The 72089-nt window shown below is 39.4% G+C and overlaps 4 protein-coding genes and 2 long non-coding RNA genes across 6 annotated transcripts; 2 read left to right on the top strand and 4 right to left on the bottom strand.

Annotated features, from left to right (window-relative positions):
- Positions 1-22109: 22109 nt before the first annotated feature.
- On the top strand, positions 22110-23155 carry LOC120295481. The gene is made up of 3 exons (XR_005552880.1): positions 22110-22224; positions 22589-22755; positions 22937-23155. It is a non-coding gene; the product is annotated as an uncharacterized LOC120295481 (long non-coding RNA).
- A 7035-nt stretch (positions 23156-30190) lies between these two features.
- LOC104452906 (protein PELPK1) lies at positions 30191-30544 on the top strand. The gene has a single exon (XM_010067406.3). It carries the CDS (start codon positions 30191-30193, stop codon positions 30542-30544), a length of 354 nt encoding a protein of 117 aa, XP_010065708.2.
- A 6763-nt stretch (positions 30545-37307) lies between these two features.
- Positions 37308-37936, bottom strand: LOC104455154 (PE-PGRS family protein PE_PGRS26-like). Its single transcript, XM_010069992.2, has 2 exons — positions 37776-37936; positions 37308-37548 (listed from the first exon to the last, which is right to left on the bottom strand). The coding sequence occupies exons 1-2, from the start codon at positions 37934-37936 to the stop codon at positions 37308-37310; spliced, it is 402 nt and encodes a 133-aa protein (XP_010068294.2).
- Positions 37937-50250: 12314 nt separating this feature from the next.
- LOC120295346 lies at positions 50251-52226 on the bottom strand. The gene is made up of 2 exons (XR_005552702.1): positions 51594-52226; positions 50251-51392 (listed from the first exon to the last, which is right to left on the bottom strand). It is a non-coding gene; the product is annotated as an uncharacterized LOC120295346 (long non-coding RNA).
- A 5261-nt stretch (positions 52227-57487) lies between these two features.
- Positions 57488-62536, bottom strand: LOC104452905 (probable choline kinase 2). The gene is made up of 8 exons (XM_010067405.3): positions 62401-62536; positions 61260-61617; positions 60558-60679; positions 60200-60392; positions 59095-59212; positions 58936-58983; positions 58145-58245; positions 57488-57856 (listed from the first exon to the last, which is right to left on the bottom strand). Exons 2-8 carry the CDS (start codon positions 61608-61610, stop codon positions 57698-57700), a joined length of 1092 nt encoding a protein of 363 aa, XP_010065707.2. The 5' UTR covers positions 61611-61617; positions 62401-62536; the 3' UTR covers positions 57488-57697.
- Positions 62537-64678: 2142 nt separating this feature from the next.
- On the bottom strand, positions 64679-68598 carry LOC104452903 (root phototropism protein 3). The gene is made up of 4 exons (XM_010067404.3): positions 67949-68598; positions 67579-67648; positions 66164-67456; positions 64679-65548 (listed from the first exon to the last, which is right to left on the bottom strand). The coding sequence occupies exons 1-4, from the start codon at positions 68059-68061 to the stop codon at positions 65024-65026; spliced, it is 2001 nt and encodes a 666-aa protein (XP_010065706.2). The 5' UTR covers positions 68062-68598; the 3' UTR covers positions 64679-65023.
- Between the last annotated feature and the right edge of the window lie 3491 nt (positions 68599-72089).

Genomic DNA, 72089 nt, shown 5'->3' with positions numbered 1-72089 from the left:
AGTCAAAGAACATAGTCTAAATTTATCAAATAATTGAAAAACCTTGCAAGTTTGGCTATCATTCATCACATGAGATGGATTGCGGAAAAGATATTTCAAGACGTTAGATAGTTTTACCTAGTCTCGGTTTTAATTTCATATGTAAATCAGCTATATATATGTGCGTGTATCGGAATGGTCATTTTAGGATATCATTTACAATGATCGTAGTTCATGATTGTAGTACGGTTACCAATTAACGATTTATAGGAAAACCAAAACAAAAGCTATATAATACCAGCACGACTGATGGTTACAAGCGTTGAAAGCCAATAATTGGCAAGGTCCTTTCTGGAATTATCTGCTCCATGTTGTTGTTAAACATACGAAAATGAGATTGGGTCTAGAAGTTGAACTAACACTTCGACAAAATCCCACCAAACCATACTTGTAATCTCCCTAATCCCCACGTCCCTCCTCTTTATAAACCCTCCATCAAGCCATTGCTCAAGCACACCCTGCACCTCCTCATTTGAGATCCATCGCTTCTCACTTGAAGTTTTAAATTTGCTTGTCGATCGGTCCTGCGATGGCGAACTATCGCGGACTTGTGCATCTTTTTGGCATTGTTTGTCTTTGCTTTGTCCTTGATGACCGGCGAGAACTCGGTTGGAGCTAGCCGAATTTTGGAGGAGACGTTGCCCGAGTGCCTGAGGTGCCCGAACTGCCGAAGCCCCGGATTGCCATACACCTTCCCGACATCCCAAGCCTGCCAAAGCCAGAATTGCCATCACTGCCAAAGTTGAATTGCCGCCACTTCCGGAACTGCCAAAGCCTGAATTACCAACAATACCGAAGCCGGAATTGCCGGAAGTGCCCGAATTGCCTCATCTCCCTGATTTCCTAAGCCAATTTGCCTTTTCGTTGCGAAGGACATGCCTGCGGCTGCTACTAATCTTGAACCGTTGTGATGTGAATTTGGAGTCGTGATGCAACATGCTGTGATTTAATATTTTATTACGTCTACTTTGATGGTCTGAGCATGCCTCGGAACAGTATTTTGTATGATAGTGTTATATGAATTATGGAAATATTTGTGGGACAATTATGAAACTTATTTGTGGGACAATTTGTGATATCTTGAGTAACTAAACTATTACATCCGATGGAGTTGCTATAATTACTCTTTCTTAAATACTAGTGCACTCAGCATGCTTCACATGAGTTCTATATTTCCAAATTTGTTGAAACTCATGTTTGCTGAAACTCCTTATCTTGTTTCACATATAACTAATGAAAATTTAATTTATATGAGTTCTAGTAATGACAATACTTATGAAATTCAAATAATCAAAGAAAAATCAAGAAAAATAAAATCGTCATTCATTATTGGGTTAATATCTGAAAAACCCCAACCTTTGGGTACACTCGTGACAAATTTACCCAAAACTAATTTTTTGACTAGGCAAAAATCCTAAATTGGTATACCTTAACAAATTTATCAAAAATTGATATATTTGTAATAAATTTATTCTCTATTTGTTTCCGTTAAATTTTACTATCAAATTACTAAATTGAATGACATGCGGCAATTTCTTGTACAAATTTGATATTTTATTCTCCATTTGTTACCGTAATACAATTTTTGTGATTTTTGTGATATTAACTAATTTAATGGAGGGTATATTTGTCAAAAATGTACCGATTTGGGTTTTTTTGGCGGTCAAATAAATTAGTTTGGGGGATAAATTTGACACAAATGTACTAGTTTGGATTTTTTTATGATTAGTTAGAGGTAAATTTATCACGGGTGTACCAATTTGAAGGTTTTTCATGGTCAAAAAATTAGTTTTTGATAAATTTATCACATGGTACTAGTTTGGGATTTTTCAAAGTATCAACTCCTTCATAACAATAGAGGTTTGTTTGTCTTATATGTATACTTAAATGAATTCGTCATGGGTTTTATATTTTTTTTTTCTAAAATTGACACAACTATTTTGTCATTTTCCAACCAATCATCATTCTTTAATTAAGTAAAATAAATAAAAAAAATTATTCACTGCAATTCATATTGGATTGAACAAAGTAATTATATGCTATATATTAAAGATTGACAGGTGTTAATTAATATGTACATGTTCCTATCACATAATATATTGTATATGATATAGTCAATTTTATTGATAGATCTTTTTTTTTTTTGCTATTTTCCTATTCTCAAAATAGAAACTCCAAACGGTACATTAAAACACTAAATTGATATACACTTATGATAAATTTATCCTTAATTAAATTTTGATCACCAAAAACCCCAAACTAGTACACGTGTAATAAATTTATCCCAAACTAAAACCATAACTAATATACTTATAACAAATTTACCCTTAATTATTTTATTTTAAATTTTATTGTTAAATTACTAAGTTAGATGATACGTGACATTTGAAAAGAAATATTAATTTGGGATTTTACCCCCTGTTTGTTTTAGTTTGTGGTTTTTCATGGTGTTAATCTAGTTTAACAGAAGTTAACATAGAAGAAATTTGTCTAGATATACCACTTTGGGTGTTTTAGTGGTCAAAATTAGTTTGGATAAATTTGTTAGGGGTATATCACTTCGAGGTTTTTTGTGGTCAAAAAAATTAGTTTTTGGTAAATTTATTTTAGGTGTACCAATTTAAATGTTTTCATGGTCAAAAAATTAATTTTAGGTTTCTTACTCTTTACAAAAAAAAAAAATTAGGTAAATTTATCACAAGTGTAATGGGTTTGGAGTTTTTGTGGTCAAATAATTAGATAAAATAAATTTGTCACAAAATGTATCAATTTAGAGTTTTCAAGATATTGACATTTTTGTATATCGTCAATCTATTTTGTTACACTTTCTATTTCAAGCAAAAAGCGATTTCTCTCCTTATTGTACAAATATAGTTACATATATATATTTTTTCCATAAGATTATTATAAAAATCTTCTGGCCTACGGTGACACAAATACCCGAACTGTGAAAAACCTTGCGAGCTTGACCATTATGTTATAAGATGAGACAGATCACAAAAGATATTTACAGGACATGCTCTAAATCAGTTTTGCTAGTTCTTTATAAATAAAGAATCCCTCACCAATTTTTTATTTGTCTCGATGTATTTCTGCCAAATTTTAAAGTATAGTTAACTTGTCACTTAACAAATTTGAATTTGAATTAATAAAAAAAGTATCTGTCAAAAAAAAAAAATCAATTGCTTTCTAGATACTGATAAGAAGGATGATCCATAAATAAGGAATAGATTCTCACCAATTCTTATTTTTCTCTCTCATTGTGAATCAGCGTGTATATTTATTGAGATGTAGTAATATTCAGCATATTATTTAGAAGGATAATAACCAAATATTCATCCAACTGCAAGTCAAGATCAAATAAAGAAAAGAAAAACTAATTTCTCCCGAATTGATTGCGCCCCTTGGACCGCTCTTTTTGAGGGGAAGAGGAAAAGAGAGAATTAAATACACATAAAGACCAGAGTAATGAATACCTATTCTTCCTAGGATGAAAAAAGTGGAGATATACAAAAAATTTATATATCTCTTCATTTACCACATACCTCCATTAATGACAGGGCATCTCTAAATCTAAGGCACGCCCGGTCACATAGCCACCTCCTCAGCCTATCGCACCTGAGAACCTCCGGTCCGTGATATTCTCCCCCATCCAATTGATTGATGTCCTTGGTGCTCTCTACTGAGAGTCCTTCAATTACCCAATTGAATTGTTTCATTCAATCTTTAGTTTCATCGGAGGTTGGCAGTTCTTCAATTTCCCGTACCGCTTAGTCTTCTCCTTCTTAACTTCACAATTTCATAGATCTTAAACCCTCACTTTCTCAAGAAGCAATTAGCATCTCCCTCCGGGTCGGGCTTGCACGCCACTAACTCCCTCCAAAGTTGGCGGCCTTACCCTCAACTTGACCATAAGCTTCTCTATTGAGGCCCAAAATGGTAGCCTTAACAGTGGTTGCTGCCTTGTCCCACGCATATCAAGAAATTACCAGATACACAGGTTTATGAAATTATCAGAGAAAGAGAAGTAATATGCCTATCACTCGAGCAATCCTTGCGTCAAGAATACTTTTCATGTATAATTATCACTGGCTAAACTTAGATTTTACTGTTAACATTGTTGACTTCTCTGAGCAAAGCTATGGACTTCGTCCTCTTGTACATAGAGTGAGATCATTCATTTCCCTTTCTTTGTCTTTCCCGCCTAGCCAGGAAGTCCAAAACAACTCGCACTTACAAGTTTAAAAAAAGCCAAGAATATAAAGATCCTTTTTGGAGATTGAGATTGGTTTGGAAGTTCAACGAACACTTCGATAATTTTCCCTCCAAAACATACTTGCAATCTCCCCAATCCCCACGTCCCTCCTCTTTAAAAACCCTCCATCAAGCCATTGCTCGAACACACCTGCACCTTTACACTTGATCAACCACTTCTTCACTCAAAGTTTTTCAATTTGCTAGTATATTGGTTCTATGATGGCGAACTACTGTGGGCTCTCGCATCTTTTGGCATTATTTGTCCTTGCTTTGTCATTGACGATTGGCGAGAACTCCATTGAAGCTCGCCGAATTTTGGAGGCAGTGTTGCCTAAGGTGCCTGAACTTCTGAAGCTCGAATTGCCTCACCTTCCCGACATCCCAAACCTGCCAAAGCCGAAATTGCCATCACCGCCAATAGTCGAATCACTGCTATTTCCAAAACTGCCAAAGCCTCAAATACCAACAAAACCCAAGCTGGAATTGCCAGCAGTGCCCAAATTGCCTCATCTCCCCGATTTCCCCAAGCCAACGTTGCCTTTCTTTCTGAAGGACATGTATATGGTTGCTACTAGTCCTTGAACCTCAATGATGTGGATTTGGAGTCGTGATAGAATATGCTGCGATTTAGTATCTTATTACTTCTATTTTAACGGTCTAATCATGCCTTGGAATGGTATATGCCATGTGTGCTTATTTGTATTACGGTTTGTGACATGACTTAACGGAAATCGTTATTACGGCAGTTTGTGATGCTTTGTGTAACTTCTTCATTTACACGGAGAGAGTATACTGTAATTTGTTTATATACCTAGTGCACTTGTCCATGCGTTGCTTGAGTTTTATACTTTCGAAAATATTGAAATTTATGTTTGCTAAAACTCCTTGTCTACTTCTTTTCACATCCAACTTATATGAAAACTTTTCATAATTTTAGAGTTATAAGAATGACAATAGTCATGGAATTTAAATTGTGAAAAAGAATATCAACAAAAATGTAAAATGTGCTGTTTATTATACAATCGAATAGTGTACGATCATTTGTCATATATTAAATTTTAAATTCACTATATATATTTATACTTCATATTTTCGATAGTTGAATATATCATAAACTATTTTTATTTCTTTTAACTTGAAAAAGTATATTGACTTCTCTCTATACATGTTCTACTTTACTACACAAAGTCATAAACAATATCATCTAAATATTGGTAATTAGATTGAGATTCTCAAAGACTTTCCTTTAAATTCTCTACTTTTCTTGAAATTACCTAATCATTCTATTTGCAAAAGACAAGAATCTTTCTCATTAGATTGGATGCATGTAACATTCAAAAGGCTGATGATATATCAGACAAGTTTTTTTTTTTTTTCTCATTTTGGTCGGAATATATCAGACTAGTTTTCAAACCTGTGTTAATATAGATACATCTGTACTTAAAATTCCACTACATATAAGGGATGAGGATCACATCATATTTGAGATATGGTGTCAGAAACTTCTGTGGTAGCGTTTCATTGGTTATTGATGAAGTTCCAAGCACTTGTGAAAGAGCTAATGCAGACGAACAAAAGAAGAAAAACCCAGATTGGCATTGGCATTGAAGTGGAGTTCAGCATCAGTACCTCACCGCCACCATGCCTTCAAGCCGAGAACATGTCAGTTAACGTTCTAATTTATGATGGGCAGCCAAAGTAGGTATGTTGTGTGGGGTCGTCTCTGCTTTTACTCTCTCTCTCTCTCTCTCTCTCTTTCAGTGAGATTATGTGGGACTAATATCAACTGCTGTTCTAAAAAATTAAGTTATTTAATTATTCTAACATTTCATGTCATGCTTACTATGGTATTTTCACCTAATACTAAGCGTGAAAATGTATGATTAGAGAAGCAAATAGGAGTCTGGAAAACCCTCCTCCTCTGCATAAATCCAGTGAAACATTATGGCAAACACAAGGTGGTGCAAGCACTCACAAGACACGGCACAGCTTCATAAACCACGCCGGGTTAGCTCGTTGGCAAGAGCAACCCAGATGAGCTATGCCCCCAAAAAGTGACAAGATAAGGGGAACGAAGGACCACCCGGTAACTCCCACAACCCACGATCGAAACATCCGCCCCAGTCGACCGCTTCGCGAATCGTTTCCCACATTGGCCAGAGAATGCGCGAGAAAGAGAGAGAGAGAGGGGAAAAGTGACCTGCGGAGACCGTGAAGAAGAAAGCCGACGGGGAATCCTGGTCCGAAGACGCTCTCGTCCGCGAGGTCGACGAGCTGCAGCTGGAGTGCGAAGGAGACACCGATAGAAACTCGAGCTGAGCTTTTTGCAGGATGGAGAGGGAGAGGGAGAGGCCGGGAGAAAATCAAGTGGGAGGTGGGCTTCTTTTTTGCGACGGGCTTCGCTTCTCTTATTTCAGGTTGATTTCACTTGGAAGTTTTCATGTTAGATTTATCCTAGCCCATTCACTGGGTGTCAAAACCGGAACCAAACCGAAATGTCGTTTTTTTTTTTCTGTTTGATTTTCAATCTATTCAATTTTCATTGAAAATCGAATATTTTTAACTAGTTTGGTTTTTATCAGTTTAGTTAATTGAACCAAACCAATAAAATCAAATATTTCATTTTATTTTTAAAATTGTTTTTTTTTTCTTCTTCTTCTTCATTGGCTAATTGCCAGCCACGGTGGCAGTTAGTAACTAGCAAATGAAGAAGAGAAAGAAAAGGAAAAAAAAAAAGAAGAAAATAAAAAAATAATTAGAAATTTGATTTTTCTAAAATATAAAAAAAAATTATTAAAAGGGGTAGGGAAAACAAAACAAAAAAAAAAAAAAGTAAAATTGAACTAAATCGAATCAAGACTTTGATTCGATTCGGTTCGATTTAGATGTAATTTTTCGATTCAATAAATTTCTTTATCGGTTCGGTTTGGTTGGGTTTTTTCAAAAACCGAACAAACTAAATCATTTACACTATTACCATTAACGATGGCTCATTCAATATTTCCGTAGGGACGAAACAAGAAGTTGAGGGTGAGCAAATTTCCCAAGTATAATCAAGAAAGACCAAACGGGTCATGGGAATCGGCTTTGTCTCTAGGTTCTAACGGGCATGGTCTAGCTTTTGGTTTCATATTTTTTGGAACTTGTACTATGCGATTCTTAAGAATTGAAATAGAATTGAACTAAGAATCAGCGAATCGTACTGAAAATCAGAGAACTAGAACAAGAAACAAAGTACTCTAAAATAGAGCATGACATGAATAAAAGATACACGAGGCTCAAATGAAAAGAAAGTTCCTTCATTCGACTCCTTGGTTTTTATCATGGTTTTTGACTCCTTTGAGAGCATGAAATTTGGATTCTACATTATGCGTTTTCAACTTTTTATTGTTTATTTTATTTTAAGTGCTACTATTTTTAGATTATTCTTATTGACAAATGATGATTTTTGTTGTCATGTTCTCTCTCATTTGCTTGACTAAAATGATACAAGAAAAATGAAGAAAAAATGAAAAGAAGAAGAAGAAGAGAAATCGGCCGGTTCCCTAATAGACTTTGGATTCGATTGATAGAGCAGGTCATAAATTTTAAGATATACATGATAGGTTTTAAGTTTCAAAAACTGGGAAACCAATCTCAATAGGGTAAATCCCAAGTTCTCGTTAAGTGGAAACCTAAACCAACCTTAGAACTACTCACCCCTAACTAGAAGCTCTATTTAGGGATCTCTTTTTATGTCTGTACCTAAAAAATGGTCACCTAAAGTTTTGTTTTTCCTAGCAAGAGTAGTTTTATCCCACACAAATGAGAAATAATCGGATTCATACATACCTATGTTCTCAAAGATCGTCCAAAAGAATGCACAATTGTGAGGATTCGAACCTAGGCCTCAGACGAAAACATGCATGCTTAACACTTGAGTAATCCTTACATCAAGTAAAGATTCCACGAATAATGATCACAGACAATATTTATTATTTTGCTCTTACATTATTGGCTTTTCCAATATTTTAAGACTCCAAGACTCGGTCCCGTTGTACAAAGTGAGATCATAAACCATTTCTTTTCTTTTCTCTCCTCTTTCTCGCCTCGACAGTAGTCGAAGCCTGAAAAAGCCAAGAATTGGCAAGCTCCTTTGGAATAATATGCTCCATCTTGCTGTTGAACGTACAAAATGAGATTGGTTTAGAAGTTGACCCTAACCCTTTGATAATATTCCACCAAAGCATACTTGCATTCTCCCCAATCCTCCACGTCTCTCTCTCCTTATAAGCCCTCCATCAAGCCATTGCTCAAGCACACTCCGCATTCTCTCACTCGAGATTCGCCGCTTCACTCAAAGCTTTTGAATTTGCTAGTCGATTGATTCTCCAATGACGAACCATCATGGACTTCCGCGACCTTTTGGCATTGTTTGTCCTCGCTCCGTCTTTGACGATTGGTGAGAATCCCAGTGGAGCCCGCCAACTTTTGGAGGCGACCTTGCCCGAAGCCCGAACTACCGGGCCCGAATTGCCTCACCTTCCCGACATCCCTAGCTTGCCAAAGCCGAATTCTATCCGTTGGGAATTACTGATCCCAAAACACGGATTCGATCGAATCGAACCCCAAATCAATGCGAAGCGAAGCCCCAGAAAACGACACGCATCACCGATCGTAAAGCACACCACGGATTCGAGCGTACCTTTAGCCACGAGATTAAACACCGTTGATGGAGGAAGAGAAACTGAGTACCCGATCCGATGAAGCCTTGAAGGAGGTAGAACAAGCCGTATGCAATTCGTTCTGAGAATACGGGGAGAGAAGACGTAAATTATGATTTTAACCAACCTCTTCTCTCTCTCTCTCCCTTTATACCCCCTTCTTTCCACGGGCCCTATTCAGGTGGGCCGGGCTTTCAATAACTTGGCTTTGGCGAATGGGCCTTAAGCCCAAATCAAATAAAGCCTTCATCTCCCACTCGCATGGTGGTCCAAAACTAACATGGGCGGACAGCCCTACTCAGCCCATCGCAGAATAATCCATCATAGACTCTCTCTTAACATGGTGGGCCAAACAGATTCTCTTTACCTCTCTTCAACATTCATATCGGTGAATAATCCGTATGACCAGCATACTTTGAGAGCTCGTTACTATACATCTCGTTAGGAATATATAGCAGCTCATAATGGGCGTCACACTCCGAGTAGATTTAGTATGCGGTACCCTAGATCGATCGTTCACATTTATATCTCTTTAATCTCTTTAAACAATGATATATTGTATATACAATTATAATTATCACAAAGACAGATTATAATTGGTCGACCCGGGAATACAAAAACTATAATGTGATTCTCAAAATCGATCTTCCTCTTTCAAACTCTCAATTTTAGTCCAGCTTGCTTTTCTAGAAATGCCCCATTAGATCGAATCATCACATGACCATTGGCAACACCCTAAGATAGCAAACACTAAATAGAAATCTTGAGAATAAGTAAGAGTCCGAGAGGACTAAAAATTGAGGAACTCTTTTCCTCAAGAGTCTCACACGTCATAAAAGTTGAGATCAAACTTTTTTGCCACTCTTATTGGTCGCCTTATGCATACGTAGTATGAAATACGTGACACGGCATTAACTCCTTTCCCATGGAGCATATGTCTACACTTTTCAATACTGCATGCATTTATGATAGTCTGGACATACCTAATGTCTAACTTGAGTTCACGTATCTACTCATTTACAAAATTCATCGTAACTCACATCTCGGCATCTTAGACGAGATAAAGTAAAACATGTGGGTATTTTTACTTTCGGACATAGTAAGTATTATGTCCTCATCTTAACACTCGCTTAAAGACATACGTGTTTTAAGCTTGAGCTCGATTATCACCTAGATAATAAGCTTAAAACAGTCTCATCTCTATTTATCACACAAGAATAGAGGCGATTACCCGTGGGAGTGGGCTAATCTTATATCTGTCCGACACACTTCTCAACTTAAAGTAATGCACTAAGCATTAAGATGCATAAAGATCAAACAAAGATTCATAGGCATTAATCAATGAAAAACAAAATTTCATAAATGTGAACAACTCAGGGAAATTACAAATCAGCACATCGGACTCCTCACGCAATCCTAGAGATTTTACATGACCACAAACACATCTCTAGGTATTGGCTTTGTCAGGATCTCGCTACCATTCTATGCGTAGATATGTACTTGTAAGTTCACATCCTTTCGTGCAATCATATCTTTTACAAAGTTATACTTTGTATCTATATGTTTGGTCTTGCCATGATACTTTGGATCTTTGGTGTACGCTTATAGTCACTTGGCTATCACGGTTAACCAACAATGGATTTGCAGCTTTCTCAATAACACCTAAATGATCCAAGAATCTCTTAAGCCAAATTGTTTTTGTACTTCTTCATTGATAATGCCACGAACTCAGCCTTCCATCGTGGATAAGGCTATGCAGGTTTGCTTTACTACCCATGATATTGCGCCATTGCTCGGTAAGAAAGCAAATCCGAGGTAGATTTCCTTTCATCTAAATCTCCTCCCCAATCAAGATCCGAATAGCCTTCAAGTCGCAGATCCTTTCCTTGGTAATTCAACTTGTAATCAGCAGTTCCTTCAGATACCTCGGTATTCTTTTGACAGCTTTCAATGTGCTGGACTGGGATTGGATTGGTATCTACTCACCATTCCAATGCAAAACATATGTCGGGTCTTGTACACATCATAGGCGTACATCAAGCTCCCAACAGCACTTGCATAGGAAACATGTTTCATTTGTTCCTTCTCTTGTGGAGTCCTTGGACATAGGCTATGGCTCAATCCTTCACCTTGGTTGCAATAGGAGTGTCTATGGGTTTACAATCTTGCATACGAAACCGTTCTAGAACTTTGTTTATATAAGTTTCTTTGAAAGAGACAACGATCTCTTCAAACGATCTCTTGAAATCTTAACTCCAAGAATGTATGCAGCCTCACCCATATCTCATCTCAAAGTTGGAAGACAACCAACTTTTGATAATCTTAACAAACTCCATATTGCTTCCAAAGAATTAGTATATCATCAACATATAATGATATGATCACAAATTGATCCTTGGATCTTTTGATATACACAATGATCCTCATCAATCATCGTAAAATCATATGCCATTATGGCATTATGAAAGCGTATATACCATTGTCTTGATGATCGCTTAAGACCATATATCGACCTCAAAAGTCGACATACTTTTTCTTCTTGGCCTTTCACTATGAAACCAACAAAGTTGTTCCATATATATCTCTTCCTCTAATTCCATTGAGGAAAGCGCCTTTTATCCATTTGATGTAATTCAAGATCCGCACTAGCCACTATTGCCGAGAATAATGCGAATTGAGGTAAATCTCACTGAGAAAACGATATCTTCATAATCAATTCCTTCCGTTGATTATACCCTTCGCCACAAGGTGAGCCTTATGCCTTTCAATCGAGCCATCAGCCTTTCGCTTTATTTTGAGAACCCATTTGTTCCCAATAGCTCAAGCGTCCTTTTGGCGGATCAAACCAGTTCCTCAGAGACTGGTTTGATTTCATTGACTCCATTTCCTCTTCCATTGCATTGATCCATTTTTCCTTACTAGGGCAATTGAGAGCCTCATTAATATTTCTTGGCTCATCCTCATCTTGTGGAGCAACCATAAAAGTTTCCTTCAATGCCAAAAACGTCGACGGGAATACTTTGGCGACTTGTTCGCCTAATGGGAGATTGTACACTTTGCACATCATTTCCATTATGCTCCCACTTGGATTGGGTAATGATGTCGTCTCATCATGGTTACAATTGAGAAATGAGTTGAATTCAATTCATCACTTCTCATTACTCCCACTTGGACGAAGTCCACTAAGGTCATTATCCTGATCCAAGGTTTCAAATAGGGAACAATCTTCCCTATTTCGCCCTTCTTAGAAATTCATCCTCTAAGAATGTGACATCTCGTGATTCAAACTCAGTTATACTTCCACTTTCTTGCTCACCTATGAACACATATCCTTTCGAGTGTTCTGAGTATCTTATGAAAATACTCTTCTTTCCTCCGGGGACCCAATTTCCCAAATTTGTGAGAGGATTCATGTGTATAGGCGGCACAACCCCATGGCTTAAGAAAACTCAAGTCCGGTTTTCTACCTGTCCATAACTCATATGGAGTGGAAGTAACTGATTTGGAAGGCACCCGGTTAAGTATATAAGCAAAAAGTAGCTTAACAATGCATCACTCCAAAAGGTGATAGGTAAGTTAGCATGCGCCATCATAGACCTAACCATTTCCGGTAGGGGGTTCTGTTTCTTCTCTCTCGCAACACCATTTTGTTGAGGAGTATACTAATAGACAACTGTCTTTCTATTCCTTTTTCATCACATAATTTTCTGAACTCATCGTATAAATATTCTCGACCTCGATCGGATCTCAATGTTTTTATTTTCTTGTCTAATTGATTTTCTACCAGGTTCATAAACCTTTGAAACAACTTATTGCTTCAGACTTATGAGAAATCAAATAGACATATCCGAATCGAGTATAATCATCAATAAAGGTGATGAAATAAATAGCCCCATGCCTTCCTCTCACATTCATTGACCACGCACATCGAATGGATTAAATGCAAAGGAAATTCAGCTCTTTTCCCTTTCCCAAATGGTTTCCGTGTTTTTTTCCTTCTAGGCAATGCTTAGTAACACATATGGGTAAATCGACTTTTTCAATGTTACCCAACAAGCCCCCTCTTTGGCTAGTCTATTCATACGTTGTTGGCCAATGTGACCAAGTCTAGCATGCCACACATTCACATCATTATCATAGGTATTAGAAGATGTGATAAGGGAATAAATAAACATTAGCATTAACATAATCAATATCTAATACAATAAAACCATCTAGAAAATAGCCAACCATAGTAATTTGTCTCAAAAACAAATTCACACTCTACTACGTAAGTTCATACTAAAACCTAATTTAATCAACATTAATACAGACACTAAATTCGATGAATCTCCGGAGCATACAATACATCATGAAGAAACAAGGTGCGTCCACCACGCATATTCGGCTGGCATGTGCCAATTCCTTTCACTTCACTGGAGTTGTTTCCCACATAGATCCACTTAGTTCCAGCTTGGTACTGTCGGAATTCCACGAAGGATCCTCTATCCTTTTCTCACATGGTCTCGCTTCGCTGAATCCAAACCCACAAAGGATTAGACTCAGCTTAGGAAAACAGAACTCGACACATAAGTAAAGTTCTGAAAAGTACAAGGGGTGCATACCTTCTTTGGCTCACGACAACCATGAAAGCATAGTGACCCTTCTTGTCACGCTTGTAGCATTTCACCTTGCAAGCTTTTTCATGCGGGACGCTTCCTCTTTCATGTTGGTTAAACTTGGGTTCTTCCCCGAAGGACCTGCTTCTTCCCTTGCCTTTCCCCTTATCAAACCAGCTTAGGGCGCTTGCGTTTGGAGCTCGAAGCTCCATTTGAGCTAGAACCAGCATAATAAAGTTCAGCATCCGGCTTAGCCGCCAACAAGCGGTCCTCTTCCAGCTCAAGATGACGCATTGCATCCTCAAGGGTTTTGATATTTTCATTATGAGTCGGAGTGCACCTTCATATGCTCCTAACTCGAGGCAAGGAACGAATCACCGCTTGCACTTGCTGCTCATCCGTGAGGACATGGCCAGCATCTTCACCAGGTTATCATGTTTGACATCTTTCTAAGATGTTGCTTCATGGTCGACCATGAGGCTTCTTATAAGAGTCAAACCCGATAGTGAGCCGCCTCAATCTAGTCACCGAAGTATGACCAAATCTAGCCGCCAATGCTTCCCACATTTCTTAGCATTGTCAAAACGCCGAAACTCTCGCATGACGCCATTTTCCATGCTGCCCAGCAACGTGATGCGAGCTAGAGAGTTCATTCTTTCCACGCAAAAAGCTTCTTTGTTTCTTTGTGTCAGTGCAGAGTTCCCTCTTCGGGTTCTACCATGGTCATGACAAGAGCCTCAAGTGCTTCTTGCTCTTCCAAAGACATATAGATTTTCATTTGCCAAATTTCATAGTTGTCTCCATTGAGCTTTTCACCTTTGTTCAGCTCGGCAACTATGCTCTTGTGGTCAAGCCATTGATCCTCAACAAATCTGATAAATATGCACGAATTATTAATGCCTATCATTTATGCATCCCTATTTACATAGACCCATCACATTAATGAATAATTTCAAGTAAGGTTTCGTAATCAAAAGGTCACTATGTTTCCAATCATCCTCCAAAATCCTAACTTAAAACTATCATCAATATAATTGTCTTATGCAAAATCAATTCTATGAAGCACAAAACTTCTAAAACTACCCACGGCTAATTACCTGAAAGAAATAGCAATAACAGAAAAACAATATATAATAGAACATCTAATAAAAACAATAATGCTTTCAATTAACACAATTAGTAGTAATCATTACATAATATGTCCACAAATTACACTTAACATATATCAAAGAAATACAACTAACACCAAGTCAAGATACCTTAATCGGGAAAGATCCTCTTTGTTCAATTTCTTGATCTTTTCCCTTGAAACAATACAATAATATTCATTTCCAAAATCCTTCACAATTTTCTTTATAGGAAGCAGTTGGCTCATCCCATATGCGATTCAACACATCTTGCCATTCAGGGAAGAGTATTTATGAAAAAATCGCACCATCTCTCGACTGTGACATAGGACTACCATTCCATATGACCTGTTGAATTTTCCCGTTGACTTCAAGGACGGGATCAATTAAGTCACCACTCTCCCATCGATGATCGGGCCTCGGCTATCAACTAACTTAGACAGCCTTTCCTTTTGTTCATCGGTCACACGCGCGAATAGGTGTGCATCCTCGGAGGCATTGTTCCTGCAACAAATGCAGAACAAAATAAGGGATTACATAAATCCACATAGACTTAATTGAAAAGAAACACATTCTTTTCCCCCTTTTTTTTTTTTTTTTTTGGTCAACGGTCAACGGTCAAAGCCACAGTCAACGGTCAGTCAACGGTCAAGTCAACGGTCAACGGTCGTCGCCGGTCAACGGTCGTCGCCGGTCAACGTCGTCGGACGACGACGGACTGGTTCGGATCGACGGCCGACTGCCGTTAGCGATCGCCGCACGTGCGCTACAAGGCAGCGCTGGGATGACGCCACGCAGACGCTGCCGCGACCTCGCCACGCTGCTGCCATCGCGCCCGGCTCGGGTCGGGCCGGCTCATGTCGGGTCGCCGCCCGGCCAAAACGACCGTCATCGGTGACGCCAACCTGCCGTTATTGACCGTTGGGTGACGTCATGATGACGTCGCACGCGGTCGGTTCGGACCGAGGCCGGGCCCGCCGGCCGGGGCGGCGTGCACGCGCGGATTCGCCGACCCGGTCGCGTGTGACGCACGCGCTCGGCGATCGAAGCCCGGAGCGTCGCGCCCACGCGCAACGCCTTCCGGCCGCGCGTGTGGGCGCTTGCGGCGTCTCCCGGCGGCGTTCGAGACATCTCCACACTCGTCTCGAAGTCGCCTTTCTCCCAGTCTTTCATAATTTGTTTTTGACATTTGAAAACTCATGAAAATGGCCGAAGAAGTCTCGAGGTGTCGGGATTTTCGCCCGGTTCCGTATGGCCGAAAGTTTCTTCGCGAAAAACTCCAATCAAAACATATCAAATTGATCGGAAAACGTGAAAGCGGGCTCGATACCAATGTTGGGAATTACCGATCCTCGAAACACGGATTCGACCGAATCGAACCTAAATCAATGCGGAAGCGAAGCCCAAGAAAACGGCTACGCATCACCGATCGTAAAGCACACCACGGATTCGAGCGTACCTTTTAGCCACAGATTAAACACCGACGTTGATGGAGGAAGAGAAACCGAGCAATTCGATCCGATGAAGCCTTCAAGGGAGGAAGAACAAGCCGTATGCATTCGTTCTTGAGAATACGCGCGGGAGAGAAGACGAAATTATGATTTTAACCAACCTCTTCTCTCTCTCTCTCTCTCCCTTTTATACCCCTTCTTTCCACGGGCCCTATTCCCGTGGGCCGGGCTTTCTGGGCCTAACTTTGGCGAATGGGCCTTAAGCCCAAATCAAATAAAGCCTTCACCATCATTGCCGAAAGTCGAATTGCCACCGCTTCCTGAACTACCAAAGCCTGAATTTCCAGCAACACCGGCTGGAGTCGTTAGAAGTGCCGGAATTGCCGAAGCCTGAATTGCCTCAACTTCGACATCCCTAGCTTGCCAAAGACAGAATTCCCATCACCGAAAGTCGAATTGCCTCCGCTTCCCGAGCTACCAAAGCCCGAAATTCCAACAATACCAAAGCCGGAATTGCCGGTAGTGCCCGAAGTGCCTCATCTTCCTAATTTTCCCAAGCCAACATTGCCTTTCGTTCCCACGATTCCCAAGGACACAGGCGTCGCTGCTACTAGCCCTTGAGCCATTAATGTGAATTTGGTCGTTATACAACATGATGCGATTTAGTATTTTATTACTTCTATTTTAATGGTCTGAGCATACCTCAGAACACTATACAATACTTGTTTGTTTTAGTGATATGAATTATGGAACTCCTTCACAGTTTGTGATGTCTTGTGTAACTATTTTTTTACATCAATAGTGTATACTATTATTACTCTTATTTAATATAGCTAGTGCACTCCTATGTTTTGTACATGAGTTTTATATTTCAAAATAGAAGAAATCTATGTTACTTCCTTGTCCACTTTTTCACTTCTAACTTATATGGGAATTTAATATTTTAGAGTGATAATGGTGACATAATCTAAACAATCGAAGAAAAATCAGAAAAAATGCATCTTTTATTATATGATGGACTGAGATAGGTTCATTTGTCCTACATACAAATTATAAATACACTTTAAGTAATCAAACATCTTATATATCATATTTTATTAAAATTGAATTATCGTAGATTATTTTTCCTTTTAATTTGGCACAAATATTGTCATTTTTAAGCAATCATCATTCTTTAGTCAAGCAAAATCAACTCTAATATTTGTACTTTACTAAATTTTGTATCTGATTAAACCAAAGTAATTTTTCGCTATATGTTATGGTGTTGATGCATGTTAGTCATTATGTACTTTTTCTATCAAATAATATATAATGCAGATCATAGTCAACTTTACTGTTATTAAATCATTTTTTTTCTATTCTTGGATCTTGTTTCGCATATTCCCACTCTTTTCTGCGACTAATTCTATTTCAAGTGAAAGAAAAGAAAATCTAAAACTTCAATTTGGATAAGAAAAGAATGTTTCTCATTAAATTGAATGCATTTAATGTTCAGAAGCCCCTATTATATATTAGACTAGTTTTCAAACCCGTGTGTTATAGATACATTTATAGTTTTTTTTTTTACGGAAAGAACTATTTGCTCATTAAGTAGGGAAATTAGTACAACCCGCAAGAAGGGCTTCATTACAAATCAGATCTAACATCGGAGGAACAAAAACGAAGCCCAAGTTGGGGAAGGAAACCTCGACCGTGGGCTTTCAGCCCGGTCGGCTAGGGCATTTGCTGATCCGCTGCAAAGAGTCACCGTCGATTGGAAAAAGAGGGCAAGACGTGCGCATTCGGCGAGAAGAGCACGGCAGTCCCACGGCGAGAGACGCTCACGATGCATCACTTCAACCAAAATTAGGCAGTCGGTTTCAATGATCAGGTGAGAATGATGCTTCCCTTGTTGAAGAAGGTCTTTCAGTGTATATAATAGAGCTTGAATCTCTGTTTCAAGGGCGGAGGATGCTGGAACGCTTTTAGTGAAACCACCGATCAATCTGCCTGTGTGATCCCGATGGATACTGGAAATCGCACCCAAGTTTTCTGCAATGGAAAAGCACCATCTATATTGACCTTCACCATACCCTGCCGGGGATCCGGGATAGGGTTAGGGCTCGCCAGAAGTCGTTCTGCCTTCTTACGTGGTTGCTTCAAGTGGTGATTCGAATTGTAATTTGCGGGTGAGTGAGCGCTAGAGCCGATTCCACGATCTGTCCGGTGCGTGAATTGGTGGCGAAATATGACATGGTTTCGGCCTTCCAGTTTGCCATAAAAAGAGCTGCTATAGTCTCAAACTTTGGTACGTTTCCTTGCTGTTGTAATAGATCTCCAAGCCAAGCGTCAATGCGATGATTTGCAAAATCTGGATCGTGAGTTGTACTTTAGGATGATTCCAAATCTGTTGTGTCCAAGGGCACCGCAGAAATAAATGTTCGTTGATTCGGGAGCGGGTAGAACGAGAGAACACAAAATGGATCAGTGGTGATTCGACGGAACAGATTGTGCTTTGTAGGAACCGCATTATGGCTGATAGACCAAAGAAAGATGCGAATTTTAGGGGCCGTCTTGGTTTTCCAGATTTGTTTCCATAAGTGACTAGGGGTAATATAAGATGAGGATGGGCGAGAATCATGCATTTGAGTCTCTAATTGCTGTATGAAATGATACGCACTTTTCACCGAGTATTGTCCATCTAAAGTTGCTGTCCACACAATTTTATCTTCAAAAGAGATGCTGGCCATAATCCTTGCCGAACTTCTTTCACTATGTGCTCATCAAATGTATGTTTGAGAAGTTGATATTCCATTCATTTTGTACTTGTGTTGATGTAGGCTGCGATTGTTCTTGGTTCATCCCTATTAGGAGGTCCACATAATGTTCCCATAGGTAGCCATTTATCGTGTCTCACATTGATTCTCCTCCATTGCCAACCGACCAAGCAGCCTTAGGAATAATTGAATTTTGGCCCAAAGATAAGACTTCGCCAACCCCAAGAGGGTCGGGATCCCTGCTTACGCATGCCAAAAATCTGTAGATGGAAAAATATAAAGTTTGAATAGATTGCACCACAAAGATTCAGGATTTTGAAAAAGTCTCCATGCACCTTTCCTAGAAGGGCTTTATTAAAAGATAATAAGTCACGAAAGCCAATCCCCTATACTTTTCCCGTCTTTTAAAGTATCCCAGCACTTCCAGTGAATGCCAGACTTAGTGCTAGAATGTTGCCACCAAAACTTAGCCATCTTTTGTTCAACAAACTTGCATATAGAGACAGGAATCTTAAATATGGACATTGCGTACTGTGGTAGAGCTTGAATCACAGCCTTTAGCAGAATCTCCTTCCCTCCTTTAGAAATCAACTGTTCTTTCCACCCAGCCAATTTAGCATTCACCCTTGTGTGAATCCAAGCAAACATATCTCTCTTGGAGGACCCCAATGCGAGGGAATACCGAGATACTTTCCAGTTTATCAAGGATAGGCACTCTTAGTACTCCACCATATTTAACTTGAGGGACATAGGACGGTTTTGCTTGCAAATATGCTGATTTATTTCTGTTTATCTGCTGTCTGTTGCAATACAATGCAACCGGTTTAAGATGCTCGCCAAATTTTGACATTCTATCGTTTTACCATCCAGAAAAAAGATTGCATCATCGGCAAAGAATAAATGTGATAAAACAGGACAATTTCTGTTAAATTTCAGTCCTCGGAGATGACCCATGTTTATAGCATTCTGAATTAGAGTTGATAACATGTTAGCCACAAGTATAAAGAGGTAGGGTGAAAGAGGATCTCCCTGCCTAATTCCCCTGGTTGGTGTAAAGTAAGGTAGATCTTCGCCATTGACTTTGACACTGAGTGAGGTAGTTTTAACACATTGCATCAGCCAAACCACCCATCGATCATGAAACCCAATCGACGCATATAGTCCTCCAAGAAGTCCCACTCAACCCTATCATAAGCTTTCGCATATCCAGTTTAGGATTGCCTGGAATCTCTTCTTTCTCTGTCGAATTCTAAACTGATGTAAGACTTCTTGAACGATTAGAATGTTATCACCGTATCATGCTGACACAAAGGCACTCTGTTCTGTGGCAATCAAATCTGGTAGACAGCATTTTAATCGATTTGCTAGGACTTTGGAAATAATTTTGTATAGAAAATTACATAAACTGATGGGGCGAAATTGATCTAACCTCTCTGGATTCGGTACTTTGGGAATCAGACATATAGAAGTTCTGTTTATAGCGGCAGGCAACACTCCAGTAGTGAAAAAATTCTGCACTGTAGTGAACACATCATCCTGTAGAATGTCCCAATGGCTATGGTAAAAGAGGCCATTAAAACCATCAGGTCCTGGAGCTTTCGTTGCTCCCAACTGGAAAGTAGCTAGCTGTACTTCCTCTCTTGTGACTTCCGCTATTAAAAGATTATTCATTTCATCTGTGACGATCTTTGGACATTGCAGTAAAGTAGGGCTATAATCTCTAGGACCAGCAGTAGAATAAAGGTTCTGAAAAAAACAGTTGGTCATGTACTTCACCTGTGCTGGGTCCCGAATCCACTCCTCGTTTATATCTTTGAGCATGCTGATTCTGTTTCTCTTCCGTCGTTGAATCGTAGTAGCGTGAAAAAATTTTGTGTTTCGATCCCCCCCCCTCAACCAGTTGATGCGAGATCGCGTTGCCCAGTAATGTTCCTCCTGTATCCATATTTTCTGAATCTGGTCCTGCAGCGATTTAACCCGATTGTTATTATGACTGCTAGAAGGTTAATTAATATGATACTGGAGCTGCTGCTTTAAGAAATCTAGTTGATGATGAGCAGCAGAAAACTTCTTTCGACTCCAATTTGCCAAAGCTGTAGTTGTTAGCTGTAATTTTTTGGAGATGCTAAATGGATGATTTAAGGCTGTCGACCATACATCCGATACCACCCTATGACATTCATCATCTTGAAGCCAAAAAGACTCGAAGGTAAACCTCGTTTGTCTCCTTTTTTTGACTTCGTATTTAAAAGAAGTGGACAATGGTCGGAGCCTATAGCAGTAAAGCATAAACTTCAGGGATAGTTTAATCGCCATTCCATTGTACACACAGCCCTATCTATTCGCTCCTTTACAGCTTCGTCACCATTTCTATTGTTCACCCATGTGTAGGTACATCCCTTGGTTTCAAGGTCCATCAAGGCACAGTAGTCTAATAAATCTCTAAAAGATTGCAACCGATATTGCCGAGGTAAGCGTTTTCCAACTTTCTCCCGGTGATTCGAATTTCATTAAAATCGCCGATGCACATCCAAGGTAGGGTATGTAGATGGCTGAGCTGACGCAAAGTAGTCCATAGTTGTTGCCTCTGTTGAAATACGGCTGGAGCATGCAGAAAAGTTATACCCATGGTTGTCCTTTTAAGAACATCTGAGCAGATAGTATCAATATGATGCTGGTCATGAGAGTGGATAGATAGATTGACCTGATCATTCCAAAAAAGAACCAAACCACCAGCCAAACCTAGGGGATTGATCACAAAAAGGTTTTCATAATGAAGAGTTCGCGCAAACGCTTGATGATCGGTTCCTGGTTTTGGATTCCATCAAAAATAATATCGGGCCGTTCATGAACCACTAGGTCCTTAAGAGCTTGAATTGTCAGGGGGTTGCCCAGCCCTTGACAATTCCAACTTATAATTTTCATTGTTTCGGCGGTGGCTGTTTTGGGCAAGCCACCACAGCCCTTGTGTCTACCCCTTCAGCAACAAAGATTGGGGTATCCATAAGAAGTGAATCATCCAGAGGTACTTGAGCAGTAGAGAGAATCCCATAAGGGTTGTAACGCTTTGATTTTTATGGGGATGGCCTTAACCACCATGCTGGGGTTTTTAATTTTCTTACTGTTCACCACAGGTTCTGTCAATATTGGTGCGGTAACAGAAGAAATCTGCAGGGTAGGTAAGGGACTGCAATGAGGGTTCTTGGTAGTATGAAGCTCCTCAGATGGAGTTTGAGCCTTTATACTTGAAGGTGCTACAGGAAGTAATAAAGGGGATTGCACTGGAGTTTCTGGTATAATTTCTTCAACTTCATCATGGTCTGATTGTTTCTCATAGAAAACTTTCCAGAATGGACTGTGCTCTTTGACCTTGGCCCTCAGCCAGGGGCCATAGGATAGCTTGTCTTTCCCTTCGGCCTTAGCCTCATCAAAGGGAATATTTTGACATTGTGTTGCATAATGGCCTAATATACCACATGAGTAGCAATAATTAGATAGGCGCTCATATTTGAAATCAATCCATATATTCTGTCCCTCCAATCTGAGTAGCTTGCCAAATTTCAATGGTTCATTAAGATTAATATTCACTCGTACCCGCCCTGTTTTAATCGCTGAGTTTTCTTTTGTTGCTATGCTTACTTCCTGAACCTGACCAAGATGTCGAGCAGCCTTGGCAAACATACTCGCTGTGCATCTTTCCAGAGGGAGTCCTAAAATATGCACCCAGAAGTCGCATGTGGTGAAATCATAGCAGTGCAGAGGCGTAGTAGGAAGCCAAGGTTTTAGTATCAGAAGATGGTGCCCAAACAGCCAATGGCCACTATGTAAGATTCTTTGACGTTCAGTATCAGAATTAAATTTAAAGACATACCAACCTTCTTCGGGTTGAGAAATTTGCACACGGTCATTACGCCAGACTCTTGTTAATGTACTCTGCAAAGCTTGAAAATTAACTGATGGGTCTGAGAGAATTTTACCCACTAAGGTTGCCTTGCATTCTTGCAGCGTTTCCGGCGGTATTTCGTCATCCCAGACATCCACATCTTCTTCCGACCAGAGTCGGCCAAGTCGATTACATAGGGCGGCAAGACGAGCATCGTCCGAAGGGTGAGATGAAGTCATAACGGAAACTGTCTAGAGATGGCGGAGAAATCCACATGCAAAGCCCCGATGAAATGAAACAGAAGAAAACCCCATCACTTGACTGCCAGGGAAAGCGAGAAAAAGAAGAAACATCCTCAAACCGGAGAAGAGGAGAGTGAATTGTAAGAGAAGAGGAAAACGAGGTTAGGAAGGGGTTTAGTCGAGAAGAAGAAAGATGAAACCGGGATAACCCAGAAAAAACTCTGCATGTCGAGAGAGAGGACTCTGCATTTCGAGAGAACTTTTGAACAGAGATAAAAAGTTGATACATTTATAGTTAATAAGCTACCACATGCAAGAATATGGTTATATCATATTTGTGATATGTGTTGAAACTTCTATGGTAGTATTAAGTCGGTTCTTAAATATTTGTTTGATCTTTTGTTTGTTCATCAATTACGTACACTACTATCTGGAAAGCATAATATAAAATTCATAAATAGTTAAAAAAAAAAAAAAAAAACCTTGCCAGGTTGGCTATTATATTGTCATTTAAGATGGATTGCATAGAAGAAAGTTTCAGCTCATAAGTGCTCAATCGTTTTTGCTAATTCACGTGAAATCAAAATCCCTCACCATTCCTCTTATCTCTTTGTATTTTTGCTGCATTTTTAAATGTAGTTAATTTTTGAAGACACTCAACAATAATGTTTATGCCAAAAAAAAAAAATCATTTGCTTTTCGAGATACCGGTAAGAAAGATGATCCATACATAAGAAATAGATTATTGCCGAGTCTTATTTTTTACAGTTCGGATGTAAATTTATATATTGAGATGTAGTCATTTTTCTAATCTAATTGGGAGTGATGATAACCGATTATCCATTCAATAGCAAGTCAAGATCAAATTGGAAAAAGAAAAATCGATTTCTGATGAATTAATTTTGCAACTAAGACCCATTTCTGAGGAGAAAAAAAAGAGATGAAATGCACATAAAGACCAGAATAACAAATATTCTACCCTCTTATAGGTGAAAAAAAGGCCAGGCATACCCAAAAAAAAAAAAACAAATTGAATGTAAGTGACCATCGTCCTTAACTCTAGCATGCAAATGGATACATAAAAATTGAAATTGAGAAGTATTGAGTGCACGTGAATGGATATAATAGAGAAAGGGAACGGAAAACTTAAGAGAAGGTTAATGAATTTATTAAATTCACTTAATAAATTTAGACAAGTTTTAGATGAGTATGCATTTCATGTACAATGATCGCTGACAAAACTTAGATTTTTATCCTTAAATTATTGACTTCTTCAACCAAAACTCCGGACTTCGTCCTACTATTGTACATAGAGTGAAATCATGAACCATCTCCTTTCGTTTCTTTTTCCCGCGTAGCTGAGAAATCTAGCACAGCTGATAGTTACAGGCTTAGAAAGCCCAGAAGTGGCAAGATACCTTTTTGGAGTCTTCTCCATCTTGTTGTTGAACAAAAGAAAATGAGATTGGTTTAGAAGTTGAACCAACAATTAGATTATTTTTCCCACCAAAACATACTTGTAATGTCCCCAATCCCCAATCCCCATGTCCCTCCCTATGAGGCACGGACACGTTGCCCGTGCTTCCGTGTCATGTCCGACATGTGTCGGAGCGTGTCACGGTCAGACACGTGGTCAATGTTTCTCGACACATTTCGACACGTGTGTCCAGAAGACGATGGAGGGAAAGAAGACAGAGAAAGCAAACTCCTGCTAGTGAGACGAAGCCACACAACGGACCACCGCAACAGCAAGAGACGGCCAGAGAGAGCAAAAACTGAAGTGAGGGCCACCACTGTTGCAATGGGAGAATTACCAAAAAGTCCTAAACCTATTGCAATTGTGCCAATTCAGTCCTAAGCTTTTTTTTTTTGGCCAATTTAGTCCTAAACCTTTTACAGTTGTGTTAATTCAGTCCATCCGGCCAAAATTGGCCGGCCGGCGCTGACGTGGACCGGCAACGCTGACGTGGCATTTTAAAATATTTTTTATTTTCGAATTTTTAATATTTTTTGGAATTTTTAATTCTTTTTTTTCCTTTTTCTTTTTTTCCATCATCTTCTTCGCCTCCTGGCCGGCCGGCGCCGCCGGAGGCGAGGGCCGGCGAGGTCAGCCTCGCCGGCCAATGGCGAGGCTCGCCCCCGCCGGCCGGAGGCAAGGGCTGGCGAGGGCGAGGCCCCGCCAGATCTGGCGAGGTCAGCCTCGCCGGCCGCTGGCGAGGGTGAGGCCTCGCCAGATCCGGCGAGCTCGGCCCTCGCCAAGGCTGGCGGAGGCGGGGAGGCGGTCAACCGGGCGGGAGAGGGAATCGGGGGAGGCGAAGCCAGGCCGAGAGACGATCGGACGCCCGATCCGAGGGCCGGTCCGAGGGATGTCGAAGCTCCGCTGCATCGCTCGGTTGCAGCGGACGCCACCATTGACTCCGAGGTTCGGCCGACGGAATCTAAGAGCTTCGCGGCGGTCGAATCAAGCCGAGCCGTTCGTTACGGGTGGGGCGACGGGCGGAGGGACTCATCTTCTTCGTCGCGGCGCACGAGGGCGTCCGGTCGTCTCCTCCAAGTCGGCTCCGCCTCCCCGATTCCCTCTCCCCGGTCGACCGCCTCCCCCGCTCCGCCGCTTCTTCTCTTCCAGGTCTCTCTCTCCCTCCCCGTCTTCGCCCCAGCCTTGGCGAGGGCCGAGCTCGTCGGATCTGGTGGGGCCTTGCCCTCGCCAGTGGCCGGCGAGGCTGAGCTCGCTAGATCTGCGGGCCTCGCCCTCGCCAACGGCGGCGAGGCTGACCTAGCCGATCGGCGGGGCCTCGCCCTCTCGCCCTCGCCCTCGACGCCAGCCCGGCCGAGGTGAAGAAAATGATGGAAAAAAAAAAAAAAATAAAAGAAATAAAAAATTCCAAAAAATATTAAAAATTCGAAAAAAAAAAAAAAAAAAGTATTTAAAAATGCCACGTCACAATAGGCCGGCCAATTTTGGCCGGATGGATTGAATTGACACAAGCGTAAAAGGTTTATGACTAAATTGGCTAAAAAAAGTTTAGGACTGAATTGGCACAATTACAATAGGTTTAAGACTTTTTGGTAATTCTCCCCTTGTTGCAATGGATCGACAACGAGGAGGAGGAGGAGGAAAGGAAGGGAGGTCGTGCATAGAGGCAGGTGGTCGTGCGGCAAAGAGGAGGAGGTGAAGGATCGAGAGGAAGAGGAGAGGAAGGGGGGGGTCATGTGGCGGGGCGAGAAGGAGGAGGAAAAGGAGGGTGGCTAGAGGGGGATTGATGGCGTGATTTTTGAGTTTGGGCGAGGGGAAGTGACAGCCTCTTTGTCAAGTGGTTTGGGGACGAGGGAAAGAAGGGGGTGGACCTCAGGGGATTTTTGTTTTTAATTGGAAAATTAAATAAATGAGATTAAAAAATAATTTCGAAAAATAAAATTATTGAATTTTGAATAATGATAAATTTTGGTCATTGTAAAAAAATCGTGGATTTATATAAATAAATTGATTCTAATTTCTTATTAGTCATTAATTTCATCAATAACTTTTGTTATAGTCAAAAACATGTTTCGCATTAACTATGATTATATCTTTCGAATTTCTAATGAATTGATTTATTAATATTATTAGTGTAAATTCATTATAGACTCTTTTTTTAATTAATTAATTATTTATGAATTTGAATTAAATTAATTAAAAATAAAAATATTCATTTAGTATATAACATGTCACAACGTGTTGAAATTCTCTATTTTTTTAGAAATGCTGTGTTAACGCGTCGTGTCGTATCGTGTCGCGTGTCCGTGTCACATGTCGGTGCGACTTAGATCCCTCCTCTTTAAAAACCCTCCATCAAGCCATTGCTCAAACACACCGCTTCTTCACTCAAAGTTTATTGGTTTGCTAGTCGCTCAATTCCACGATGGCGAACTATTCCAGACTCACTAACCTTGCTTTGTCTTTGACAATCGGCCAGAACCACGTTGGAGTTGCCAACTTTTGGACACGACATTGCCTGAAGTGCTTGAACTATCGAAGCCAGAATTGCCTTAGCTTCCCGACATCCCAAGCCTGCCAAAACCAGAATTGCCATCGCTGCCAAAAGTCGAATTGCCACCACTTCTCGAACTACCAAAGCTTGAATTTCCAACAATACCGAAGCCAGAATTGCCGGAAGTGCCCCAACTTCCAAAGCTTGAATTTCCAACTTTACCAAAGCCAGAATTGCAAGAAGTGCCTGAATTGCCTCACCTTCCCGATTTCCCTAAGCCAACATTTCCTTCTGTTCCAAACGACTTGTCTGTCGCTGCTACTAGTCCTTGAACTGTTGTGATGTGAACTTGTAGTCGGGATTCAATATGATATGAATTTGTATTCTATTACTTCTATTGTAATGGTCAGTGTTCACCTCAGAATGTTATATGCTATATATAGTCATTTGTATGACAGTTTGTGATATGAATTATGGAACTTATTTGTATGATAGTTTATGATATCTTGTGTAACTCTTCTTTTACGTCGACAGAGTATGCTATACTTACTATTTCTTAAAAAACTAGTACACTTTCTTATGCTTCATGTGTTTTATATTTCAAAATATATCAAATTTATGTTTACTAAAACTCATTATCTACTTTATACACATTTAACTTATCATAGAATTTAAATATTTGAAGAAAAAATCAGCAAAATTACATGTTTGTTATATGATCAAGTGATATAGGTTCATTTATCTTACATATAAATTATAAATCCACTTATTGAACATCTTATTTACTAAACTTGAATTTATAATAGAGTATTTTCCCTTTTAATTTGACACAACTATTTTTTTATGTTTCAAGCAATCATCATTCTTCAATTAAGTAAAATTAACTCTAATATTTGTTTTTATTTCATTTTGTATTGAATTGAACCGAAGTAATTTTAAGCTCTATGTTATAGTATCGATATGTGTTAAATATTATCAATGTTTTCTATAACATGGCATACATTGTATTGTATAGACAACTTAGCCGTTATAGATCATTTTTTTTTTCTATTCTTGATATATTGTTTTGCATAATGTCAATCTATTTAGCTCAAACTTCTAATTCGGGTGAAAAGTTAATCTCCCTCTCTCTCTCTCTCTCTCTCTCTCTCTCTCAAATATAGATATATTTACACTTTTTTTTTATATCACATCATTTATCGTGCTCATTTATGGGTCTGCATGGCAACGTTTCTGTTCCTCAAAATTTATGTTCTTTGGTTCCCGGAACAAAAAAAGAACAGAAACTCCGTTTGTAACGCTGTTGTTTTTCTATTCCCGGAATAGAAAGTTAGCTCGAATAGATTTGGAGTAGAAATGAGAAGCAAAAAAATTTGCTTCTTGTCCGAGAACAATTTCTAGAAATAAGCTGATTTTCTTTTTTTAATTTTCTTTTATTTCCTTTTCTTGCCGCGACCACCGTCAACCGCCCGGCCACCGCCCGCTGCCGTCGGTCGCCGGCGCGCCGCCGCCGCCGCCGCCGCCGCCGCGCCGCCGCTGCCTGTCGCCACCAACGCCGCCCGCCATTGCCTTCGCCGCCGCGGTCACTCCGCCGCCGTCCACCGCCGCCCACCCGCCGGTCGTGGCCGCCGCCCATCGAGCGGCCGGCAGCCGGCGGTCGTCGGCGGCCGGCAGCCGGGCGGTCGTCGGCGGCCAATGGGCTTCCGGCGGCGGCAGCGTGACGGCCGGCGGCGGCGTCGCGGCGGCGGCGACGGGCTGACGGGCCGACGGCCACGACCGGCGGGCGGGTGGCGGCGATCCGTCGGCAAGAATAAAAAATGAATAAATACAAACAAGAAATTGTTGCGTTACCAAACGCATTTCTATTCCAAGAGTAGAAATTTTGTGTCGTTACCAAACGGGTTCTTTTACTCAGAAATTGTTCCCGAAGCGAAATAGAAAAGAACCATTTCTGAAAAAAAACTCTTCCCGGGAAGAGAAGCGTTGCCATGCGCAGCCATAGTCAATTTTACTTAAATTAATAATCATAGACATTTTCTCATTCATTATTACATTAAATAATATTTGATATATATGTTAATCTTTAATATTCTTCTCTCTCAAAATTTCCTTGAAAAAAATAAAAAGACTTCTGTCTAAACATAATACTACACAATATCACCTAAATATATTTAGATTGAGACTTAACATACTTTCCTTTAAATTGTTACTTTCCGCAAAAAATCTTATCAATCTATTTGGAAAAAAGAAAAGAATCTTTCTCGTTAAATTGAATGGACTTACTTTTCACATATGTATTCCGGTAAAGAACTTTTTGAGTTTTTTTCTTTATATTTTTACTTTCCTTGAAAAATTCTCAAGATTCAATTTCGGTCAGAAAAGAAGTTTTTCATTTAATTTTCGAATGTCATTTATAAGATAGTAGACCAATTTCAAACCAGTCCGCAATAGATACATATATACTTTATATTCTGCTCCATAAAAGCATACGATTATATCAGATTTGAGATATGTTTTGAGACTTCTATGGTTGTATTGCGTTGGTTATCAAATATTTGTTGATCTTTAATTCGTTCATCAATCACGTGTACTACTAGTCAAAGAACATAGTCTAAAATTTATCAAATAATTGAAAAACCTTGCAAGCTTGGCTATCATTCCATCACATGAGATGGATTGCGGAAAAGATATTTCAAGACGTTAGTTCTAGATAGTTTTACCTAGTCTCAGTTTTTTCATTTCATATGTAAATCAGCTTGCGTGTGTCGGGATGGTCATTTTTAGGATATCATTTACAATGATCGTAGTTCATGATAGTAGTACGGTTACCAATTAACTATTTATAGGAAAACCAAAACAAAAGCTATATAATACCAGCACGACTGATGGTTTACAAGCGTTGAAAGCCAATAATTGGCAAGGTCCTTTCTGGAATCATCTGCTCCATCTTGTTGTTGAACAAACGGAAATGAGATTGGTCTAGAAGTTGAACTAACACTTCGACAAAATCCCACCAAACCATACTTGTAATCTCCCCAATTCCCACGTCCCTCCTCTTTATAAACCCTCCATCAAGCCATTGCTCAAGCACACCTGCACCTCCTCATTTGAGATCCATCGCTTCTTCACTTGAATTTTTTAAATTTGCTTGTCGATCGGTCCTGCGATGGCAACCTATCGCAGACTTGCGCATCTTTTGGCATTGTTTGTCTTTGCTCTGTCCTTGATGATTGACGAGAACTTGGTTGAAGCTAGCCGAATTTTGGAGGCGACGTTGCCCGAGGTGCCTGAACTGCCAAAGCCCGAATTGCCGCACTTTCCTGACATCCCGAGCTTGCCAAAGCCAGAATTTCCATCACTGCCAAAAGTTGAGTTGCCGCCACTTCCGGAACTGCCAAAGCCTGAATTACCGACAATACCGAAGCCGGAAGTGCCCGAATTGCCTCATCTCCCAGATTTCCCTAAGCCAACTTTGCCTGTCGTTCCGAAGGACACGCCTATAGCTGCTGCTAGTCCTTGAACCACTTTGATGTGAATTTGGAGCCGTGATACCACATGCTGTGATTTAGTATTTTATTACGTCTATTTTAATGGTCTGAGCATGCCTCAGAATAGTATATGGTACTTGTTTGTATGACTGTGTTATATGAATTGTGGAACTCATTTGTATTGATACCATGTGTAACTATATTTTTACACCCGACAGAGTTGCTATAATTACTATTTCTTAAATAAATAGTGCACTTGAGCATGCTTTGCATGAGTTTTATATTTCAAAATTTGTTGAAACTCATGTTTACCCAAACTCCTTATCTTTTTTCACATATAACTAATATGAAAATTTAATTTATTTGAGTTATAGTAGTGACAATAATTATGAAATTTAAATAATCCAAGAAAAAATCAATAAAATTGAAATTTGTCGTTCATTATTCGAATGATGTAGGTTCATTCGTCTCACATATATTTTCTTAAAATGAATTCATCATGGGTTATATATATGATTTTTTTAAATTGACATGACTATTTTGTCATTTTTCCAACCAATAATCATTCTTTAATTGAGTAAAATTAACTCTAACTTTTTTTATTTACTACAGTTCGTATTTGATTGAACCAAATTAATTATACGCTATATATTAAATTATTGACGGGTTATGTATGTGTTTCCTATCAGATAATATATTGCATATAATATAGTCAATTTTATTGATAGATATTTTTTTATCACCAAAATTCCCAAATTGGTACACATGTAATAAATTTACCCCAAACTAAAACCATCAACGGGTACACCTATGACAAATTTACCCTCCATTATTTTATTCTAAATTTTATTATTAAATTACTAAGTTGAATGATGCATAACAGTTAAAGAATATACTAGCTTGAGATTTTATCATCCGTTTGTTTTTGTTTGTGGTTTTTCGTGATGTTAATCTAATTTAACATAAACTAACATAGAATAACTTTGTTTTAAATGTACTAGTTTGGGTTTTTTTTTAGTGGTCAAAAAATAGTTTGGGTAAATTTGTTATGAATATATCGATTTTGGGTTTTTGATGGTTAAAAAATTAGTTTTGGATAAATTTGTCTTAGGTGTACTAGTTTGGATGTTTTCGTGGTCAAACAATTAATTTAGAATAAATTTATTATGGGTGTATTAGTTTTGAGTTTTTGATGATCAAATAATTAGTTTGAAATAAATTTGTTACAAATGCATCCATTTAGAATTTTTTGTGATATTAACCATTTCACATATTGTCAGACTGTCAGTTTATTATGTTACAATTTCTATTTCAAGGAAAAAAGTCAATTTCTCTCTTTATTGTACAAATATAGTTACATATTGTTGTCCGTAAGATTAATCTTACAAAAAACCCTATATAAGCCTACAGTGACACCAATACCCGAACTTTGAAAAACCTTGCAAGCTTGGGTATTATGTTATAAGATGAGATGGATCACAAAAGACAATTTCAGAACATAAGCTCTAAATCAATTTTGCTACTTCTTATAAATAAAAAAATCCGTCACCAACTCTTTTTGTCTCGTTGTAACCCTGCCAAATTTTTAAGTGAAGTTAACTTTTGCTGCCACTTAACAAATTTGAATTTGAATTAATAAAAAAAAAGTATATGTCAAAAAAATCAATTGCTTTTCTAGATACCGATAAGACGGACGATCCACACAAAAGGAATAGATTATCACCAATTCTTTTTCTTTTCTTTTCTTTTTTTCATTGTGAATCAGCGTGTATATATTGAGATGTAGTAATTTTTAGCAAATTACCAAGGATAATAACCAAATATTCATCCAATTGCAAGTCCAGATCAAATAAGGAAAAGAAAAACTAATTTCTCCCAAATTGATTGCGCCCCTAGGACCGCTCTTTTTTAGGGGAAAAGGAAAACAGAGAAGTAAATGCACATAAAGACCAGAATAATGAATACCTATTCTTTTAAGGATGAAAAAAAAGTGGAGATATACAAAAAATTATATATCTCTTCGTTTACCACATACCTCCGTTGATGACAAGACTTCTCTAAAATCTAAGACACGCCGGGTCACTCGGCCATCTCCTCCACCTATTGCCCCTTGAAAGCCTACGGTCCATGATATTCTCCCCCATCTAATTGATTGACATCCTCCTCGGTTCTCTTAACTCAAAGTCCTTGGATTACCCAATCGAATCCTTCCATTCGATCATCAGTTTTGTTGGACGTTGGCAGTTCTTCAATCTCCCATAAAGTTTAGTCTTCTCCTTTTTGACCTTGCAATTTTATGGATCTTAAACCCCCACTTTCTCAAGAAGTGATTAGCGTCTCCTCCGGAGTCGGCTTGGACGCCACCAACTCCACCATTGGCCCCTCCAAAGGTAGTGGCCTTACCCTCAACTTGACCACAAGCTTCTCTACTGAGGCCCAAAATGGTAGCCTTAAAAGTGGTTGCTGCCTTGTCCCATGCATATCAAGAAATTACCAGATACACACGGGTTTACAAAATTATCAGAGAAAGAGAAGGAATGTGCCTACCACTTGAGTAATCCTTGGATCAAGAATACATTTCGTGTATAATTTTCACTGGCAAAACTTAGATTTTACTCTTAACTTTATTGACTTCGCTGACCAAAGCCATGGACTTCGTCCTCTTGTACATAGAGTGAGATCATAAATCATTTCCTTTGTCTTTCCCGCCTAGCTAGGAAGTCCAACACAACCCGTAATTACAAGCTTAAAAAAACCAATATTAGAAAGATCCTTTTTGAAATTATCTGCTCCGTCTTGTTGTTGAACAAAAGATAATGAGATTGGTTTGGAAGTTGAACGAACACTTCGATTATTTTTCCTCCAAAACATACTTGCAATCTCGCCTATCCCCACGTCCCTCCTCTTTAAAAGCCCTCCATCAAGCCATTGCTCGAACACATCTGCACCTTCTCACTTGAGATCGACCTCTTCTTCACTCGAAGTTTTTCAATTTGCTAGTAGATCGGTTCTATGATGGCGAACTACTGTGGGCTCATGCTTCTTTTGGCATTATTTGTCCTTGCTGTCATTGATGATTGGCGAGAACTCCATCAAAGCTCGCCAAAATTTTGGAGGCGGCGTTGCCTGAGGATCCTGAACTACTGAGGCCCGAATTGCCTCACCTTCCCGACATCCCAAACCCGTGAAAACCGGAATTGCCATCACTGCCAATAGTCGAATTACCGCTATTTCCATAACCGCCAAAGCCTGAAATACCAACAATACCGAAGCTGGAATTGCCAGAAATGCCCAAATTGCCTCATCTCCCCGATGTCCCCAAACCAAGGTTGCCTTTCGTTCCGAAGGACATGTCTGTGGTTGCTACTAGTCCTTGAACCGCAATGATGTGAATTTGGAGTCGTGATGGAATATGCTGCGATTTAGTATCTTATTACTTCTATTTTAATGGTCTGAGCATGCCTTCGAATGGCATATGCCATGTGTACTTATTTGTATTACGGTTTGTGATATGACTTACGGAACTCGTTCCTATGGCAGTTTGTGATGCTTTGTGTAACCTCTTCATTTACACGGGGAGAGTATGCTGTAATTACTCTTGTTTATATACTTAGTGCACTTGTCCATGCTTTGCTTAAGTTTTATATTTTAAAAAATATTGAAATTTATGCTTGCTAAAACTCCTTATCTACTTCTTTTCACATCTAACTTGTATTAATTTTTTTAAATATTTTTAGAGTTATAAGAATGACGACAGTCATGGAATTCAATTGTGAAAAAGAATATCAACATAATGTAAAATGTGCCATTTATTATACATTCGAATAGTGTAAGATCATTTGTCATATATTAAATTTTAAATTCACTATATATATAGTTCATATTTTACGATAGTTGAATATATATAAATTATTTTTTTCTTTTAACTTGAAAAAGTAAATTGACTTCTCTCTATACATTTTCTACTTTACTTCACATAAAGTCATAAACAATATCATCTAAATATTGGTAATTAGATTGAGATTTTCAGAGACTTTCCTTTAAATTCTCTACTTTTTCTTGAAATTACCTCATCATTCTATTTGCAAAAGAAAAGAAACTTTCTCATTAGATTGAATGCATTTAACGTTCAAAAAGGCATATGATATATCAGACTAGTTTTCAAACCTGTGTTAATATAGATACATTTGTACTTCAAAATCCACTACATATAAAGGATTAGGATCACATCATATTTGAGATATGGTGTCAGAAACTTCTGTGTAGTGTTAGTTCCAAGCACTTGTGAAAGAGCTAATGCAGACGAACAAAAGAATAAAAAAACCCAGATTGGCATTGGCATTGAAGTGGAGTTCAGCATCAGTACCTCACTGCCACCATGCCTTCGGCGACAACATGCCAGTTAATGTTCTAATTTATGATGAGCAGCCAAAGTAGGTATGTTGTGTGGGGTGTCTCTGCTTTTTACTCTCTCTCGGTGACATTATGTGGGACTACTATCAGTTGTTCTAAAAATTTAAGTTATTTAATTATTCTAACATTTCATGTCACGCTTAGTATGATCTTTTCACCTAATACTAAGCATGAAAATGTATAATTAGAGAAGCAAATAGGAGTTTGGAAAAATTCAAACTTAGGACCTCCTTAACCCTAATAACATGTAAATATTATAAGATCTTGAAGAGAGATGTGCGCAAAAGAGAATAAGGACATCTTTACTCAAATTGACTTGACATTACAATTTATTAGAGAAAGGGTGTTTATATCCAAACAATATGCATATAAAAGGAAATAAGCTATTTTAAAAATAATACATATAAAATAATATCCATTTTAGATAATATTATCTCTAACAATATTTATAGTAGGCAAATTTATTATCTCCATAAATATACTTCATCACTCCCGCATCTAACTCGAATATGATAGGTGCAACTTTCTTCCAAAGTTTGTGATCATGCACCATGTAAGACAGACCCCACACTAAACAACCATATTTGGTAAGTGCTGTAGCCACACATGATAAAAAAGGTGAAATATATTTTTCATAAAACTTTGATAAAACCATGTGGAAACCTAACTTGAATTGTGGCAAACTAAACCATCAGGGATTGCCAAGGTCGAGTGATATCATATGACGGATGCTAGTGTCAGACTTGGCTCACCGACGGCTTGAGCACTTGGTCGCTTCTCACAAAATGATTGATTTTTTTAATAATTTTTTTTTTTTTTTAAAATGCAGCTAAAATCCTTTGCAAAAGGTTTTTTTTTTTTTTTTTTTGCCAAACATTACTTGAACCCAAAGTCATTTTATAAAAAGTTTCTCCTTAACTCAATTTGCATTTCCCTAAAAGGTTTTGGTTTTAATATTTGCATTACACACAAAGCTCATTTCCAAAGTTGAATCAAATTCATCCATAATCTTTTTCGTTTGTAATTGCGAGTGATGTAACAAAGAGGTGTAAGGTGCAGGTCCTAATTATAATGGAATCATCTAATGGACGAAACCCTAATTTAAGGATGAATCGAAATAAAATATCCTGTATCTCGATGTTTTTTTTTTTTTTTGTTCCGCTTTTATTTACTGTTGTTTGCTCGTTTTGAAGTAGGGGTCCTCGATGCTGTTCAGGACGACTGCGATGTGAACGAAGAGAAGAGACTCAGATCTTCTGGGAAGTACATGGAGGAAAGGGACCAAGACAGTAGGAAGTGCCCAACAATGGCCCCGCCTCCAATAAAGAACCCTGGTCCTCGGCCATTAAAACGATATTTACTGTCCTGACCAACCCAATCCTTCCAACCCCCACAAGCCCGAAACACTTCCCAGCTCTTCTTATAACACAAGCGCCCGTCTAGGAATTTCACATTCTATGGTGCCATGGCTTCCTCCTATTGCATTCTATTGGTTCTGTTCCTGAGTTTGGTCTTCGAGAGAACCCAAGTGATGACCATAGAGGCGCGGTCTCTTCCCAATGCCGGCAAGGAGTCGCGGTCGGCACCGGAGGTGAAGGCGGTGCCGCCTTTGCCTAGGCCTAAGTTGCCACCTCTGCCTCCTATGACTGGTTACCCGCCTATTTTGAAATCACCGACGCCAAAGTTGTCACCGTCGCCGCCCTCAGAGTCTTCACAGACTCCGCCTAGTATCATTTTGCCATCACCAGAGCCTAAATCAGCGCCGCCGCCGCTGCCGAGTTTCAATGCACCCACACCTGAATCCCCATCACCGCCAACGAAATCAACCCAACCTCCAAAATTATCTCCATTGCCTCGTAAGTCGCCGAGTCTCAAGCCACCGGCCTCTAAACATTTGCCGTCACCACCATTGGAGTCTGCTCATACGCCCCCTTCTGTCAATTCACCCTCGCCAAAATCACCACCTGTGCCGCCATCAAAATCGACGCAATCACCACCTAATCCTGCTCCTCCAATGCCAAAATCGCCACCATCAATGCCTTACGCACCTCCCCCCGATTCATCAGCACACAATTCATCACGTAGTCAACCAGCACCTCGAACCAGTTCGCCCTCTCCAAAATCACCGCCTGTACCGCCATCAAAACCAACCCATTCACCTCCTAATCCCACTCCTCCGATGCCAAAATCGGCACCATCAACGCCTAACGCACCGCCCCCCGATTTATCAGCGCATAATTCATCACATTCGCCACCATCAAAATCAAGCCGGCCACCACCTCGAACCAATTCACCCTCGCCCAAACCACCACCATCGCCACCCAAATTGCCCCGTCCTAGCTCACCTCCTAAATCGACCCCATCACAGCCATCGCCTTCGACTCAAGCTCCGCGCGGATCCCATTCACCATCTCCTAAATCACCACCTCGCTCGCCTAGCTTCGACCCACCAACGCCTAAACAATCACCAACACCACCACCATCAGAGTCCATGAAATCTCCTCCTAGTCCACCAGCTCCTAGATCATCAACACCACCTACTTCTCCCCAGCCAGACCCAAAATTGCCACCATCATCACCAAACCCGCCAAGTTCCGCTTTACCGGCACCTATTCCGCCAGCGCTGCCATCTCCACCAATGTCGAATCAATTGCCGCCTGTATGCAATTCACCCCCGACCAATTTATTGGAGCCACCCCCGACCTCCTCCGCACAAGCTCCAACCATACCACCGTTGCCTTCAAAAGAAGAATCTGCTTCACCATCAGCGGCACCGTTGCCTTATACACTACCAGCATCTTATGAAGACACAATGCCTCCGCTGCCGCCGCCATCCTATCCGACACCTACATTGCCCGCATTTCCAACACTCCCCCGCATATGACTTGGCCTCCATATCCTTTCATCCCCAAGATTCCTGGGATCCCGAGGACTAAATCGAGCAATTCTTCTCCTCCATCTCCTTCATCTGCAAGAGCCTGAGCACTTTCTCGGGTAGTCGGTTTTAGCATGTCAGTCACTCGGATCTTCTTCACCTATTGTCCCTTAAATTTCGATGTTTGTGCTTTCCCTAGCCTCTTAGCAAAGTAAATGCTCAACTGCATCTTTTTCGTTAATTTGGTCACAAGTGAAAAACAGTGTTGTGTCCATTGAAAAGCTGTCGGGATCAGGTCTTGCTTTTGTAATGATCTTGTCGCTTCTACTTCTGCGATTTTGCCCAGATGAACTGATCATGAGCAAGCAGAAGAAACAGGATTCTTTAACATTAATGCCATCAGCTTCATTGGTAAATGAGGCGGAAAATTTAATGTCATCTTATCATTGAGGGTCCTGAAATCCCAACTACTAGACAGTGCCATTAAAACTTGTTGGGTATCAAGAACAAACAATTCTTGATATGGTGTTGGTGCACGGCATCGATAGTGCTGTTTAGAGCATGCAAGCCGACAAAACAACCGATTTGGAACAATGATGCCGTCTGATAGTCCAGTGATTGGATAGTTGCGTTTGAGACTGCGAACCAATGCTATTCACTCGTCAATGAGTGCGCTTACAAATGTTAAGGAAGTTACGTAATGTATGGATCAAGGAAACGTGTAGTGATCAACAGAAAGTGTAACTGCCCAGAACATCGATTCTAAGTGGCCAAGTTGGAGGGAAAAGGATACTCTCGTCTCGAATCAGATTTATCTTTCTGAGAAACAGAGAACATAATTTCTGCGTCTTTTGTTTTAGATAGTTTGAAACAATAACAAGAAAATGTTTTTTGTATCACTTTAGTATTTACACCCGAATAATATGCGTAGGAAATGGAGTAATCTAATGTAACAAGGAAACTAGCTATTTTAGATATAAAGAAATTAACAATTGAATGACAATTTTGGAGTATTCTGACAGTAGTTTAACATCCCTCAAACTTAAGGTGGTTCCAAGAAAATCAGCTGCAGTTCGGACAAGAAACTAGAAATTGAGCAAGACGAGAAGCCATCCTTAGACTATCCCTTGTTTGATCAGTGGAAGAGATGTGGGACAAGATCGATGGTTCCTCGAAGAAGATGCTGTTGAGTAAAGTGACAGTCGTTCTCAATAAGTTTAGTGCATTCATGAAAAACTGCATTTCTCGTGATCTGAATGGCGAATCTGCTACCACCCTCAATAATAGGGGTTGATTTCTGAAAGCCAATGGAGCCATACAAGTTCAGCACTAGTATCAGCCGACGTACGACACTCAGATTTGACACTAGACCGCGAGTTGATATTTTGCTTCTTACCATGCTGAGAGACTAATCTGACTCCACATTTTCTCATCACATGCCTTGAGGCGAATCTGACTCCACATTTTCTCAGTGTGGATGGATGTAAATGGATGCTCGTGGGCAGAATAATCAATGACCAACTATACCTGGTGTTCAAGAGCGAGTCAATATCATACAGTTTGGATCGAGGTATCATCACAGTGATAGGCCTTCTATTGGAAGAATCCGTACTCACAGGCTTAATTTTCTCTTTCCTCGAAATCATCAGAGGAGATGGCTTACTGAAAAATGGTTTTCAATATGGAGGAAAGACAACGTAAACAATTGTTCAACAAATGTTTTTGTAGTAAAATGGTACGAATTTACATTTTATCATATGAGCTTGGTTTTTTACCCAAAACATAGAATTGGGAACAGGACCAAAACCGGCCAGTCCAGGAACCGGTGGTTCCAGAGCTGACTAGTTTGGTTCTCGGTTCGGATCTTTTGGAAACAGAAGCCTTAGACTAGACCCACCTTCGAGTCGATCATCCTTATGTGGAACCGTGGATACTAGTTGGTGCAAGCATCACAATCGAGGGATGAAGTGAAATATCCGCTCCACTCGTGGAGGATCAGGATACAAGGATGGCCGGAAAGTTGAAGGAACATCTCAGATAGACTGATAAGGAAGACAAGAAGCAGTGCAGAGACAGATGGGCATGGCCGTTCTGCTCTCAAGTTTTAAGCATGTGATATGAGTATATACATATGATTTAAGGTATTGCGAACATATATAAATTACCTTTAATAAGACATCAGAAACAAGAGTTTTCAATTCCTTACAAATCTTGTTTGTCTCTTGAAAAAAAAATAATGTCTCCAGTTAGATACCAGCTCATTTAAGTGTATTTTGGCAATCGGCTTCAGATGGCATTGAAGAGCTTCAATTTTTTTTTTAATCATTTGCTAAGCTGCCAGTCTTTCACCTAACATCTTTTATGCTGGTTTGCTCTGTGTCGAACTCAATCCAATGTATCTATCGGGAGAATTTTTTCCTTTCTTGTTCGAAATTTGTCTGTAAAACAAACGAAAGTGCTTTGTCCCGTGAGTATCTGGTTCAATGGTTAATAATGGGCATCTTCTAACATAACAAATGAAGAGAATCAGCTAAGTGAGCTTGACCATACAATACTTGTGTGCAGGTGCACGGATAATTACGCGATTTTGCACACTTAGCACTATAAACTAACATGTGTCATATTGAAATAGGGTAATTGTACGTAATAGAGTTATGGTTATTTTTTTTATTATTCAATTCTGAATTTTATTACAATTTTTGCCTGACGGTTTTTATGCACTCTTACAACCTTTGGAAGGTTGTGTTTGTTGGGTCATAATCTTTGAAACGTTGTATTTGTTCAATTGTTATTTTCAAAAGCTATAAAAATTGGGATTCTAAAAAATATTGTTTTGTTATTACTTTCTTAATCCAAATTTTCAACGTGCCTTTTGAAAATGTATATTTTCACTTTGCAAAGAGTTACTTCTATTCTAAAAACTGAAAGAAGTTCATACGTTTTATGTCTCATTTTTTATATTAAGTCTTGTCAATTTTGTTTCTCAAAATATAGTCATTTTTTTTCAATTGTTTCCCTTTGAGAGATATATCAAAATTGCTATTTAATATTTTCATTTGAGATTTTATTGTATCCTAAAGGATTTTTGCTAGTAATCATTAGCAGCATTGTGAGGTAAATAACTATTTAGAGAGAATATTATCACGCCTCAAAGTCTAATTCCATTCTTCTTCTCGACGTGGGTTGAATTTTCTCCAACATTTCTCACATAGTGCATACACCATATATGTGAGGATGCTCTTTGTAGATGGAAAACATGTTAGAAATTTATCATAAGCATTTTAGCAAAATAATAAATACACTTTAAATCTAGCCAAAGAAAGAAAGGGAAAAAAATTGAGAGAGAGAGAGAGAGAGAGAGAGAGAGGGGGATATTTTGTGGTCTCGTATATACGGGACCAATCCCGTGCCCCTAATCAAAGAGAAAGAGAATGGGACATTCAATGAATTCCAAACCTCTAGGAAAATGCCCGCCCACAACGTTAAATTGTCGCACAAATCAAACTATGGTTATCGACATACACTCCAGATAATCCAATTTTGAAGGACATTGCTATAATCTTAACACATTGACATAACATTAGTCCAAAAAATGAAGTATAATGTTTCTTATCAAGAATATGAAACAAATTGTGACATCCTGATTTTCGACCATGTTTCGATTAAATGAAATGGGTTTTTCATCGACGCGCCTATAGTCATTTTCTATGAGCTCATCACTCATGAGATAACTAATATATCAAGTAAAGCTGTTAAATGATATAAACGCGGCATAACGAACATAACGTACGTTTCTTTCCCTCTTTTTTTTCTCCCAAACGCTCACTTGAGAATTCGATCAGAAATCAATTACCACTCTTCCACCTCGACCTGGCAAACACGTGTCAATCGCATATTGATGTCAACGGAGCCAAGCCTTATAAGAAAATTGTGATGGATTTTGTAAATGAATATTATTGTATTGTTTCGAGGGAAAAGATCAAGAAATTGGAACAAAAAGAGGATCTTTTCCAACAGAAATACTTGGTGTTAGTTGTATTGGCGTGTATATATGTTAAGTGTGATTTGTGGACATATTATGTAGACGATTACCTAATTGTGTTAATTGAGCATTATTGTTTTTATTAGATGCTCTATTATATATTGATTGCTATTTGTATCACGCTGTCAATTACCATATGGGTAGTTTTAGAAGTTTTTGTAGCTCAGAATTGACTTTGCATAAGACAATTATATTGATGATAGTTTTGGGTTAGATTTTGAGGAGATTGAAACATAGTGACCTTTTGATTCTGAAACCTTACTTTGAAATTATTTATTAATATGATGGGCCTATGTAAAAGTGGATGCATATCGACAATGCTAATCAGCAAGGGTCAATATGGAAACCGTTGAAATCAATTAGAGACCGGAGATTTCCTCATAATTTGACCTCAGTTAGAAGGTCACATGAAACCTGAAAATCAATTAGAGACCGGAGATAGGTCGATTGCTTGAGGTCAAGAATATTTATCTCGATGAGTTCAGAAAATTATGTGATGAAAAAGGAATAGGAAAGACGCTGTCTATTTCCATATACTCCTCAACAAAATTCAAGTATATGAGAAGAAAACAAATAACCCTACCGGAGATAGTCGATATACTTAACCGGTGCCTTCTAAATTAGTTACCCACTCCATATGAGTTACAGATAGGTAGAAAACCAGACTTAGGTTTTTCTTAAGTCATGGGGTTGTGCTGCCTATACCGAATCCTTCTCACAAATTTGGGGAAATATGGTCCCAATGAAAGAAGAGATTATGAGATACCTAACACCTAAAGGTATGATGTGTTCGTAGGTGAGCAGGGAAGTGGAGCATAACTGAATTTGAATCAGCGGATGTCATATCTCTAAGGATGAATTTTCTAATCAGGCAAATAGGGAAAAAATTACCGTTGAAACCTTTTGGATTAAGATACAATGATGTCATGAGTTCACCCAAGCTTATAATATATGATAAGAAGATGTTTGGCTTAAGAGATTATTGGATCATTTAGGTGTTATTGGAAGTGCTGTAGATTTGTTATTAGTTAACTATGATAATCAAGCAGCAAAAGTGTACACTAAAGATCCAAATATCATGGCAAGACCAAACATATAGATACCAAGTATAATTTTTGTCAAGGATATGGTTGCGAAAGGATGTGAACTTAGAGTACATACTACGATAAAAATGGGTTGCAGATCCTATAACAAAGCCAATACCTAGAGATGTGCTTTGTGGCCATGTGAAATTCTAGGACTCCATGTAGAGAGACTGAAGTGTACTAAATATTGTAATTTTCCTAAGTGTCTCCAAGTTGGAATTTGTGTTTTCATCATTAATGCCTATGAATCTTTGTTTGATCTTTTATGCATCTTAATGCTTAGTAATACTTCTGTTGAGAAGTGTCGACAGATATGTGTACCAGCTCACTCACACGGGCAATCGCCTCTATTTACTGTAAGATATTAGAGATGAGACTGCCTATTATCTAGGTGATAATCGAGAGCCTGGGCTTAAAACACGTATGTCGCCTTAATCGGGTAAGTTAAGATGAGGACATAACTTTACTTATGTCCGAGAGCAAATACTCCCACATTTTACTTTATCTCGTCTATGATGCCGGATGTGAGTTATGATGAATTTAGTGAATGAGTAGATACGTGAACTCAAGTTAGACATTGGGTATGTCTGAACTATCATTTGTACGGTACTGAAAGGTGTAGACATACGCTCCATGGGAAATGAGTTAATATCGTAATACGTATTTCATACTACATATGCATGAGACGACCAATAAGAGTGGCAAAAGTTTGATCTCAACTTTTATGTCGTGTGAGACTCTTGAGGAAAAGAGTTTCTCAATTTTTTTGTCCCCTCATGACTCTTACTTATTCTCAAGATTTCTATTTAGTGTTTGCTATCTTAGGATGTTGCCAATGGTCATGAGTTTGATTCGATCTAATGGGGCATTTCTAGAAAAGCAAGTTGAACTGAATTTGAGAGTTTGAAGGGAAGAGGAAGATCGATTTTGGAGAATCACATTGTAGTTTTGTATTCACCGGTTAACCAATTATGACTGTCTTTGGGATAATCATAATTGTGATGTAATTAAATTGTGAGTAATTTCACCTAGTTGCAAATTCGCGTCGAATTGCACTAAACCGATTTTTCTGTTGATTTTGTACCCGATGCCCATAAATGAAACTTTGAGATTTTTACGACAACCGAGAGTCGCCTATAAGTCAGAGATGTACAATTTGGATCGAAAATAATTGACCACGGGTCAAATGCGTTAAAAATTTCTAAAAGCTACCTAGTAGGTTAGGTCACACTAAAATCGCGTCCAATCAAAATTAACCATGAAATTGAACCCAGTTCTGGGAATCGAAAGTTCTAGCATGTCGCGATTTATTTTTGGGATGTCGACTCATCCTTTGAAGAATTTTCGACGAGCCCAGATTTTTGACGAAAATTCAAAATTGGGCAATTTAAATTCAAGAAATTCGGAGGGGCAAAATTGAGTGTATTTTTGGCCTTCAAAAGGGATTAGTTGGTGAGGAAAATTATGGAAATTGGTGTGGGCACCTTGGTTGGCATCTTTGGAGGCCAAATTAGAGTTAATTGGTGTGAAATTGAAGATGGAAATTGATGAAATTCGTAGGGCTGTAGAGGATGCAACATTTGGACTTCAAACTTCGCTCATTTGAGAAGATTGGGAGGGGAAATTGCTGTTGGATAAGGCTAAAGACTTGTGGGGCTTACACTCAAGTGTACTGGATATTTAAGGTGGACTTTTAAGGCCTCTTGTCCCCTCCTTGTTCCCTTTCTCCTTCTTCTTCTCCCCTTGATTTTTGACCAGCCTAACAGAAGCCCCATTGTTGCTACCTTTGCCTTCTTCTTCTCCTTCCTTGCTTCAACCTCCATTTCCAGCCACCTCCAGCCCTTGCCAAACCAGCCAACAGCCGCTTGTGTCACCCGAGCCAGCCACTACATTGAGCTCGCACCAGCCCCAACTCCAATCTTGCTGTCCCCAAGCCACGATCTACCTGCTCGAGCTATTGTCTTGAGCTCGCTAGTTTGCCGTTGCCAATCCCTACTCAACCGCTATCCTAACCAGGCCGCCCGTCCACTGTGTCCAGCTCCTCCCTCCCGCCTCGTCGTCCTCGCCACCGCCTTAACCAACCATCGTAGCCCCTTGGACCAGCTCAAAGCGAATCGGTTTACCAGCTTGAGTTGTAGGCCGTTAGGCCGTTTTTAGCCCAATCCGAACCTAATCCGAACCTCCTTTGGTGTCGCTGTAGGCCCGAGTTGTGGTCGTCGTGAACTGATTTTTGTGCTAAACCGATGAGTTAGCCTCCTAAACTCTAATTATGGGCTAATTACTCTTAAGAGAGGCTTAGTTAGGCTAATTAGGATTAATGAGAGTTAGTTTAATTATATTTTTATGATTATTTAATTAGTGCAATTAGGTGGTTAGATAGCTAGTTACTTCATTTAGTTAGTTTAGTATGTTAGATTAATTTAATTAAAAATAATTAGGTGGTTAGATTAGTGTAAGTAGATTAATTAGTGCTTTAATTTAAATATTTTGCAATTTATTTAATTAAATGCAATTTATTTAATTATTTATTGATTAATAGAAATTATACCAAGATAGCCGGTTGTCAGAATTTCGTGTTGATCGTCGTGGTGCGCTTGGTTTGTGTAATTGATTGATAATTTATGCAATTAAGTGTTGGATGATAATTTTTAATTATTATGTCAAAAATATGGATTTTTGATATTTAATTAGAAAAATACTGGGTGTCAAGTTTTAACGCCAAAAAGTATTTTAAGTACTATATCAAATCGTGGAATTTTAAAATGGGAGAATATCACGTTTTATGGTTCAATTTGATCAGGCATCCATGCATAATTATTTTATAGGGTGTTTTTAATATAAAGAAAATAGGCCAAGTACATTTTTTAAAATTGAGACATTTGAGTGCAAAACACAATGTCTTTGACCGAGATTGGATGTGCATGTGATCGCTAAGAGAACCCGTCACCCAATGAAAGTTGGGTGGGCGATGCTCCCATATGGAATGCCCCACATCAACGAATGATGGATCACGGTAGAGGCCGGATCAATGCTCATTTGGGAATGTTGTCTAGAGGTAGACGTTGCCGTGCTCGATGAGGTGAGACGACACATAGTTATGCCGGAGGACTGCTGACTATTGAGTTGGACATGACCAGTGGGTCATTTTAACTAGGACACGTGTGAATGAGTGAAATAGTCGTGCTTGATTATGGGACAAAATTATGTGACACGAAATGAGATATGTCATAACGATTTGGTCTTTATAATCGGGACCCTCGTGAGTATTTGATGATTGATGTGCAGTGTTCTAGTTGTTCAATATGTTTGTGGTATGCATGTGTATATGAAATGTGCTAACGTGCAAGAAGGTGCTGAGGCGAGATAAGTCATTTATGTTGCACGTTAGGCTGCCTCTAGGTGAATTATCTTCCTAATCGGAGTCTAGAGTGTTGACTTGCTGAGACATTGTCTCACCCCATCATTGTTTAATATTTACAGGTCCTTAGATGGAAGTGCGCCCCATCCGTTTTGGGTGGCCGCGAGAGGCCAAGACCGAAGCGTACCACCTTCCCCATTCCAGGGACTACCCGGACTCATGAGCTTGTAATGACCACTATTTGAGTCGATGAGGGCCTACCTCAATTGGTACCTCATCACTTCAAGGCGTGGTTTCACCACGAGCCTAATGGGGTTCAAGAAGGCTCATTGGATGGTTTTGACGGACTTATCGAAGATGCCGAGTTGGAGGAGATACTCGACCCCGTGTTCAATGCCAATTTTTTGGTAGATATCGCGGTGCACCAGTTGCTCAAGGGTGAGGAGCCCGCAGCAGAAATAGCTGACCCATTAGACATCAACACCCTGACGGCGTCGTGGTAGACCCGGATCCCAAGTAGATAGGGTCCGGGGCAAGGTTAGCTTAGTAGCTCTTTTTGGGTCCAAACCTTTTTGTACATGACTCTATAGGGCTGACATGGTTTGTTTATAAAATATATTTTGTTTTTAATCGGTTGTCCTACTTTTCTATCCCATGTTTGTTTGTTGTCTGGAGATTGTTATTTCACTTCTGCATGTGCATAAATCGTTTGGGTTGGCGACGCGTCTTGGGAATATCACAATTTAATCAACCGCCAAGGGACATGTGCATGCCCAGGGTTCGGGGCATGACAAAATTAGGGTGTGTTTATTTCACAAAAATAAATGTTTTGAAAAACATTTTCCAAAATACTATCACTTGTATCTCCTACAAAAATGATGAACGAATTTTTTTTTCATCATCTATAAAAATATTTACACATAAATTGTTGTCGATAATAAAAATATTTTTCATTGACTAACTATTTTAAGTGCTAGAAGAAATCATTTTTAAAAAAAAAAAAAAAATTGAAATCACTCATTTTTTCCCTAACAAACCAACCCTTAATACTCAAATGTTGCCTCATTTTATCGACTGGACATAATTGCTTCAATTTCTTTTGCCAATGTCTCTAGTGCTTCTTCCTTTACCTTCAAATTTGATTTCATCGTGTTTACTCTCTTCCTTCAAACCGTGGTAATCTTCAAATAGTTTTATAAGGGCAGGGCGCACGGGGTCTTCTTCTTTCTCCAATTTCACTTGAAATTTTTGGTTAGATTGTGTTAGCACTAAGCTAGAATTTTCCTTGCATATGCCAAAACTAGTGTCATCCTCGATTGGAAACATTCATCAATTCATTACAAGGATCAAAGCATATGCAAAAGGAGGCGTCTATTTATTGCTACGGAAGCTACCAACTTCATGTGATAATTTTATTGCTTTCAATCTATCTCATCATATAATGTATCAACTAAGGACTTGAGCAGGTCCTTATACTGCTCCACCCTGAATAGGCCATCCTAGGGTGTCTTCCCCCCACAAGTCATTTACAGGCAAGTGATGGGAGGAAACGCGGGATAACGGCCCCATTGAGCTCTCCGGCCACAGCGCTTCTAGCACTGGGATCCCACCTGGAGGGAGGTCCCTGTCATCTCCTAGCATATTAGGCTGATAAACCCCCAATGATAGGTCCGGGACTCCTCTCGAGTGGCCGGCCGGCACAACGTGTTCAATGGCTAGGCAAGGTTTCTTTTCAGAAAGAAAGTAGTTATGTGATGATGGCTCACCGGGGAAATCGCACATTTTATGTGAGAAAGCCCTTCTTAGCTTGCAAATGTCACAGTAGTAGTCACTAGAGTCATCTTCGACCCAATATTTTAGGAAGGTCGATGGATCAATGTGATGTTCATTTTTTATGGTTTGTGGTAAGTTAAACCAATCGTAGCAAAGACTGAAATTGCAACAACTGCAATAGTAGAAGTTCACAATGCAATGGCAGCCACAAGCTTTGCACTAGACTGTTGATTCTTCTATTATTTGGTCGAACCTATTGCCAAACTTGCTTGACAAGATGACTAGCTCAAGATAAGTAAGGTAATGCTCATGGAAGTTATGTTTTAGGATTTGATTACACTTTTTGAAATTTTTAGGACTCAATTGCATATCATGACAAGTTTTAGGACTTAATTGCACTTTTTAAAAGTTTAAGAACTCAACTGGCTTTTGTCGCGACCCGATCTCGCCGCCCCCTCGAAATGGTATCCAAGGATGGGAAAAGATCGGGTTTAGGGATACTTGATCTCGAGATCGCGAGCTCTCCCAAGCTCGTACCCCGCGTGACAGTAAGTTTATTTATGCGATCTAGTTGTTTATAACAACCTAAAAATATACAGGAGTCGCCACTAGCCTCATTTTCGGGGGTCGGCTAAAAACCCAATCGAAGGTCGGGAGTGTTCCCTCGATTTCTACGCAACCAGATATCTAGGTTCGGGGACTTGGGTTACGCTAATATTGCTATTAGCGCCCTTTTCGGTAAAAACAAAGTATGTTGTGTTTTTCCTAATATGTCCATGCGTTTCTTTTTATATTTTCAGATCATCAATTCCTATACTAAGTGATCATGCGTGGTTGATCATTTTCATGCTATTCTATTTCTAAAAAATAAAAAGGAAAACAACCAATGAAATTGAAATTACAAAACATGAAGTAAACAATCAAGAAGAAAAGCAGTTAAACCTATCAGGCGGTCCTAAAAATATAAAAGAGAAAACAAACGAGAAAGAAAGGAAACCGCAAACTCGTCGGGCTTTATACAATGCATAAAACCCGAGACATATGTCGGGAAAACAAAAGTACATGACAATGGTCGGAATGGACATCGACCTTCACCATCTTCACGCCTTACACCTTCGAGGTTCTAATCTAAATCTAATCTAAGAAAACCTATAACTAGGTGCGTACAAATAAAAGAAACAATCAAACACATCAAGCAACCAAAAACAATACATCATATCAAAATCAATTGTTTAAAAGAAGTACAATACGGAATCAAGTTTCGAGTGATATCCTAAAGTTCAACATTGATATGTGTCACACCAAAACCATTCATCAAATGATCACATGCAAGGCATATAATATGACAGACATTCAAGTCATATAACCTTGGTTCTCAATCAATTAAGCAAATGAATTAGGTGACAAAAGATCATTCACAAAACAATATGCATCATTGAACGTGTTCATGCTACATGTATGTCCATCTAATCAATGCTTAATCCACCAAATTCCAGCATGCAATCAGAATTGTAAAAGAGCACATGAGACTATAAATTGTGATTATTTGATGACAAATCGTCATGAATTGAAGCTATATCTTCTCACAAGTACGTATGAGTCTACTTGATCAAAATGGCATCAATCCATAACCAAACTAGCCTCAAGTAAAGCCATTTGTATAAGTGGTCGGATCAAATCATAACAAGCGAACACATCAGCAGATTAGTGCTCTTTGCAAGAAGCATCGGGCGGGGCAAATGATGGCTAAATCGCACACATGATATGTCTATAGAAAGCTTGAGAAGTCTATTACAAATCTCTAGAAGACATTAAACCCTAATAACATCTTCTACCAGCTTAGTCCAGTTAAAACAGAAAATCACAAAGAAGTCGAACAGCAAATCATTTTAAAACAGTTACTGCAGAATCAACAGACTTTGTAAGTGTTTTTGAGCGACCAAATGACATCTGTTATGGGCATGCAACATATCAAATCGAAGCTTGAGAAGTCTATTCTATATATCTAGAAGGGCTCGAAGTCAAAAAACCTTATCTAACACCTCGTTTCAGTCAAAGCAGTAAGTGACATAGCAGGTATACGAAATTGCAGATCAAGGCAAATCAAGCTCAATCAATCTCAAGTTCATGATCATTAACTATCACAGTATAAAGGCAATCAACTGGAGGAAACACCCATAAGAGAAGCAAAGTCAGCTGAAAACCAATCACCTTAAGTATATAATTTGCTGTCTTGCATTCTTTTTGCACAAAAATCCCCAACAGAAAGAGATTGATATACAAGAGATAGAACAATAACTGTAAAGTTGTATATCTACAAGAACTTAAAAATCCTCTTTCTCTTCTTCAATATAATGAGTCTCATTCGAAAGAAAACCAGAAGAAAGGCAAGATATCCAAGATGTGATATATCCATTGCAAGGTCTCAGTAATTAAAACTAAAACCAGCATGGGATCCAACATATGGCAACAACAATATATCCTCAGATAATCAAGAATTATCCACGTACTTTTAGTTTCAAATGAGAGGTCTCTCCATACAAATGTGTTTTTACGCTGAGATATCATTTCTCTGTAAGTTTATGACCCTAAAAAGCTAGACCTGTGATCCGCACGAAAGAGTATCTGAAAACAATTCTGAGTGTCTCAGGTGTATATGATCATTAAAGAGCAGACTAAAGCTAGCATTACTAGAAAAATTACTCAGAAGAATAGATTTGGCATGATTATCTCATGAGTATTGCAGAATGCCTATTGGAAATATCAATCAAAATGAGTGACTTTAAAATTAATTGCTCTGCAGAATTTCACCTCGGTAGGACACACTATTCAGATTAAAGACGGTGCAAATTCAGAAGTGGAATATTCATCCAGTAAAAAGAGCATTCCAGACTAGTAGACGTTTCTCTATTTTTTTTCCTATGTGACATTTTCAGTTGATATGGCAAACCAAGCTAGAAAGGATCGTGGCCACGCAAAAAGTTCTTCAATTCTTTCATAGGGTGCCTTTCCTTCTTCCATCTATTGAAATTGTAAGACATAAACAAGATAGTAGTTCACGCATAATTTCAGCTTCTGGAAAGAGAGAAACGCACCAAGAAAAGGTAATGACCGCAGTCTTCAAACTTCCGGATATGGCTTCTCCACGGTGTATCGTTTAGTCTAGCACCTTCTGCTTGACTTGGCAATAACCTATCCTTCGCACTTGTTTGTGAAACTTTGATGCTTGATCGAGTGAGGTAGTCTTCGTGAACACCAGCAGATCTACTCTTTGGTTCTGCCCTCGGAGCTGAGTTGGGGCTTCCAAACTCGGCGCAATTCCGAATCCCTGCACCTTGAGCTCCGGAAGGACGCGATCCGCGACGAGATCGTCAGATTCAGCCGAGAGCAAGATCACCAGAGAGAGTGATCGAGAGGGAGAAACACCAATCTGGCCGGTCAAATCCGGCGAGAGAATCCCCGATTGAGAGAATCACCGATCGAGCTCCAGAGAGAGAGAATCAAAAGAAAACCCCCTTCGATCGAGCGAACTAACCTCCGATCGAGTTTTCAGAGAGCAAGCGTCTGATCTCCGAGAAAGAGAGGGATCCGCTGAGTGAGAATCGTTAGAGCGAGAGCGAAACGGAACTCCCCTCGCAATCCCCAACCGCCGGTCTTCAATTTCCGATCCTCGCTAATGAGAGAAAACCCCCGCCTTCGACTTGAGCTCGATGGAGAAGTACTGGAGACAGATGCGGAAACTCCCTTCGATGGACGGCGAGCGAAGTGGAGATTTTCTCCTCAGGAATCACGGATGTCTACGGGGATCGTTCGAGGCTAGGGATCCGAGATCTGCCATGGAAGCTCTACCAAGCAGTTACTGAGAGAGAGAATTCAGCTTCCGGGCGTCCGAGAGGAGAGAGAATCAGTGGAATCACTCCACCTCGTCAAAGCTCATGCGCATGAAGCAAGATCAAACCAATCCGAGAGAATGAGCGGAACCTTCTGCAAAAACTTGCAGAAGCCCCCACCTTCCGAAAATCCACTGCAGAAGTCTTCGAAAGAGACTATTCAAGAATCAACGTGGCTTCCGCAGACGAAGGATTGCTTCGTTCTCCCCTTCGCTCGACCAAGTGCGGAGAGAAAAATCGGAGAGAGAGATGTAGAGAGAGAATTTTTTTAGAGAGCGATCGTGAGAGCCCCGTCCAAAAAACCCCGTGAATGGCCTCCTTTTTTTCTTTTCTATATTTTTTTTCTCTTTTATTTTTCTTTTTCTCTCCTTTATTTTTCTTTTTTCGTTTTCCTTATTTCTTTCTCTCTTTTTTTCTTTTCATTTCACTTCATTTTTTTTTCTTCTTGTTTTTTTGTTTTCTTTTTTTCTTTTTGTTTTCTTCTCTCTTTTTTTCCTTTTTCTTTCTTGGCTCTTTATTTTTCTATATTTTTGCAAAATGGATGATTAAAATGTTAACAAAAAATTTCATGTGTCAACAGCTTTCAAAGCAAGTTTTAAAACTTCTAATGCACTAATTTTTAACTTTTAATATGGCATCAGAAACATAACTTTGCAATTCCTAAGTGATTCTTATTTGTGTCACACCGCAAACCCCAAGCGCATGAATATTCCTCAACGGTCAATTAAATTGCGACGTCTCAGAATGCATTGACAACCCATTCTTTTTCTCTTTTGATTAAACGTATGCAAAAGATATTTATATAAACACCTAGTCAACTAGCCAAGAATAAGGATAGTAAAGCACAATAGACAATTTCCAAAAGCAGCACATTTATTTATTTACTTGTTAACCCTAGAAAGTTTGATATTTACAAGTCTATATCAAAAGACAACTTCTTAAATGATCAACATGCAAAAGGGGTTAGAAAAGGTCAGGGTTAGGTTAAACTCTTCTAAGGTTGTGGTCAATGCTAGTGTCGGGGATCATAGTCAGGACCGAAGTTGGGAATGAACTCCTCCTCGGGTTCATAGTCGGAGGGGTACTCCTCTGCATTTGGATTAGATTCCATCCTCCTTGACACCATGCGGATGTTGATGTCCATGGGATCCTAATTGCGCATCCCCACACTCCCGACAAGTGATCTATCGAAATCTTAAATCGGACTGGTATGAACACCATTCTCCCTAACATACCATGCCTTGAACCTATGGCCACCTAGGCAACCGGCCCCTCATCTACCCATATGGTCATGACCACGAGTTCATGGACATGGCCAATCCCCAGAACAAGAAACGTGGTCATATACAAATCCTGATCCATGGGGATCCCAAATCCTACGGGATGGCGCTCCATACTAAGGACCTGAAAAATAATCAACAATAGCGAATGAGATAAAAATCTCAGTGAGTTAACAATCTAAGCACCCCTGCACATTATAATCTCAGTGAGTTAACAATATAACCATAATTGAATTCATCTTGGAGACAACTTAAATGTGCACAAGATACAAACTTACCTCGCCTTATTGCACCCCTGCACATTAGTACATCACATATAGATATATCAATACAACAAGCATAAACAATGATCAGAACATGTTCCACAATATCTAGATGCACTTCCAAATACGCATGTTCCAATTATTACAACTTATCAGGTCATGACCAATACAAGAGTTGGTGGTCTTTCAATATAATCAGACATCATGCTGCCTCATCGGGTACAACATTGTCTAGAACCCTGCCTAGACGGCATTCCCTAAGAGCATCGGTCCGACCTCAACCACAAGTCAATATCTGGACCCTCGTTGGGCATCCGATAAATATGAGGCATTGCCCCCAAACTTCCGTTGGGTGACGGTTCTATTAAGGGCGCATTTGGCAATCGACCAAACAATGAAAAATTATATTATTTTGTTCTTGGTAGTAGATTTGGAACACAAATCCATTTGGTAAAATTTTTGTTTTTGGAAACAATTTTCTATTTTTTTGTTCCCAAAAGTAGATTTGGAATAGAATCAAGAAATACAAAAAAAGTTGATTATTTGTTTCCGGGAATAATTCCAAAATCAAGCCAACCCATATTTTTTCTTTTCTTTTCTCTTTCTCTTCTTCTTTCCTTCTTGTTTTTCTTCCTTTTCTCTTCTTTTTCCACCACCACCGCCGTCATCCACCGCCGCTAGTCACAAGTGACAGGTTGGGTGAGATCCGATGAGCTGCGTCAGGGCCTCCCCCGACCACCGGCGAACCTTGCCTAGGTCGGGCGAGGAGGCTTGACCTCGCCCAAATTTGGCGGCGAGGCCGAGCCCCATTAGCACTGGGCGAGGTCGACCTTGCCAGTTTTGGGTGAGGTCGAGCTTTGCCCAGCTGCCGATGAGGCTCGGCCGATGAGGCACGGCCTCACCAAGGGCCGGCGACCCTTTGGCGAGGTCACCGGCTCTCGTCTAGCTAGTCGTCGGTCATCCCAAGGCCAACAACCGACCGAGGAAGAAGAGAAAGAAAAAAAGGAAGAAGAAGAAGAAGAAAGTAATAAAATTATTAAAAAATTAAAAGAAAATGATTTGGAGTAGAAATTTTAAGGATTGTGCCAAACGCAATTCTATTTCGAGAATAAAAATTTTGGACAGTTACCAATAAATACTTAGAAATTGTTCCCGAGTAGAATTAAAAAAAAAAATCATTTCTAATAAGAAATTGTTTCCAGAAACAGAAGCGTTACCAAACGCGTCCTAAGTGACCACTTAAGCATGCCAACACTCAAGCCAAAATTTATTTGACATCGATTAGTCTAGTATGAAAGTGTTTTGTGTTCAAATAACAAAATTTGGCAAATTTTCACACTTAAAATTCCAATAAAATATTTGCATGTAATTACATACTAAAAATCAACCCGCCAAACTTTGCAAACATCCACTTTAAAACCACATTGCCCCATTTAATACATAAAACATGGCGTTCAAACCCGACAGCTCAAAATATGTCATTTTCTTGCCAAATAAACCTTCTTTGAAAACATAGTAATCAAGGTCTATAATTAAGCAATCAATAACATGACATAACAAGTTCAAACAATCTGAATTATTTGCAAATCCATCTAGAAAATCGAGCATAAAATTCCACTTAATGACTAATCCATTAGTATTTTCCACTAATTGCAATGAATTAGCACTAAACACAATTAATTAAGCTAACAACGATTAATTACACTAACTGCGATTAATTAATATAACCATAATTGATTAAGACTAATCATCATTAATTAGTCTAACTGCAATTAATTAATATTAATTACAATTAACTACATTAACTATAATTAAACTAATTATGATTAATTAAGCTAATTAAAATTAATTAAACTAAACATCCTTAATTAAGACTAATCCTTATTAGCCTTAATCTAATCCATCCTTAGGGCTAAACCATCATTATATGCTACTAACTACCATTAGACCTAAACTAAACCTACTCCTAAACACAATTGACTTCCTAAACAAAGATTAGAAATTAACTTACGGTTTTCCGACGGCGACGAGCTCACGGCGAAGGCAACACCATGGTGTCAAGGAAGCAAGGCTCACGGCTCAAGTTTTAGCATGAACGACGGCAGCTCGGTTCTAGAAGCCCACAACCACCTTGGCTAAGGGGTAGTGGTGGTGGCAGCTTGAGATGAGGATGACGGTGGGGGCTTGGTGTCAAGCGGTGAACAATAGAGGTGAGTGGTGGCGAAGGATGGTGAATGACAGTGGTACGGGTGGATCAAGTGGGCGGCGGAGCTTGGTGGTGGGTCGGTGAAGTGGGGCATTGGTGTAGTGGAGATGGAGGTTGTGGCTTGGTGAGACAATGGCGACGGCAAACAGCAACTGGTGAGTGGAGGTGGGGGTGGTGGTGATGATGGTGGTGTAGGCAGTGGTGAATGGTGAACGGCGGCAAGAGAAGGGGGAGAAGCAAAAATGGAGAGGGAAATGGGGAAGATAAGGAGAGAGAAAGATGGGGGAAATGGGGGAGGAAAGAGTCGGCTAAAGGGTAAAGGGTGTGAGGAGGGAGGGAGGGAGGGAGGGAAGGAAGGAGAGAGAGAGAGATTTTTGCCCAAAATCTCATGATTTCCTTCACCAACTCTCCCTAAAAATCCTCTTAGCCTAGCATTTTGTCTCCTCATTTTCTTTTTTATTTCAATTTCTTTAAAGCCAAGCTTTTTGACTAAACAACCACTGGGGGTTCGCCCCTAGTAGACACCCTTCCAACTTGGAAGAGGGAGGTTGGGGGTTCAAATCCCCACCTTCTCAGGGGGAATTGGGGTGGGGATGATTTCATTTCAAGAATGGGTTTCGACTCCCACGCCCTGCAAGGAGGCAAGGGTAAAAGTCTGAGAGCGAGTGTTAGAATAGGATTAGAGTAGGACCGACCAAAAAAAAAAAGCTTTTTGACTAAACTTTACAACTTTGCGATTGGCCTCACTTGTTTAAATAGGCTTGGCTTGGCCCACTTAGGCCTCCTTGGCCGACCCACATGGGCACAAAGCCCAACGGCCTTTACTTGGCCTAGCTTCTCTTTCTAACGTCCAATTCTTGATTGATTATTCATTTTCCAAAAATTGTAAACATTCGATAAACAATGAGATGACGTCCAATAAGTTAGTCTTTATATCCTCCAAAGTTCGATACTTGAAATTGAATTAAATCTTATGGTTAAAATCGATCAAAATGCGATCTTAGTACAACCTAAACCATCGGGTGGCTTTTAAGGGCTTTTGTACGGTTGACTCATAGTTGATAATTTTCAATCCAATGCCTCTTTAGATCGTGGATGACCCTTGGTTGTAATGTAATCACAATGATTCAATTACATACATTGAGTATAAGATCAATTGGAAATCGGTTTATATCGTCATTCGACGTGAGTATCGTAATCATGTGAAACCACTCGCAAATCAACTACGTACTTCTGTTGAATCGATTTATAATCCGTTCGCTAATTGACTTATAATAACTTAGTATTAACATTTGTTGATCCTTATAGTCAAGTGGTTAATCCTAATTGAATTCTCTAGTTTTTCACATTTTAGCCTTTATGGCATCACCCAATAGATTAGTTAACTCATAAGTGATAAGTTCATAATAAATTAATCATAAGTACATTGATGAAATAATCGTTTCATATATCTTGAAAATGGGCCAAATTTTGGGACATCACAATTTGTCTTCTCTTACTAGCGAACAAATTTAGCGTTGATGTAAGCATAACTACGATAAAAATTCAAGTTTCCTCTTCACTTCTCGTCATTTATATTTTCTTTATTAAACCATTTTCCATCAATTCAAAATAATTATAAAAAGAAAGGACCTGGACCTCTAACAAAACTTATCATTAAAGGCGCGCCTCAACTTTTTAAGAGAATCATCTTCTAAGCTGGCACTTACCTAACATTTTTTATTTTGGCAATTTGCTTCGGATGGCGTTGAAATAGTACATATAAAGAAAACAAGAAAGTTCAGATCCCAGAAAGAACGACAGGATGGCACCAACAACTGTATGATGATCAACAAAGTACACTTACAACTTATGCTATCTCATCTAGATTCACAGTAAGAGTTTAATGTAGAGATCTAAAAAACCTTGGACATGTACTCGCCGTTATAATGATCGCCTAGCCATTTCTATGAATAAGAGATCCATAACATCGTACTTTGCTTTCACATACTTTGACCAAGTTAGAGAAGGCAAGACCATGGCACCCATTTAGGTGTCGACTCGCTTTTGAAGCAAGGAGCTTCATGTGAACTCAACAGCAGTGGCCTCGTCGACCAATATCTGTCAAACCGCTGCCTTGAATATTCCATATAGTCAAAGTCGATTTCGTTCACGTGCTCCTGAAAGCCAAACAGAAAGAGGGGCAAGATCAATGATACAATTGAAGTTGTCAATTACCAATAAGCTGTTTTCCGTTCTAAAATGAGAATGTTACAAAGATATCAAACAACGGCATTGTGAGATGCCATGCAACTTTAAACACCAGCATAGTGTAGATTTCGCGTGGCAATACAAATTTCTTGACTGGAACGGTCGTGCAAAAGAGAGAGCTACTTTGTAGCACACTATAGAGTAAAATGGTGGCTTTGCGATAGCAAGAAACAAAGCATCTGGGTTTAAGTACATACTGATATTATACCCCAAAGTCCCCAGAATAGATGGCTTGCCAAAGTATACTTCTCAACATCTTCAAGCAGCTGCTCTACCTCAGCATCAGTAGGTGCATCACCTGCACAGAGGTTTGACATTCCAGATTGCACTGTAAATGACTATAAAGATAAGCACAACAAGAATATAAAGAAGGCCTGACTAGCTAGTTCATAGTTCCTTAAAAGCGGCTTAAACTGATTCTAGAGGATTTGTAGAAAATTGATGTGGGATTTGCTTTGCTCAGATCTATCCAAGCATCCACAGAAATTAGAAAAGTTGACTGGGAATCAGGCTTAAATGCCTTTCTTGCAGTTCTGCATTTCATTGGCAAAGGTCTCAAAGATTATTTTAATAAGTGCAAATCCGATACAGAATCATGTTTTGACAATGTGTCGTGCACTAAACTTCTTCAAATTTTGGTCACTAGACACAGTTTCATGGTTGCCAGAAACTACCTGGAAGATTTTCTGGGTCCTTACAGTGAGGAAATATTTTTGGTCGCTAAAAGCTGTCTCTGGAAACCAATTCAAAAAGTTTCGTTCTGGTGACCATTTTTAAGTGACCGATTACTCACAAGAGAGCTGTGTTTATGGTTATCTGCCTATGCACATCATAGTAAGTTGGCCCGTGAAAATGGACCGATCAAAAGTAAACTAGAGCTTTGTTAAAAAAAAAAAGTAAACTAGAGCAACAAAACAAACCCCATGCCATTTGGATCTTATTAATCTTCACATATAAAAGAAAACGAAAAACATTAAGAGAACTCTACCTGAAGTACTCAAATACGTCTGCACAAATCTTCTACGCTCCTCTAAACCTGTTGAAATCACAGTTTTAAAGCAAGGCTTTTCTATTTGCTACTCAGAGGTAGATAAAAGCAAGGACAAAGTGGAAACAAACAAAACAACAAGGTAAAATAATCGCGCACCTGGATATTTTCCATAGTCCAAAACATGTGGAGTCTCAGTATGATAGTCGGCAGCCATCTCGCAGAAATGATTTGCAATATCAAAAGCAATTGGATTGTAACTGGAATATTCATAGTCCTGATGAGGCAGAAAAGAGAGAATTTGAGAAACAATAGCACTAACTGACATGTTCATCTGCCAAGCTACCGTAATAAGAACATGAAGAAAGAATTACCAAGGGAATTTAACAATTACATAGACAGGGAAAACCACATGAAGAGTAAATTGACAATAATATTTTTCTACACAATTTGCACAAGTTTTCTCCAATAAGTCTGGGCAGTAACCCCGGTATAGATAGATCACACGTGAACAGCAGCCGCAAAGATCCAATGTATCGGTTGAATTAAGTCTATAAACTAATAGGAGATGAATTTGTAACTAATACGACTATTCTTAAGCTTCATGAATCAAATTCATGGCAACATTATCACTGGTGGCGCAACAAAATGAAGAAGATGGCCAAAATGGTGAAATCAGAGATCATCACAAGACAATTTCAATATATGAACATCTGCTGAAAGAAGTATGAGAAGGGGCAAACACAAAACTCTCCCATCCAAAGAAAGAGTAAATGAGACGTCATCTGCAAAGTTTACATCAAAACCTTGTAAAGAAATTCAACTTCGGATAGCAACTTTACATAGGACATTGTACCTGTGATTGGACAGAGCAACTTTTTTTTTTTTGCCCTTCCAACTACAAAATTTTCATTTACAACACATCTCACAATCTTCAACTTCTATCTCGACCAGTAAATCTTAACACTCTGTCTCCTTGTGGCTTTCTGGTTTCTGCACCATGAAAGGAGTTTCCTACAAGAACTGTAGTACGAACTTTCCGAGACATCCTATCTCTACTGCTCTGAAGTAACAAAGTCCTCAATGGGTGTTTTTTGGTATGACAATTTGGAACAATAAGTAAAGCACTCCCTAGTGGCATAAGGTGGGATTATTCATTGCTGACCACCTTCATTAAATCAATCTTCAAGGTTCGCACTCACTAACTGCACGTACTAGCAAAAGAAAAAGCAAAACAAAATAATTGACTTGTGAAGGATCTTACAATGATGGTTATTGCTTTAATGTCTTCATGTATCATTATGTTACCATACTGTAGATCATTGTGGCAAAATCCTATACGTCGATCCCCTGCAAGTTCACTTTGCAAGACAAGAATTTCGTTTTTGATGGCATTCAAGTGAACAAGCTGGGCTTCCCGTGGAGTAGCCACACGCGTGGCCTTCCCAAGCCACTTTCTGGAAAATTTGGAAAGAAACAAACAATCTTACACTTCTTTGTATGGAATTACTGCTTGTGCTACTTATTCAAGAAAAATGTAATATCTGCAAACCATGAAACACTAATTTATTTCCTCATACCCCCGAAAAAGTAGGAATAATGACTAGAAACAAAATGAATACCTTAGTCTATCCCAGAGAACAACCTTCTTTGGACCCGGCATATCAAGGTCATGAAACTCTCTCATTTTAGTTGCTATACAAGCAGAAATGTCAGGGTTCCTTAGATCAGAAGCCGAAAGTGTCTGCATCATCCCACACAGTCAGATGAGCTTAGCTAGCCGTTGATTTCAGGTGACAGATAAAGTACTAAAAGAAACGATTCTGCACTTGCCATCTTGTCATTTTACTTTTTGAAAAGCAGGCAAAAAGAGTTGGCAAAAAATTGCAGGCTCAAAACTCATGAATTGGTTTTGCAGGCATTGCCCGATTATTGCTGTAAATGCTTACATTGTTTAAACAACCAACGACTATAGTGTTAATGCTTCTTTTCTTTCCTTTCTTGTTTTCACGAAGAAAGACTAATAATGCCATTTCTGCAAGCAATCCTAAAATTGGTCTAATATGCAACATGGAAAAATTATATCAAAATAATGAGACAATAAAACAATAGGCGAGTCTCGACAGGTGACTCCACGACATCTTAGCCCAGCAATTCAAAAGAGCTCCTTTGTCAATCTTCTCAATATTCCTCATCACATTAGAACTGAAAGGACCTAACTCTGGCCACATCGACTAATCTTGATTCTCCTTATGTATTGTGATTTGTTCATCATTTAGTGAGAACTTTAAGTTCGAGTTCTACACTGAAGATATGAGAAGTACCCGTGCATGAATGAACTCTTCGATTCTCCCATTAGAGAATCTCCCTAAAAGGCGAGGCCCTTGCCCATTTTTGGACATGCACTCAAATGTCCGAATCTCGTTGTCCCTGTCAAAGAACACCTCCACACCCTCCCCATAAATCCGGAGCAGAACCTTCCTTGAGACTTGATCTGTCGTGGTTGGCCAATTTATCTGGAAGACTTCATTTGTCATCGCGCCCTTCAGCGGGATCACCTGTAATGCAGTCGAATCCACCACGTCTTCCCACTCAGATGCCAACGAATGCAAGATCTTCTTCGTTTCTGTAGCTAGACGGTCTTTGCTGCCCAACGGATGCTCAACGGCAACCATCGTAGATCTGGTAAATTTTTTCAAAATAACCACTTGGGTTAATGGTGCCCCACAAAATCTAGTAGCTTCAGCTATGAAAAAGCTTCGACAACCAAAAATGGAGTTCTGCCATGGATCTAACGGCCTCTCTTTCTAGGTTAAAAAACGTGTACCCTTCAATCATGTTAAACTATCCTCTTGAATTAACTAAATAAAGTATTTGCTACATCAGCAACAATAAGGGTAACATATAGATCCCAACTTCTTGTCACAAATTCAATGCACAGATGAACGATGAGTAACAAAGGAAGAAGCTGTGACAGTAAAGGTAAGAAGCAGACCATTGCCGTGAAAACGATGGATGAGAAATCAGCATGCAAATGAAGCCTAAGTCAGCTCACAAACCAGATCCGGACATGTCGAAACTCAAACTCGACTAGTTGCACAACATTCCACAACATGAAACCAAGACGAAAAAACCCATCATGCACATGCCACCCATGGCTATTCACATACAAGTAAATTCTAATTAAATCACAATCCCTGCCATAACTCACATGCCCTTTCCCCACATCAAGAGCCACTGGCAACGTCACATTCGAAGACAAGCGCCACCGGAGTCCCGAACATCGACACGAATTGAAGTTTTGGATTCATTCATTCACGCATGACTTCTCTCAAACAAGAAAAGAGGAAAGGAGAATGCAGATCACACATTATCTCAGCCGATCATCGATAACCTCGTGTGACAGGCAATCGCTCCATCGAGCGTGTATACAGATACGAATGAATTGCGGAAGAACGGACTCACCAGAGATGATCAGCTCCGGGCGATCAATATGCTGAGGGGGTTCGCGGGGACAACGAAAGCCGCGAGAGCTGGCGGGGAAGAAGATCGAGAGCTCTCGTCGCCAGGAGATCGGGACGAGAGAATCTCTTCTTTCTGTTTCGGCAGAGCACAGAAGAAACGGAGAAGAAGGTGGCTGCGGTTCGAGTTTATAAGATTTCCCGCGGGCCTTTGCTCGGCCGTTGGATCGGGTAACGAGATTAACGGTCGGTCCTCGGAAGGAAGAGACAGAGGTGTCCTGGAAAGTCTAATAAAAGCGAGGCCATTCCGATTTCCAAACATGTTCTTTTTCTGCTGGCTATAAATTATTTCGACGCGGATAAAATACACCATTCATGTACATCGGGCCGGGCTACGGCCATTGATCGACAATCGTAGGAATCAAGTCTATTAAGTCAATCTCATGCCAGAGACAAGTTAGAGTTCGGGAGGAGGACAATAGATGTGCCAAACGTTATGTATACCGCTTATTTTAATGTCAAATTTTTTTTTAAATCATTTAAGTATCACTTTTTAACTTCGATATGAGTCATTGGGAATTCAACATAGTCATATTTTATCAATTTCTTAATCTTACATGATCGTGCCTAGATATAAATTTAAATGATGTCGTGTAGTAGGTTAAAAAGTTATTACTTTAGTGTAATTCGTTGCTAAAGAGTAATCACTTTAGTGCCAAATAATTTTCATCTCAGATAAATTTTTTAAATATAAAAGCCACATAATTTGTTCAAGTGGAATTTCTCACTAAAGGCACTTAACTAATCTTTTTTCTTCAATTTGTCATTTAAATGAACCGATAAAAAATTTTGATATTAAAATGAACACCATATACAACTTTTAGTACTTTTAGTGTCTATTATTTCCTTATCTCCCACAATGTAGTTAATTTTCATCACAATGTATCGTACAGCCCAAGGAGGGAGAAGGGATTAATGTAACGGAATTGTCGAATCATGCACTATACTGATAAAACTTTTGTAGAGGAAAATGAATTGACGTGCAATTCAAATATTTCTTTTTCTTTTTTTTTTGGGTAATTACTTTTAAGTTCATCTCCATATTTTCATTAAACAGCATGCCCCGAAAAGTATTACTAATCCACTAAATTTGTGAAAGATCGGAATACTTTTTTATCATGGATTTTTAAGTTCATCTCCATATTTTCAAAACAGAAAGAAAGACTAATCCACTAAATTTGTGAAAGATCTTTTCATTTTCTTCGAATTTGGAATATTATAGATATTCAAGAAATCGCTTCATTGTTTTAAATTAGTATTTTGTCTCTTATTAATGATTTGCATTATGATTCATCTCAATAGTATTTTTGGGACTTAAAGATATATACTAGTAAAAATTTCAAAGCATTAAGAAAATGATATTGAAATACGTGACTTGAAAAATGCTTGGACCCATGGAAAATGAGCTTCAACTTACTTGTAAATTTGCATATGTGAGATTTGAAAGTTTAAACAGTCAAAATGTTCTAATATGGTCTTTTTGCCTAATACTAAGCGTAAACATATTTAATTAAAGAGGTAGATGAGATATGGAAAGATTTGAACTCAGAGAGTTACAAATATGATGTCATAAGAAATTTGGTGAGATTATAACTAACGATTTTAAAATTTTAAGCTGTTCAATAAATATATGATTTAATATGTAATTATTCCAACCAAATATAATCCATTTTCATAACTTTTTCAAATTTGAATTAACCTTACTTTGACCCAAAGAAAAAAGGTTAGTCATTTTAGTCATTTTGATTTTTTGTCTAAGCCAAACAAAAATCCGAATCCCATAGGAATGGCAGTGATGTAATTTCATACAATCCGAAGGGCACTTACTTATTGTGTGTAGTCCGAATCGGAATCTTTTCTAACTTTTGAAAATCCCCATTCCCCACTGAAAAGTAAAAGAAAGAAATGTTTGAACTTCAAGGAATCATCAAAAGAATTGCCAAAAACTACTCCAAAAGATTCCGCGATCACATACTAGTCCTCTTCTTAACTCTTTCACCTCAAAAATGTCGATTAAGGGATCGTAAATTTGTTCTAGAAAGAAACAAAACAGCCCACTTACATTTTGTGGGTTCGACAAAACTGATTGGAAGTTCAAATGAATTAATTGGATAAATAACGACAAAATATCTTATTCAAAAGCTTAACCCATAAATAAGAGATGTGAGATTCTTTAACACACCTATCATGTACAAGCCATATTAGAAAGAACTATTTTGACATGAAATAAATTGGGTGGTACCTAACTTTAATACCATTATGAAATGTCCAATCTTAAACTGATGGATGGAGGGAGATTACATATAAATATGAAATGTGATATAAAAGAGCAATCGAAACAGAAAGCTCACTCTCAGCAAACAAATTATTTTTTTTTTTTTTTGTGGCCTAGTAATATTTCACCAAGTTCTTGTAACACCTACCAAAATGAATCGACCTTGTAACCCATAAACCAAATTGAGAAGAACAAAAAAAGTATTTTCCTTCCATGAAAACTAATTCTCTTTTTTTTCATGAATTCATTTTTATTCCCCAAATGTTCTCAGGAAATTGAGTTTCTCCACCTCCTAGGAGTTTTCCTGGTTTGATCTGCACTCGTCCACCTGAGGCCCTATGTCCTGGTTCTCCAAGTTGCTCATCTTGGTGAGCTTGCTCAGCTTCTTCCACCCGCTGCTCCAAGCCGACCCCTGCTTATGCTTCGCCATCTTGTCGAACTGCCTCTGCAGATTCTCCATGTCGTTCTGCAGCTCGAGGTACTTGGCCTTCATGCTATCGAGCTCGAACTTGAGGGTGTTTATGTCCTTCTTTGCAGTCGCCCAACCTTCCTGGAAGGACTGCGGGGTCGCTTCCAGGAGCGTCTTCCGGTTCGGGATCATAGGCTGGTAGTGTGCGTCGCCTCCAGTTTCCTTGAGCGAGCTGCTGGCGAGCGTATTGCTTATCTTCACTTGCTCCGAGAAGAGAACTTGGACGACCACTCTCAAGGGAAGCCGCTCGTTCTGCGCAGCGTGCATGCACGCATCGATCGAGAGCTTCTGGCAATCCATCACCCGGCACAGCCGCTTCCTCTCATGCTCAGTCAGCGTTGGATGTGCCTGTCAATTAATTAATATCAATCTAACAGCGGAGGATGTCAAGTTTTGCATTGAAATCACATCCATGAGGTAAAAATTTTCCTGTCGTTCACAGGATATCAGATTCGTGATATACTCATTGGAAGAAAGGCAGTAGTTATGACTAATATAAAGGTTGTGAAACAATATCATGCTCGAATTGATCGGCGAACCATCATGATAAAAGACAGCTGCTCAAAAATTGAGAAATTTAGTTTGGCGTGGAATCAAGAATGTAATTGCCATGCAAGATTTTCGGTTTGGTATGGAATCAAGAATGATTTTGTTTGTCACTCCAATGATAATTTTCAGAGTGATAAACAGATAATCCATTGTCGAGAAAAAGCATCCCCTGTCAAAATTTATGCAGAGATCCTCAGAGTACCCTTCATGAAGATGAGCATATCAGAGCAATTGCTGTTGCAAAATCAAAAATTTAGGTTTGAGTATATCCTCAAGAGATCACAAGCAACACTATCCACACAAATCCAATTGTGAGGTGACTTTGCAATCGCGAAGTTTCCGCTAATTGCTTTGCTGGTACTAGCATCAGATGTCGAGCAGATAAAAAGAGACCGACAGCAAAGATTCAATTACCTTAAGATATGAGTCAATCGCTCGGTAAAGTCCGTCATCACAAGTCCTTGCGGATTCAGGCAAGGCCTCAGCCAGCACTTGAAACTTTGTCAATGAGAGGTTCCTGTCTCTGGACACCTCGGTAAGATAACTGTCCACTAGTCGAGCCACTCTCATCTTCGCATTTTGCCCGTTAACACGTTGAGCAGCATCATAGCCGTGCTTCTCCGAGAATGGCTGCCTGCTCGGGCTCGAGCCCTCCATCTGTTCCTGGACAAGAAAATGCTCCAGAAGCCTCTGAACTAGATCAACGTCGTACAAAGTCTCAATCTTATTGTACGAAGGGATAAGGAGATCAGCCAAGGATGCCTGTTCGAATTGCATGCCGACCCGTTTCTCTAACTCGGTAACTAATGCAGGAGCCACTTTCAACATGTTCGCCATTCGTAGAAGCCGAAGAAGGAAGCTACACGTGACACTGTCCTTCTGCGGAGGAATTATGCTGATAAGGCTCTCTATTATCATCCTTTGGTCTTTGGCCTGAACCGTCGAAGGTTCATCCTTAGTTCCGGCCACGATCATGTGGAGCCCGCCTTTCCAACTAGCACTTCCACTGATGCTATGGTTGTTCCCACTGTTGCTTCCTTCATCTCCTGCTCCTGCTCCATCTCTTATCAAACCTGGAAGCCACTTCGTAGCATACTGCATAATTGCCTCACCAATCAATTCGAACCTCATGCCTTTCACTTTGATAGCAGTGACGACCCTCACGAAGTGATCAATCCTCAGAATCGAGACGTCTTCGAACCACCAATTGGGAGGAGCCTGGTGACCCCTGCTCGGGCTCGACTCCTTCATTTCACTCCATTTCGGGCTCGAGACTTTCGGCGGTTTCCCCGTGTAAGCCCATCTTATCCCTTTTGGGTTGGCACATGCCTTCCAAGCTATTGACTCGCTACATCTTCGTACAATTTGCAGGTTCTCCGCCCATGGCGAGAGCTTCTCACAGCTTTTAATCACTAGTATTGAGTCTCGCCACGAAGATAAGACTACGTAGCTCAGAAAGGCTTCGGTTTTGAATATAAGATTGCCTTCCTCCAAGTCCTCGGTCATCTCCAAGTACTCAGCCGCGCAGCGCAGCCCGGAGATATTGGCTGCGGTCAGATCAACGGCAATCCCATAGCAGAACTTCGCAGCCAGCTCGAAAGCTTCAGGCCCACCGGGCAGATCATCCAAAACCAACTTGCTTAAATCGGGGTCGCGCGATTCATATATCATCCTGTTGAACTTCCCACTCCTAGAGAGCAGGGGATACTTTCACAAAGACAGAAAAAGCTAAAGTCAAAAAGTCGAAAATACTCTGCTGCAACTTATCCAAAAGCCTCTCTCTGAATCTGAAGAAGATGAAGTGGGTTTGAAAGCAATGATGGTTCTACCTTGTGCAAGTGGAAATTAACTTCCCCAACGTGAACAAGAAGGTCACTTGGAACGTCAGTGGCAACATGCCTGCGCGCATTTGTGAAAAATTTGCCGTCAGCCCATCAATTACATCATGAAGCTAGCTCACTTTAACCAAGTTCTCTGTTGTTTTTCCCTGATCCAAAACTATTTCTACTACCACAAAAAGGATTTGAAAAAGAAAAACCCCTTCTTTTTCCATAAAATTCAGAGCACATCACTACCAAATCCATCCGCTTTCAAGCAGAACGTCACTTTTACCTCAGAAAGAAAAAAAAAAAATAAAAATAAAAAAAAGAGAAGAAAAGCAAAGAAACGAAAAACGGAGAAGACGGAGTCTGTGCTCACCATGACTGATCTCTGAGCTCAAACCCTTCTGTCTTAACCCCTTGCCTGGCTGAGCTGAGCGCGCCATTTCCATAATCTCTCCCAGCGACGGACTCGCTTTCGGAATCCCACATGGTTGAAACCTGGGGAAAGAACCTGTCGGAGCGCTCTCTTTGAGCTAAAGTCGCTCTCTTTCAGCAGCAGCAGCAACCAAAAGCAGAGAGCAAAAGGAAAAAACGAGGACAAGAGCAATGGACCGGTGGAACAGAAGATCATGGGAAGAAAAGTGGGAGCCCCACATGGGGATGCTTGGAACCATCTTGGGTTGTCGTCTTCCTTGGAAGATTGTCGCAGGGCCGCGCCCAAACAGGCTCTTCCAGGCTGTGAAGTAATGGGGGTGGCGTCTTTGAGTGCACTGTTCTTGTCCCGGATTACCTGAATTACTCTTTTTCGCTGTTGAGAAAAAGGCTCAACAGATTCAGTGCCTTTCTCAGTGCAGTCGCTTGGTGTTTTCTCTTTCAGCTTGCTGAAACTTTTCCAATAATTGAGCGTCCGTTCTGATCAGAGGACCATGGCAAAAGAGAATTTCTTTGACGCAGACACTGTAAACGAGATGAATTGAACAGTGTGACTTTGCCGCACTGGGTCTCATCGATGTGAAAGGAAAAGTATGTGTTGTTTTGGGAAAATTTTGTCTAGCTCGTGACAATAATTTTTTTTACAAAAAAATAATAATAAAGGAAATGTGTGATGAAAGCTTTAATTTCTTCAGGTTATTGGGTCCATGGCCGAAATCAAATGATTGGCAGTAAAATCCATTTTTTTTTTTCAATCTAAGGAGAGGGATAACGGTTTCCAGCGCATTTTCCTCACGTAAGATGATGGAGCCTTGGCGTGGCAATCTTATTGTACGGAGGGACACGGCACCCTAGAAACAACCTTAGTTATTATTTGGTTTTAGCTAGGTCCACTAATTGCGCAAAATGATTTGACAAAATCACACTCGTCTTAGTAATGTAATCAAATCATTCATATGTCAATCATCCAATGGTAACCTTATGTACTATGTACTATAAAAAGTTAAAATAACAGAAAAATTGTAATATTCTATTCATTTTCACATAAATAGTACATGAGCCTATTTGTAAGTTTACGAAAAGATTGTCTAACTAGCTAAAATATCAATCAAAATCAATCAAAAGAAATATGCAAAATCTCTTATGTATATCTCCAACATCCCCTCAAACTCAAGGTAATTTGAAAGAAATCAACTTGAGGTTGGAGAAAAGATTTCAAAATGCTAAGGTGGCTATGTCTTCATGAAGATGTTGACAACCTGTTCAGTGGATGGGATAAAGACAAACAACGCAATGAAAAACAATTTATCAAATGAGATGAGGAAGAACGCCACCATGAAGAGTAGAATATTACATTTTTCTGCCATTTTACTTGGTATCAAAGCCATTATTTTTTGTGAAAGCGTACATTGAATCTAATTAGTAACGCCAATTTTTCCACAATGGTCATCACGACCTAACTGTATTGGCCGTGTCACCTGGTTTCACCTTCAAATCCGCAACTATTTGAGGCTTTCCCATTGCTAATTCCGGAGAACAAGAGGCACCATTAGACTTGCCACCCTTAAAAGACGGATCTTGAAAATTCGTTATCCAAGGATGCCAGAATCCTCTCCACGCGCCACCACGTCTCGGACTCATGGAGCCGCCGTTGTTTTGTGTTGACTTGGGTACAAAAACCCACCCAAAAATCTAGAAGAAAAGGAACAACATCATCTTTTAGGGCGAAACGCTTCATGTCTCTGCTTTGAAGAAGCACCTTATTAAAGCCGTTAAGGATAAAGTTCTTACCTTCAGCAACGTGCCGGACAACCCTAGGAACAGGCAGCTTCAGCATGGATGGGGCTTCGACCCTTTATTTTTGATGGAATCAACACTCGTCTCACCTAGTTAGGTGGATTGCTAGGTTGTTTTCTCTGCCTAGTGGCATTTTTTGCCTAGACTTGTGCTGCTGGGTGTTCAGCTATGTTTTCCTTTGCCTTGCTTTTACTTCGGCTCCCTTCCACTTATCCTGCATGTTCACATTATGAGCGATAGTATTTGGCGCCAGATTTTGTGTATCTTGACTTTCTCTATTTAATTACACTTGCTTTTACCAAAAAAAAAAAAAAAAACCCACCCAAAAATCTCTGTCGGTGATTTTTGAGAGTTATTTTATCCATTTCCATTGCTCATAACCACCGACTAACACCACCATCAGCCTCCTGAAGTTCTGGCGAGTTGCCCCAACTCAACTGTGTTGCCTCAAGTTGCAGCATGCGCCACCTCTGCTTTGATACCAAGTTTTTTTTTTTTCGACCAAAAAAAAACTTGGTATCAAAGCAGAGGTGACAAAAAAAAAAATGTAATATTCTGTTCATTTTACAGGAAGACTATTTAACGTGGCAAAATATCAGTCAAAATCAATTAAGAGAAATATATAAAATCTCCTAAATATATCTATATCTCTAACAAAAAAGCAAAAGAATTTAAATTTAAATTTTAGATGGGATGCAAGCCTTAGACTAGATTATCTTCTCTCGAAAATTTGTTGATTTTTAATTAGATGGGATGCAAGCCTTAGACTAGTATATGCATTAGGAGTTTGGACTGATCAAAAGTGTGTTATCATTCGATGTCTAGGATCTTTCCAATCTCACGGTTAGATCCTTCAGATGCCTTCACTGATCTTTAGTACAGTGGCGTTTGCGACAATCGCGGCTATGTCGGGGAACCAAAGGTTGAGATCAGCCTAACCCGAAGGTCGGGGCTATGGTAGGCAGGTGACCACATGCAACAGACAAAAACGCAGGACATAGGTTGGAGCATTTACTGTTTGGTTGTGTGCAATGGCGAGGAATCTGGATCTATTGTGAACTCAACAGTACAAATTTCACACGCCTCTCTCTAAACGAGAAAGTGTGGTATGTAAATGGTCCCCCCCTTCCTCTTTCATTCTGGAAATTTAACTGTGAAATTTAAAAATCAAAGTTTCACTTTACTTTGGCTTGCTTTTGTACAACAAATGCTTCATGATTGCATTTGGTAAATCATTTTCTAACAGCCACTACCATAGCCAAGAATGATAAAAGAGAGTGATGGCCTGACCACCACCATGCATTAGGGTTTCAACAAACAATTTTTAAGTTTTCTTTTTTGGAGATCTTTTTTGTTTCTTTATTTTTATCTATGATGAATACAGAAAAAGAATGTACTAAAGGGACGTCTCTCCCCCACAAAGATGCACTCCAAAGTCCAGACATAACTGTTTACCATTTTAAGGATGTTTTCTAATTTCTTTGATTTCTTACTTCTTCCGCTGCTCATGCACCCTCCCTCCAAATGCTTTTGTAAATCTTGGACAAAGTACACCGAAAGTGCCAAAACTTAATATAGGTGGATATTGTAATGCCAAGAGTTCCAAAAGATACATTTAAGTGCCATTGAAGTGCTCCCCTCACTTTCGATGTCTACATCTCCTTGTGAAATTAATGCCCCTAACGCTTCAAACAGAAATCAACATCATCTATGATGACTGGATTAGATATACGTTGCCAAATTGTCAAATAGACAACTCGAGCAATGACCTCTTTTCATATTTGATGTGTGGTTAATGCATTTGGGATTAATATCACGCAAAATTCTAAATTGATTTAGTTGTGATAAATGATAAATTTATCTCAAATTAATTTTTTTAATTACCAAAAATTCCAAATTGATATACTTGAGACAAATTTACTTTCTATAAGTTTTTGTTAAATTGGATTACTACCACGAAAAAATCACAAATGAGTACACATGTGACGAATGGAGAATAAAACCCCAAACTAATGTATTCACCAATTGCTACGTGTTTGTTCAAAAATTTAACAGCAATTAATAGAGAGTAAATTTATCACAGGTATATTAGTTTTGGGTTTTTGATGGTCTAAAACTCAATTTGAAATAAATTTATCACAGATGTATCAGTTTAAGATTTTTTGTGATATCAATCATGTATTTATTCATGCCCCTTGAACCTCGGTGTGAGTCGCCTAGCTCACGCAATCAAACCACCCCCCTAAGACTGGAGTTGCTTTATAGTCAAACTCAGACTAGTGGTTTTA

The sequence above is a fragment of the Eucalyptus grandis genome, chromosome 7 (genome assembly GCF_016545825.1).
Source record: "Eucalyptus grandis isolate ANBG69807.140 chromosome 7, ASM1654582v1, whole genome shotgun sequence".
Classification (NCBI taxonomy): Eukaryota; Viridiplantae; Streptophyta; class Magnoliopsida; order Myrtales; family Myrtaceae; genus Eucalyptus; species Eucalyptus grandis.
Note: the sequence above shows the minus strand (reverse complement) of the source record. Positions and strands in the feature narration are given on the sequence as shown.

What these genes read in the sequence shown, in the direction of transcription:
- LOC104452906 (XM_010067406.3), top strand. Translation starts at nt 30,191, where the DNA reads ATGGCAACCTATCGCAGACTTGCGCATCTTTTGGCATTGTTTGTCTTT.
- LOC104455154 (XM_010069992.2), bottom strand. Translation starts at nt 37,936, where the DNA reads ATGCTAAAACCGACTACCCGAGAAAGTGCTCAGGCTCTTGCAGATGAA. An exon ending in GTGTTGGAAATGCGGGCAAT is followed by an intron (nt 37,549 to 37,775) that starts GTAGGTGTCGGA and finishes TGGAGATGGCAG; the next exon opens with CGCTGGCGGAATAGGTGCCG.
- LOC104452905 (XM_010067405.3), bottom strand. Translation starts at nt 61,610, where the DNA reads ATGGTTGCCGTTGAGCATCCGTTGGGCAGCAAAGACCGTCTAGCTACA. An exon ending in GTTCTCTGGGATAGACTAAG is followed by an intron (nt 60,393 to 60,557) that starts GTATTCATTTTG and finishes CAAATTTTCCAG; the next exon opens with AAAGTGGCTTGGGAAGGCCA. An exon ending in TTAAAGCAATAACCATCATT is followed by an intron (nt 59,213 to 60,199) that starts GTAAGATCCTTC and finishes CTGCCTCATCAG; the next exon opens with GACTATGAATATTCCAGTTA.
- LOC104452903 (XM_010067404.3), bottom strand. Translation starts at nt 68,061, where the DNA reads ATGTGGGATTCCGAAAGCGAGTCCGTCGCTGGGAGAGATTATGGAAAT. An exon ending in GAGCTCAGAGATCAGTCATG is followed by an intron (nt 67,649 to 67,948) that starts GTGAGCACAGAC and finishes AAATGCGCGCAG; the next exon opens with GCATGTTGCCACTGACGTTC. An exon ending in TTAATTTCCACTTGCACAAG is followed by an intron (nt 67,457 to 67,578) that starts GTAGAACCATCA and finishes TCTTTGTGAAAG; the next exon opens with TATCCCCTGCTCTCTAGGAG.